The sequence below is a fragment of the Elephantulus edwardii genome, unplaced genomic scaffold, assembly GCF_000299155.1.
Source record: "Elephantulus edwardii isolate Elephantulus edwardi_28Jun2011 unplaced genomic scaffold, EleEdw1.0 scaffold00074, whole genome shotgun sequence".
Lineage (NCBI taxonomy): Eukaryota > Metazoa > Chordata > Mammalia > Macroscelidea > Macroscelididae > Elephantulus > Elephantulus edwardii.
The window spans coordinates 6,048,287-6,120,375 of NW_006399824.1; the positions used below are offsets into that span (position 1 = coordinate 6,048,287).

Sequence of the window (72,089 nt, forward strand, 5' to 3'; positions counted from 1 at the left end):
ACCCAGCAGTGATAAGGAATAAAGAAATAACAACTATATTGTAGGAAGAAATCATATAAGTTTTAAGCTAAATATATACTTATCATTGAATTCTAACACTTGTCCAGAAACATAATGCTTTACTTCTAAAGTTACTGTTCTGATATTTCTTATGTAATAGGAAGTTTTTGCTCTTTATTAGCTTCATAGTTTATTATTAGTCAAGTAGGGTTTCAAACTGTTAGAAAGGATTAAAAGTTTTAGTTAGATTTATGAAGAATTCACAAATAAGCTTATAACATTTGTCTCAGATTTACAACTAATATTTAATGAAATAAAGCTAGAATAATAATTAATACACTCAAATTTTTAATCTGACACTGCCCTTTTAAAGTAATTCCTATTAATTAATAGATCACAGTTGAAAATTTCGGTGCAACGGAAGTAAAAGACCTGGTTCCAAACGGTGCTGACACAGCTGTGAACAAACAAAATCGGTAAGTAACTTTGGCAGCATTAGGGGTAGGAGTAAGAGTCAGTACTTCTTGTATTCCCCTTTTGTTTTGAAACTTCACAATCTTAAATTTTTACTTATCTAAAATTTGGGGTTTTAGTGGTTTCTGATGTATTCTGTCTTTTACGTCTGGATTCCTATGGAAACATCAGTAAAGGTTTTTGTTTTTGTTTTTGTTTTTAATTACAACAAGATCAGAGGGAAGAAATAGGACAAGACCAGTATGTTTTCAATAGATAGCCAGTCAACAAGAGCTGCAATGTAAGGTGGACCTGAGACAAGAAAGGCTGACTTCCAAGAAGCAATTCAGAGGTTGCCTTTTTTGTAGAGATTGCCCCTTAAAAGTGGCAGTTTGAAATCCTCTTCCTTTAGTATATCAATAATCTGGTAACTGCTCTACCATAACTATGAACATGAAGATTGAACTGAAGGGAATGTGGACTTGAGGATACCTCAGCTAGAGAGCTCTGGTGGCATAGTAGTATCTGCCAACTCAAGGGAGCATTGTTTGAATCCACCAGTTGCTCTGTAGGAGAAAGATGGACAGTCTACCCCTATTCACTTTAACTGCCTATAAAAACCTGCTGGAGGGTCACCTATGAGTTGGTTCCAAGTCAGTGGTGGTGGAGGGTAGGTGCTGTAGAATCACTTGCGACTCATGGCTCATGGCAACCCTGTGTACAGCAGCCCTGAACCCTGCTCTATCCTGAGGCAATCTTACTGTCTCTGACACACCTAGTCTATTGTTCTGGTCACTGAATCAGTCCATCTCATGGAGGGTGTTCCTTGATGGTACACAACAACAGTACAGTATTACAGCTAAAAGGAGAGCACTCAACTAAAAACAGGAAGATTGACCACCTGATACTCTCTGATACTGTATATTGGAGGATTCTTTTCTGCAGAAATGGCTTAAGTTAAGTAGATTGAATAGAGAACCGAAGATCTATAGACATTTAAGGAAGATTGACCAAAGCAATACTAGAAAACGGTAAGGATACAGAAAGAAGACAGAATGAAAACCAGAACTTTTAAATTGAATGAAAATTAGTGTCCTCAAAGTAATGGATAACGTGCAAGTGGATACTGTTAAGAAACTGAGAGAAATACTCACACATAATAGAATGAAATTTACCAAAAAAATGGTACAAGAAAATTCTCTAGACTTAAATAAGATACTTTCCAAGTTGAAAGCATGGAATATGAAAACAGTCTTTTTAAGGCACAGTTTAACTAGTTATTGTTGACTTCAATTCATAGTGATCATATGAATTCTACAAGTGTACACTTTCTAAAGACTTTCCAGGTCCTTAAGAAAAGATCTGTTAACCATTAAATGCTCTGTATATTACTTGTGAATAATCATGATAAAAATGATTATTGAACCAAAAATTGTTAGGTAAGTATAATATTAGCATAGAGGAAAAAAGGAACAGTTAAATACAAGGTAAATCTTACCCTGAGAATTAGATATTTAAAATTGTTAGAAATTTAAAAATAGTTGCCTTTCAGTAGTTAGTATGCAAGTAGAGAGAGAACAGAAAAGTACTTGTTCCTTTTATTGTAATTTTTAAGTGGACTAATTAACTTTTGCCAAGGACCTAATGTAAATTATTTTAATTCTGATTCTGTTACTTCGAAGTTCAAGTTGTGTACCTTGAGGTAGGTTAGTTGATGCCCACATGCCTAAATAGGTCAATAATACCTTCTTTGTAGGTTTGCTTTTAGAATCACATAAAAGTAATTCTAAAACACTTAGAATAGTAACTAGCATGAATAGTGTATGTGTTCTGTAAAAGTTTGTTAATATTAGTACTTAGCATTTTTTGTCAATGCATATATCTTGTTTAGATATGTAGATTATTTATCTTACAAACAATTTAAATTTTTGGTTATATAATCTAGATAAATTATGATAATACATAATCTAGATAGATAATGAGTGTGGCTTAAAATAGATTAACATAAAATAATTTAACTTTTTATGTTTAAGGGATTTAATCATATAAATGTCTCATGTTCTTTCTCATTAATCATAAAATTTTGCATTATGCTAAATGCTTTACACAGCAGTTTCTATGAACTCTTAGCGATGCAGTTTGTTTTTTCCTTAGGCCCAAGGGACACAGATCTATTTCAAAGTGCCCTGTTATTTAACATTTTCTTTCTTTTTTTTTTTTTAAAGAACTCTATCATAACTTACAGAATGTGTAGAATTTTAAATATTTACTCCCTGCTTGTAGGGAGTTTATCATTTTCAAAAATGAGTGTGAAAAAATAATTTTTTTAAGATAAAATAATAATGATAGATTTATTGGAAAGTTATGTCCCCAAAAGGAAGGACCTGTCTCCCTAAAAGGAGGTCTGGAGGGAAGGCTTAGAAAGTGAAATATTTAAGTCCTAGGGCCCAAGTGCCCATTCTCCTTAGATGGCCACATTAAAAAAAAAGAATAGTGTTCAGATTCCTTGAAACCCAGAGGGAAGTGGGGAATGTCTGTCAAACTGTTTGGAACCCAAAGATCTTATTTTTATCATCTAATAGCTTTTTACAGATCACTCTTTGAAGGTATTTATATAGGGTGGTGCATGAAAGTTCTTAGTTCAAATCCACCAGATGCTCTGCTGGAGAAGGAAGGACAATCTCCTGTACCAGTCAGTTGTGATTTGATGGTACACACACATATAATATTTAAAAAAACCCAAACTTTTTTTAAAAGTTATTACTAATTTGTAAATATTTTTTAGTTCTTTCGAAAGTCCTTATGTTTTTCTGCGTATTAGCAGATGACAATAGCCTACACACACCCGTAAAATCAGTCTTCATGTTTCTATACAAGTTTTTGTATATAGAAAATAATACACTTCTCTCTGAAGATTCCATTGAACTCTACTTTCTCAGTATCTTACATTTTTATTTTAACATGTAAAGGTTTTAAAAACGGGGCTCTAGTGATAACAACGTGCACTCTGCACTGCAGTTCTGAATGTCCATGGTTCAAATCCACCAGCTGCTCTGCTGGAGAAGGGTGGGCAATCTCCTCTCATGTGCTTAATTTTCTCTTAAAACCCACTGTAGGGTCAGCTATGGGTTGGTTCCAACTCAATGGTACTAAACAACAATAAGGCTATTAAGTTTTAATAAGACTTGTTATTATCTGCTGTTGTGACTCATAGTGACCCTATGTACAGTAGCTATGAACCCTGCCCTATTCTGAGCCAATCTCATTGACTCCAGCACACCTAATCCCACTGCCCTAGTTACTGTGTCAGTCCATCTCATCCGGGTCTTCCTCTCCTGAGCTGTCCCTTCACCCTTCCATTTGTGATGTCCTTCTCCAAGGACTGGTCCCTCCTAGCCATGCGCCCAAAGTATATGAGATGGAGCATCAGAATCCTTGCCTCCAAGGGGAAACTTCGTTTCACCCTCTCCAAGACAGACCTATTTGTTCTCCTGGGAGTCTGTGGTATGTAATAAGACTATATATGTGTTTTCCATAAAATGATTTTTTATCTGTTTTTTTCCTATTTGTGCTTCTTTTTCTTGCCCCACTAGGCAGGAGTTTGTTGATGCTTACGTGGATTACATTTTCAATAAATCAGTGGCTTCCTTATTTGATGCCTTTCATGCAGGCTTTCATAAAGTCTGTGGAGGAAAAGTCCTTCAGCTCTTCCAGCCAAATGAGCTACAAGCAATGGTGATTGGAAATACAAACTATGATTGGAAAGAACTGGAAAAGGTAGAAAAATTCAATCTATAACATTTTTCAAGTGGAAATGTGAAAGAAGAAAATGGTGTATTACTTGTTTCCATTTTACATAATTTATTATTGTTGTTTTATTAGAAAATACCATTCTTGTTCCACAAGGAAAAAATTTGAAATGTTTATAAATTTGTCATAAATTTTGTATTTTTTTGTGACATTGATGATATTCAAATAGAGTATCACCTGCAAGACAAGGGGAATAAAAGCCCCAACTAAAACTAAATGGGCTGTTTATGCTGCTTCAGTCCTAGGAGAGCCGATTAGAAAGTGTTAGCACTGCTTATGATCCAGTTTTTTTCTGATTAGTCTTAATATGAAATTTTTAACAGGAAATAAATTATGCTCATTATTTTCCTTTTTAAATATACCCTTTGGGAGCAAGCTTTGAAATGGTTTTGTTTTAAACCAGTAAAAGGCCGCTTCAGGAGAAGACTGGGAATTTTTTTTTTAACAACTTTTTTTATCCAACTAATTCTCTAATATTTCTTGAGAAAATGTTTAGTAAGGATACATTATCTACTAGAAACTGCTAAAGAAAATTCTGGTAGTATTGAGTGCTCATGTGGATCTAAAGCATCAAAAATTCTCATGCAGTATTAGTAGTGACATCAAATAGTACAGCTGCTTTGGAACCATTTGACAATTTCTTATAATGTTAAATGTACTATATGATGTAGCAATCCCACCTCTAAGTTTTAAGTTTGTAAATAATCCAAAAAAAATGGAAAGATCTCAAATGTCCTTTATTGGGTAAAAGGATATAATAATCAATCTATATGTATAATCGACCATAATACTAGAACAGAATAATAGAATACTCCTGAAAATTAAAAAAAGAAATGATCTCTTGCTGAGTCTCAGAGGGTATGAGAGATACTGGTCTCAAAAAGTTGTATATTATTGTTGTTAGATGCTGTCGAGTCAAAAATGACCCATAGTGATCCTATGAACAACAGATCTGAACCCTGTCCTATCCTGTTCCATCCTCACACTTCCTGGCGTATTAGAGCCCAGAGTACCAGTCACCATGTCAGTCCATCTGGTCGAAGGATTTTGTTGCCTTCGCTGACATTCTTAACTTTTTGAAGTAGAGGTATATGATACAGTTCCATTTACAAAATACCTTTGAAAGATGAAACTGTGATGACAGTGGTTGAGAACGGAAAGGGTAAGTTACTACAGAGAAGTAGGTAGCACAAGGGATCATGTTGGAGTGACAAATACCTAGTCTGATTTTGATGGTTATAAAAACCTGTACATTTTCTTTAAAACTCATAGAACTATATATAAAGGGATAAAAATAGGAGTACTTTAGAACAGGGGGCTCTAGTGGACTGGTCCATGGAGAGCTGTGCGAGGAAACCAAAGGCCCCTCCTCTCTAGTCTTTTGAATCTGCCTTTAACTACCTAGGTGAAAGATGAGCTGTCTCTTCCTGTGCAATTTACAGCTTCCTGATTAAAAACAAAACCACAAACACTGAAGGATATGTTATGAGTCAGTTCCAAATCTACAATGACTTGAGATGTACCCCAAAAAATACAGTGTGACAGAAAATAAGCAATGAGTGATGACTGATTCAGACCAAAAAAAAAAAAAAGGAGAGCTCTGGTGAGTGTTAAGGAGCTCAACTGCCAAACCAAAGACAGGAGTTTGAATCCACCAGCTGCTTCACGATACAGAGAATGGCAGTCTTCTCCCATAGAGAATTACTATGAGTCAGACTTCACAGTCACCTCAAGATCCTGTACAATTTGAATCTTCTTACCACATTTCACATTCTCTCACTTACCCTGTTTCAGCCTTACTGACAACTTTATTGAACCTCGTATCATCCAGGCATTCTATAGCCTTAGAACTTTTGTATTTACCTGGCCTTCTCTTCACCTTGTTAAGCCCGTGATTCTTGTTTTCACCTCCACTTTATACCTTCTCAGATAATTTCCCTAGAAATTCCCTTATCTAAAATTGCAATCCTTTTTCACATTAACTAACCCCTTTGCCTGTTTTCTTTTTCTGTTGTTTTTATTTTAATTTGATGTAATAGAAATTTAACTTATCTTTACTATCTTTTATCCCTTTGCTGCACAGGGGCAGGATTTTTGTCTTCTTTCTCTCTGCCCGCCCCCTTCTAGTTTCCTAGAAGAGCACTTGCTGAGTATTTCAAATCATGCCTGAGTGTTCATTCAGTAAGACACAGTTTTAAAGTATACTTTGTTGTTCCGTGCCTGTGAGTCAGAACTGATCCATAGCTGACCCTCTGGAAAGTTTTTAGAGACAGTAAATCACACAGGACGAGACTGGTCAATTTTTTATTATTATTATTCATTTTAATGAACATTTACAGAGATTTTGGGTTTTCACTCATTCATTGTTGCACTTTCCCTCTACCCTCCTCCCCAGTTCGTTCTTCTCCCCCCCCCCTTGAAAGTCTGTTTTAATTGTCCAGTTGCCACATTGCTTGTCAAAGCCAGTTCTGATTAATCTTCTTTGTCAGTGGGTCCTTTTCCATTCCCTATCACTCCTCCCTGAGAGAGACTTCACCCTGATTCATAAGGAAAAGGGGACGGCATATTTTCTTAGCTACTTCCTGCTGAAAAGGGATGCTGTGGGTTTCAGGGTGAAGATCTTCTCTCACTACTCTAAAGGGCCCCTTTGGCAATAGGAAACACATAGACTATTATGGAGATTGATTTTGGAATTTCGATGCACTGTTATCAATTGTGCTTAGCCATACATGTTTATATCCTTGAATATGTACCATGGAAATGTTGCAGCCTAGGAGACACAGATTTAACTAACAAGTTAAAAGTACATGAGTCAAAAATGAAAAATTAAAAAGCAGTAATATCCCAAGTAGAGGCTCTAATAGTGGCACAAATCAAGTTACAGAGGGAAGGTAGTTCTTACAATAAAAGGCCTATTGACTAGCACTTTGTCTATTATAGTATAAAGATTAGGAACCACAAGATGTAGAGGCTCAACTATGTCATTTATTGTTCTGAAGTTCTGGAGCAAATTCCATCTCCCACTGGGTTGTTTTACAGCTTGGAAGTCCACATGCAAGGCAGAGGTAAAGTAAGGAACTGCTTATGAGGTTTTCCATCACTTCCAACAACTAAGAAATAGTGAAAAGAGTTGGGACCTCAGAAGGCTTTTAAGGACCAAATAGTAGGCTCTTGTGTCCAGGAGAAAATGAATATACTTCCCAGTAATGTTAATGCTCACCCACAGCTCTTCTGGGAGGATCTAAATTGTTGAAGTGTCCTCCTTTGTTTCCAGCTGGGAGCTGGGTCCTGTCAGCCACGAGGACGTGATGTGGGCCACCCCTGGCCAAATGTCCTTCAGATCCCCCCTTAAAGCAAGTGAGTGGGAGCTTCCTCTCTACTCCTTTGCCTATCTGTGGCTCTCGTCTGTGACACTGTCTACTAAAGTGGCCCAGCTTTCCACAGTAGAAGCAATTCTGACCTCCTTTATTACCTTTGGGTGGCACTGTATATGACTTCCTTTTCCTGACACAGGCCCTAAACTGGCAGCAATAGCTGCCCCAATAATTTTGGCCATTCTCTGGTCTTTTCCCTCTAGATCCCAGTTCTTAAAAGAGGAAAAAATTTAAACAAACGTATAACAAATAATTTTGAACATTATAATCTTTTAAGCTTAAGGCTAGAAGTATTAACAGTATGAACATTTCCAATCCAGAGATACATGTTCCAATGCAGCTCCTATTTTCCATAAATGGTTTTGGAAAGAAGAATATTGTAAATGTGGATACATTTCCACTATTCCTCCTCCAGGCCATGATATAGTGTTATTAGCTTGAGCAGTTATAAATCCATTGCCATCCTTACTCTAACTTAATTATTTTTTTTAAATTTAAATTTGTTATTAATTTCAGTAAAAATTTACAGACGCTTTGGATTTCCATTCATTGTTGCACATTTGTCCCCTCCCATGTCTCCCCCCTAGAACACTACCCTCTTGGAAAAGTAAAAGAAAAATTCTTTCATTGTTTTACAAACCCTCCCCCAGGCCCATTCTACCATGTAGCCATCTCTCTAGACTCCTGTCATGACAAATAACCTAAGCACATACCTCTTTTAAACAGTTTTCTCCCTCCTCTGTTTCAGTGTAGTATACATTATTGAACCCATCTTACTCAGTCTCTCCTCAACCCCAAGGTCAGTCCCATTCTACAACAGTGGCACCATGCAATATTTGTCCTTTTGTGACTGGAATATTTCACTCAGCATAATGTTCTCCAGAGTCAACCATTTTGAATAATATTGCATGAGTTCCTTGTTTTCCAATGCAGTATAGTATTCCATTGTGTGAATATACCACAGCTTCTCTATCCATTCGTTTGTTGACGGGCACTTAGGCTGTTTCCAACTCCTTGCTATTGTGAACAAAGCTGCAATAAACAGGGGTGTACATATATCTGCTTAGATGTTAGTTATGGTCTCTTAGGGGTATATTCCCAGTAGTGGAATCGCTGGGTCAAATGGTCTTTCTATTTGCAGCTTTTTGTGAAAGCGTCATACCGCCTTCCACAGTGGTAGCACCATTTTACACTCTCACCAACAGTGAATTAAGGGTTCCAGTTTCTCCACAACTTCACCAGCATTTGTTGCTTGCTGTTCTGTTAAATTTTGCTATTTTGACTGGGGTGAGATGATACCTCATAGTTGTTTTAATTTGCATCTCTCTTAGAGCTAGGGATTTTGAACATTTCTTCATGTGCTTGTTAGCCATCTGAATATCATATTCAGTGAAGTGCCTGTTCATATCCTGTGCCCATTTTTCTACTGGATTATTTACCTTTATATTGTGGTGCTCAAGTATTTCATAAATTCTGGATATAAGTCCCTTATCTGATATGTTATTACCAAATACTTTTTCCCAGTCTGTGGCTTCCCTTTTTACCCTGTTGGACAAGTTTTTGGATGTGCATAGGGATTTGAGTCTTAGAAGATCCCATTCATCTACTTTATCTTCTCCTGGTTGTAGATTTTTCAGGATACTTGGAAGACTGATTATGTTATGGATTAGAACTTCTAGTGTTGTTCCTAGCGTTTCTATAATAAAGTTTATAGTCCTTGGTTTTAGAGACTGGCCATTTTTATCCTGTGGAGCAGCTGGTGGATTCAAATCGTGTGTCTTTGAGATTGCAGTATAGCTTCTTACCACTAGGCCACCAGAAATTTGCTTCCAGAATGACTCACATGACCCTTGACAAGCAAGTTTCTCACCATAATCATCTAGCTCCGTAGGGTTGTTTGAGCATCCTTATGAAATGGCAGCTGAATTTCCCCAAAGAGAATGATACAAAAGAAAGGCTAAAGCCAATAGTATATTTTTTTTTCTCTCTCCTTTAAGCTCACATATTCCCTTGCATCTACTTTATTTTAATGATTACCTAGGTCCAGTCTAATCATTTTAGAACACTAGGGTATGATAAAGGAAGAGGGTTCAGTGGTATTTGAGAAAAGTACTGAATGCCTCATTAACTGCCAGAAGAACACATAAATATGTCTTGGAAAAGTGCAACCAGGTGCACTTAGAGGTACTCCTTAGAGGCAAGGATGGAGAAACCTTCTCTCACATACTTTGGGCCCGTTATTAGTTGGGCCTATACCTTGGAAAAAGACATCTTGCTGGAAACGATGGAGGGTCAAAAAAAGAGAGGAAGATCTTTAGCAACATGGATTGACATAGTAACTCTTTTAACAGTGGACTTAAGTGTATTAGGGATGGTGAGGATGGCACTGGGTAAGGCAAGGTTCAGATCTGTTGTTCACAAGATAACTAGAAGTCGTGGTTGACTGAGTGGCATCTAACAATAGCAGTAGATTCAGATTACCTACTTTTTCATTAGTAGCCAAGCATTAACCCACTGCACCACCAGGACTCCCATGTTGTCTTTATTTTGTCTAGGAGAAAATTTTTCTCCAGTAAAACTACTGGTGGTTTTGAACCTCCAAAGAGGCATAGCCTTTGGCATAGCCATGGATTTTACCACCAGAGCTCACGTAAAAGGTCTGTGAATACATTCGCCAGAGTATTTAGACATTTAAAAAGCAAACTAACCTACCAACATGCTCACTAGCTTTAATTTAAGTAAGTTAATAAATTAACATGCTAGAATTTAAGCCATTTTATCAAGACTTCTTTGCATATAATAGCAAATATTTTGAGAAACCAAATTTCACTTATGGAGCTCTAGTGGTCTAAGGACTGTTTTACTTTGGTGGTTCTAATCTGTCAGCTCCTTGGGGTGGAGTGGGAGAATTGTAGGCCATTTCCTCCCATGGCATTTACAGCCTTGAAAACATGATGTAGGGACAGCTATGAGTTGGTCTCAACAGCAGTACAACAGTGCATTTGAGCTTTGAGTGTTTTGAATTTGAAATATTGAGAATTCAGTAACATATCATGGCTCTAAGTGGCATAAGCCTGAAATTCATGAAACCAGTAAATACTTACTGGGCTTCAACTGGATACCTGAAACTATATAAGAACTTAGACATCAGTAAGTAAAATTGAGACATGTTTTTAAACTCTTGGAACTTAAAGATTCTATTTAGGCTTGACATTGTAATTACAAATTTTTTTGTTATCATGGATCATTCTGTGTTGAAACTTAACACATAAATTTCATAATTCTTTTATCTTTATTTGGCCATTTACTTTTGGAAGTGAGATTGTACATCCCATCATTTTCCTCAAGGTGCTGGAGAGGCATTGTTGCTGATACATACGTATTTTCTTCCCTGGAATAGAGCACACCCAATTAGAAAATAAGTAAATTCCTACTGTACCACGTTAGCTTTGCATTCTGAGGAAGACAATTTTGCAAATTGAATACAAAAGAATATCTTTTCATGTTAATAAAAGATCATGTTATTTTTAGAATACAGAATACAAAGGAGAATATTGGTCAGAACATCCCACAATTAAAATTTTTTGGGAAGTATTTCATGAATTACCATTGGAAAAGAAAAAACAATTTCTATGTAAGTAATTCTACCTAGCTCGTGCTCTCTCTCTCTCTCTCTCTCTATTGCTCACGCGCGCTCTCTCTCTCTCCATATATATATAATATAGTACATTTATAATCTTAATTATTTTTTTAAAAATAAAATTTTAATGAGCATGTACAGAGAAGTTAGATTTTTATTCATTCATTGTTGCACATTTTACCCCCTCACCCTCCCATTCCACTCTCCCAGTGCACTTTTTAAAAAAAATTTTCCTTCATTGTTGCGTTTTTAAAATATAGGCATTCTACATTCTGTATTATGTGAGTTTTCGTATTTCTAAAGCTAAATTTTGTTTTCCTGTACAATAGCATTCTTTTAATGCAAACATACTCTTAACTCTGAATACAGTAAAGTAGGAATATAGAATTCTTGTAAATTTCTAAAAAGGACTCTGGTACATAGTTCTTCTCTGTGTTCTATCTCTGTTTTGATAACTGATTTGGAAATTTTACAGAACTTTCTAGATCCACTTTTAACCTGTGTCTTTTATCAATTAAGATCTATTCTAATTGGCTAATTTTTCACATTGTCTGAATTTATGTCTAAATAAGTGACATTCTGTTTGAGACTATTGATATTGGTAAGAAAAAATAGGTGATTTTAAGAATTTATCTGAATCTTGGTTAAGTTCTTTTACATTTCAGTGTCAGTACTGGTAAGTCATTATTCTTTGACAGTGATTTGCATTTTGACTGCCATTTTAAATTCTTTAAAAAATGACACTGAAAACTAATGAAAAATAGAATCAAAACTCGAGCTACCAAAATGTTTTTATCAATAACGATAGTCATTCTTCAAATACTTGTTAAGCACCTCTTGTGTGCCAGTACTAAGATAATACATTTAGGGAAATACTTTGAATCTCTAATTAGTATATGTCTTCAAAACTTGTCTCAAAAACAAAAAAAAACCCCAAACTCAAAAACTTGTCTCCTGCAAATTCCGGAGGGAGGCTTTTACATTCATACAAATGCTAATACAAAACTTTGTTATGATGACTGTCTACTAAATAGCATGCTACCTTGATTCATTAAATATTTTGGGCTTAATGATTTTTTTTTTCTTGGCAGTATTCTTGACAGGTAGCGATCGCATTCCTATTCTTGGTATGAAGAGCCTAAAACTAGTAATTCAGTCAACAGGAGGTGGTGAGGAATACCTCCCCGTTTCCCATACCTGTTTTAATCTTCTGGACCTTCCAAAATACACAGATAAAGAAACTCTACGATCTAAACTGATTCAAGCTATTGATCACAATGAAGGCTTCAGTTTAATATAACTTTGGGATTACAGCTGTTGAGCTTATTGCAAGAGTTTTAAACTATTTGTGCTATTCTTGTGGTGATGATTTCAGCAAGGTGACAGAGTTATAATTCTTACTTGCACAATGTTCAGCGCTATTCATGAAAGCCAAAAATTCTTAAAGGAACATGAACAAACTGTGTCAATAGTAAACTTATTGTACAGAACCATGGATTTTTTCCCTTCTATCTTCTAATAAATATACAAGTATTGTGAATACATTAAAGTTTTCCTACATGAATTTTAAGAGTTTGCATATTTCAAAAATGATTGGTGTGTGAGTGCATGGAAATACTCCTTAGTTTTTCTTTAAGTGAAGAGCTTTTCTTTTGCCTGCAATAGCCTTTTGATCTTTTTTTCCCATTTTGTAAATAATGTTCAGTTTTGTAATAAAATAGTTATGTTCTGATACTAGTACAGTTTCTATGGTTATAATTTAATTGAAATGACTTTTAAAGTTTAAAAATTATGACCATTAGATACTACTGTTGAGAATCTGTAAAGGGAAAAATAGCATGGTAAGAACAGAGACTTTACTATATTGCTAGAATAAATGTCTTTGTGCATAATGGCATTATGGACAAGAATTACTCTTACGTAACTTGTAGTTCTTCTCTTGTGAACACTGACATGCTACTGCGGGAAGGTTATTTATCAGAAAATTTAATAGCAGGAGTGGTATACACTTCCTAAATCACTTGCCTCTGGAAACTCTGTGAATTTTGGTAAATGTCAATAGTTGTAGAGGGGCTTTAGTCCTTTTGTTCATAGGGTCGCTATGGGTCATGCTCCGCTTGAAGGAAACAAGTAGTGGAAAACATCTTAAACATTGCCAGAACTAGCAGCCTTTGGCTACTTTGAGAACCAGTCACTGGGTTATCCCCTTCAAATCTATTCCTGCTGCAGGGTAGTATTTAGACTTTTCACAGTGTTTTCGAGTTCTTTGGGTTTTTAAAAACAAATCCTAACAGTATTATGGTGCTATGCTTAGTTATGGTGTTATGCTTAGCAATTGTAAATGTGAGTCAGCGCAATACATGTGACTTTTGGCTATATTGCAAATTTTTTTTTTTTTTTGCAAATACTTATTTTTAAAATTTATTTTACAATACCGTGGAAACTGTTTAAATAAAGATTGATTGATTTAATATTTTAACTTTCAGTGGTTTTCCACCAAGATTTAATATCCTTCCAAAAGGGTGCAATCTGACGGAAGGTCTCACATTTGGGACTCTTCTGCATGGGACTGTTCCCTGGCCTGGTGCTTGTCACCTGCGTGCTGCTGTTCCCTTGTGTGGTATTGTTCTAATTATAAATGTCTTGGTCCAGGTGTTGCTCAGATCCCAGTGAAGGTGCTGCATCATATAAAAATATATATATAAAATGCAGCTGAGCCCAGTGACTTTGGGATAAAGGATGGTGGATCAATCTCTACTCTTAAATACATTTTACTGGTGAAACATAGATCTCAGTGCGTTCACCTATAAAGAGATTTGTCTTCTCATCTTAGGCAGTTTTCTTCGAAGTAGCTTTCTTCCCTATGAAAATTCAGCTCAGTTTCACGTCATTTTCCTTATACATTCTTTGAGGGTAGAGTATGTATATTCAGAGAAGATGGGTGTGTAAAAGTTTTAGGAGTTTTATTTCCCATAAGGAGCTTCTGTGTGCTGTCAACAGAGGGTGATCAGTGGACATATTTCAACAAGGGCCTCTGTGGAAACACAAGTACAGGGTGAGTGTGAGTCTTACCCTCTGTCTGTTACTATAATGCACGATCATTAAAAGTAAGGCTGTTCATGATATAAAACTCAATTTTAACCAGTAGCTATTGTTCAGGTTGATTAGAATGCAATAGAACCAAGACACTGCTTTAAATTAAAAGGAAATAAAACCAGGAACACCACTGAAGAGACTGAGAGTCCAAGTGTTAGCTCTTTCATAGAGTTCATTAAGATCCTATTCATTGGGATCAGTATACTGAGTTTTTTGGCTTTAACAGAAAGTCCTGTATTAATGTGGGAGCTTTGGTGGTCTACTGTAAAGAAGTTGCACTGAAATCCACCAGCTATTCCACAAGAGTAGGATGGCAATACAAATTAACTGCCTCTGAAAACCTGGCTATGGTTTGGTTCTGACTCAACAGCACACAACACTGCTTTAAAGAAATGTGTATAGGATAATCACTCCCTTAAGCGCACACAGTAAGCTCTCCAGACACTCCTTCACTGACCTCCAATGGGTTCTCAGTGGCTATAAATTGTCTGGGAAGAGAGAACCCATTCTTCTCTCCTATACCAAAAAGCTTAACCAGATACCCTGCTTCCAAGCCTCCTCTTACTTAGCTCTATTCAAGGCAATTTCCGTAGGTGCTTACCCTTGTTAATTATTTGCATGTAAAATCCAAATTCTTTTTTGTAAATTTGGGAACAGGGGTTACTTATTTTATGTTAACTCCGCAAACTTTCCTATTAGGCCAGCTTGGAGAATACAGAGTAATCAAAGTCTAAAGAGAACATGTCCGTGCTTCTCTACCCTGACCATTTTGGTTTTTCCCATTTACCTGAAGATGGATTTAGTATTTTCCCAAATCTCAACCTTACATTAACTAGAAACATTTTACGATTTAAAACGCAGGCCATATATACTTCCCTGGGTGATATTTAATAGTTTCACCAGCATGGTTTATCAAACCTTTTGCCATAGATCTTCTAAACGTCCAAGGATACACCTAAAAAATTGTATTCATAGATTTAAAATATACACTTATGTTTGTGTCCTTCCATGCTTATTAAACTGCATAAAAGCGTGCTGGTGGCCTAGTACAGTGGTGTGCTGCATGAGGGAGAAAAATATTCTACTGCTGTGTGATTTACAGCCTCTGAAAACCTGATGGTCAGTTAGGAGTCAGTTCCTACTCAACAGATAATGTGAAATACCCTTTACTGAAAAGTTTTACATGAGACAAATGCGTACTCAGTACTCAACAATTGTGTGCCATAGGCTGGGGTATTACAATCAGTGAAACATTGTATATGCTGCCCAAGAAAGGTAGGGATTACCAAATATAGATTCAAAATACTACCCAAGGGAAGTTCATTTTTCTCATTTGTGCACATAGCGATTGTCACTGTTCAGGCTAAGTTTTGTAATGCTAACATACATACTGGTTAGATCAGGGCAGGGAAAGAGCCAGTGAAGGCCCTTATCTAAGTCCTAAATTGTAAGGAGCATCTTCCAAGTGTTTGCTTGAAACACTTAAATGTAGTTAGGTTCCATGGAAGCCTCAAAAAGTTGAACTGCCTGGTCTCCAGTTTAACACTGGAGACCACTTGCTAGCTCTCTTGATCCGTTGCATTGCGTGGGTGAAGTACCAAACTTTCATTTTCTAAGTCCTAAAGTCCTACTTGCTATCAAGACTGTCAGAATTCACTCCAGAAATTTCTGTAGACACTGCCTTCCCTCATATACTTTTTTGTTAAGGACTGTAAACTAGCATGATTTGTTCCAATATTAGTCTCACAGGTATTGGTGATGGCAGAACTGTTAACCAGCCATCTCTGCCGGCATTCTGATAAGGCTAAATAAAGTAATGGAATGAAGATGTGTATGTACTAAGAGGAGGAGAAACAGAGTCCCTGCTAGTGACACAATTCCAACTCATAGTGACAACAGTGTGTCAGAACACTGCCCCATAGGGTTTTCAGCACCAGACCTTTCCTCCTAGCCACCTGTTGAGCTAAGCATGAGAAAGAAAGCATCTCATATAGCTAGCCCCCCCCACTGTGCAAATTCTACAAAACTGGTATTTTTATACTATAAACAATAACAGAAGAGTCAAAAGACAATTTTAATAGACTTTAAAACAGTGTACAAGTATAAAACACTGGTTTTGTATTTCAAAAGTTGGAGGAAGATATCCAGTCATTAAACAGTCTACAAAACATATGCAGTAGATTACATAAAAGACTATGTACAATATAAAAAGAGCTGAAAACAGTCTTCACTGTAAAAATAATTTAAAACAAATTTTTTTCAATTTAAAATATTATCTATAGCACACACACATATCATGCAAATGGAAACTAAATACAATGCATTCTTTAGCCAAATTTCGATTGAGACATCTTTTATGTAGGGAAATGGCCTTTAGTACACATCTTTTTTTTCCTCTGGCAGTAATGGACCCAGTAATGCTTAAAGAACAGCTGTTTTTCAAACTCTTTTAATTGTAATAAATACTAAAGAAATGTATACTAATTTGGGGGTGATGCTGGAAAGTAACTGCAATTTTTGTAAAGTGAATTTTTTTTAAAGGCTAGAAGCTTCTGCAGCTGAAAAAGATCTCTTAACGAGTTTTAAGGCAGGCTAAACTTTTAAATAAATATGTTATAGGAACTAGGTTCACTTGTTAGCTAGTCTATTAGAATTTATATCATGTTCTTCTCCCTAATACTTGACTACCTGGTATTTATTACACCAAATTCTTCCAACCAGATCCATGTGGTGCGCCCAGCAGGGGTCATGGATTCTGGCTGAGTTGTCCAACACCTTACTCTGGAATTGGGAATTGGGATCAGGGGCCTGTTGCTCTCCTCATTAATAAAAAAGAAAAACAGTCCTAAATATTACACTCTCCCCAGTGGAAGTACCATTATTATAGATTCAGAAAGGCTTTGCTTATTTGCATCTTGGCAGTTTAATACTTGTGGAAAAGGACCAATGCAAGCTCTACCACAGTGATGGGAATTTAAACAACAAAGACATATTCTCAAAGCTAGAGAGGAACCCAGGCAGGCACTATTGTTCCTAAAGCAACAAACATTTCCAAAGCATTTATTTTGGTTTTGGATTAGTTTTATGAACCAGTATAGACATGACTACATGTCCACTGGAAGTACAAAAGCCGTCTTCATTTGAACAGTGGATTTCCTGAAGCTCTTAAGCACCAAGTCTTGCTAGAAAAAGCAAAAGACAACTGAGTGCTCTCCCGCATACTCCTGCTGACTACTTCTACTCACATTGCATATCATTTGAGATTTTTAAAAGTTAGCTGCCACAAGTTTTTTTAAAATGCCAGTGTTTAAAAATAGGTAATTGTGCTAAAGAATCAAAGATTTAGCTGAACAGAGATTCAAGGATGTTATACCACTTAATATTACAAAGAAAGTGAAAATACCATTCTTTGGTCTAGATAAGCTGTTCCCTTTATATTAACATTCCAATGGCTTTTTGAAAACTAGTATGTTGAAACTGACTAGGCAAGAACAAAATTATATACACATATGGATGTATCATACAGATGACCCTTTAAAAGAAAAAGTCTTGGCCAAGAGCTGATTAAAGATACTTAGTACCTTTTAAAATAAAGTTAGTGTTAAGTGTACAAGTACAGAAACAATGAGGTTAAAAATAATCCAATTTTACCAGTCCATAAATATACCTTTCTGGTTTCCTTGCTCTATTGAGTTCACAAGTAAACATTCATTTTGACATGCTCAAGTTCCTAAATGCTGGTGGAACAAATTCCTAAATACCTAGACTATTATTATTACATTATGTTTTGTTTGATGGATAGTTTATATCTTCTGCTTCTTGCTTCACAGTTAACACTTCATCAACTCCTTCTTGTTCAACTCCATCAGTCCCAAAGCCAGTTCCTCCAGCTCTCTCTGGAGCATCAGCATCCTCTTCCAATCCATTATAGAAGTCTTCCATCTCACTTTCATCCTCCAAGGGTTCTTCTAAACTTGGACTGTGGCACGTTCCACTATCACTGTTACTGCCACAAGAACTAGAGGATAAGATGTCATCTTCAGAATCAGAATATACCTCCGCACCATGGAAAATGTAACGATTTGGTGGTAAAAACAGATACTGATTACCTGAAATACAGTACAACAATAAATGTTATTTTCCATTCTCTAAAACTAATTCAACTTAAGGCTGACTGGGCAGCACAGAAAAGGCCTCGGTAATCTATTGGCTTAAATTACTGTCAGAACCAAGTATCATTATCACTTGCTATGGTGCTTTTAAAAACAAAGTTTCAACTCAGTTCTAGATCTAGATCTTAGTTCTGCCATGTACTACCTTTCTAAATGTAGGTAGTTTGTTTCTACTTCAATTTCTGTGTTTGGAGAAATAAGGAAAACTTTGTTAAATTAACTAATGTCTTTAAGAAGATCTGCTAAGAATGTGTATTTCATTTCTAGCAGAGCCTACATGCAATAGCCAATTCATGTTCATAAACATCTTAATTTTATAAGCCCAAAATTAAAATTAATTTGTCTTCAACCCATTTGAAATGTGGTCTGTTCCACCACACCATGAGCTACTAAGTAAAGAATCTGTTTTTACAAAAGCCCTGTGCCTCTCATTTTAGCTTCAAGTCAGAACTAACTGTCCATTAGGTTTTCAGAGGCAATAAATCACCCAGGAGGTGAGTGCCAATCTTTCTGCAGAGCACCTGGTGGATTTGAACCACATGCCTTCGTGTTGGCAGCACAACTTCTTGCCCACTTAGGCCACTGATTTAATGGGCTTACCCTTTCTTTCCAGTACTCTGCTCAAATTTGTATCCACAGTATATTTCACCAGGAGTGGTGCCCTTCATCCCCCTAAGCAAGGCCCCAGGGCAGAAGCCCCTCAAAGAGGGTATCTGCTGTGAACACTGCAGTAAAGAGCTACCAATCCTCCCATGGGTCACATTTGGGTTCTTTGTATACACTGTAATTTTTAAAAGGGAATTAAAAGAAAACTAAAAACGTAATCACAAAGCCTATTTTTACATCATATTAAATGTTGTATTACATAATTTAAAAAAACACCCGAGGTCCATTAGAATGCCATATCATCTACCAAGCACACAAACACACTTCTCTTCAAAGTGACTTTCAAAATTTATGTGTGCTTCATAGACCCCGACATCACCTTGGAAACCCATTAGCAGAGTTCTATGAGCCAGAACAAGCTAAAAGCAGTGGATTTGGATTTTGAAAAAAATTAATTTCAGAAAACCCACTCAGCATTTCCAATTGGGCCATCTCCTGTGAGGCTCCTCCTCTACGGAATCCCAGCACATGACCTCTGGACTCTTGCTTTTTATAGCCTGAACCATATTATTCTGCCCTGACACCCACAAAGAATGGGAAAATCTGTTTCTCAAACTAAATACCCTATGCATAAATTAATTGCCACTGTGTTTGTTTCAATTCACAGCTGACCCTCTGTTGAGTTTCTGAATTCAAGACAGGGAAACTGTCATCTCTCTTCCTTAGAACAGTTGTGGCTTCATCCTCCCAGAGAAGTGCAGCCTTTGGCACTAGCAGCACAACTCCCAACAGATCATGTACCAAACTAGAACCATAGACCTGTCTGATTTGCTGACATGATAACCATGAAAGCAGATGAAAATTTACTCCATAATGCTCCTTTTTCCTTTTACCTCTCCACATAAGAAGTATCTTAAATGGGTGATTAATGTCTAATAGTTACCATTTTAATTCTCCATTCTATGACATGATGCATGTGTTCTTACTCCCTTCTACAGATTAGGACTGACAGATTAAATAACTTTGTCCAAGGTGAATGTGAGACAATGCAAGTCTATGATTCCAAAACACAATAAAAACTCTTTTTAAGCCAAGAATTGCTTAAACCATCTATTAAAAAGATATTAAATTCCCAGTTAAACAAAACCTTTTTTTATCATTAAAAAGAGCTCTGGTGATCTATTGGTTATAAGTTGCACTGCCAACTCAAAGGTAAACAGTTTGAATCCACTCACTATTCCAAGGGAGAAAGATGGGGCTCTTCTCCCATGGAATTTACAGCCTCCAAAAGTTCACTGGAAAGGCCACTGTAGGTCAGTTCTAACACAACAGTACATAACAATTGAAATGAATTAAAAATTACCACTTACGGCGTTCAAATTCTTTTGCATGAAGCAACTAATATTACATGTAGAACACCTATTCATTTACTTAAAAAACTGTTTTTAATAAAAGTAAAAATAACCCAGAGCAAATTTTCCTACTTCTTCTGATACTTGCTGAGTCTGCAAACAAGGGATTGTCTCTGCACTTGTTTCCCACTGTTCAAGCCAGGTTTTGGATAGTCCTGCCACTTCAATCTTGGCTGATGCAGCAAAACCAGAAAGGAACCAAATGTTTTAAATGTTGAGTAAAATGGAATGGGCAAACACATGAGTAGATGCCCTCTCTCCAAAAGCAGCCTCATTGCACAGCAAACAAATCCCTTGCCTGGCAGTCAGATACACGGCCCAGTCCCAGCTGGAGCAGCTTTGACTCACGCTCCACAGTTTTGGTAAGAATCCAATTTCCTGTATAGGTTTTTCTGAAAGGGTTTCCTATGCTTCTAAGTCTCCCATTCTAGGGCTTCCACTTTTAAGTCCTGTTCCATTTACTGTTCCAATGTGCCACCATTTTACAAACTTGGTTTTGGTCCCATTTGCTGAATCAGCTATGGCTGAAAAAAACAAAGTATTCTGAAACGTGTCAATCTCCCTCGGAGCAGAAGGTACTTTCAGGGTGTTCTGGTAACTTTGCTTCAACAGCACCTGCACTAGCATGTATTAGTGAATACTGATCATATTTAAAACCAATTATACACAAACATTACTAGAATGTGAAAGCATATCATTCATTCATCTGTCACCACCTCCAAAACTACTGCCCACTGTGTGCCATCAAGTCAGAACCATTATATTACTGACTTTCCAAGCAGCTATAAATCACGCAAATGTTAACTGCCCCTCTTTCTCCCATGTAGCCGCTGGTGGATTCGCACTGCCTGCTTTCAGGTTGCAGCTTTTTACCACAAGCCCACCAGAGCTCCCTAGTACAATGCCTAGCATGACAAAATGACCCAAAATTTTATTCATTTGAACTGAAAGTATCTTTCCAGCAAATGATTACACCACATTTGTCTAAAAGGTCTTGTTTCCACCAGTATCATAAATAGAATGGTACTTAAACTTCCCCACTGTACAAGACTGCTTATGAGCAAAAGGCCAGATGACAGACCTGAGTGGCCAGTCTAGCCAGCTCTAACGATTTGTTGGGAAGGAAGTAAGCTGCCAACGCAGAAGTATGGTTTGCCCTGTGCACTACTACTTGGCCATGGGCCTCAACAAGGGCGACACCGTAAAGTAGGACGTGAGCAATCTGAGATATAGCTGCCGCCGCAGGCGCCTCACCAGGCAAACCAAGTTCATAACTCTGGAGGTGTGTGGCTTTGCCTATGAGTGCCACACCAAGGAACTGCTCAAGGTCTCCAAGGAGAAGTGGGACCTCAAGTTCATCAAGAATAGGGTAGAGACACACAACTGCACCAAGAGGAAATGAGAACAATGTCCTGGCTGCTAGGAGGAAGGCAGCTGCCAAGGAGTGAGCGCAGCCCACTGTCCCCCCAAAGCCCTCAACTACTTCTCATCTGTTGTTAGACAACTATGACTCCTCATGACTATGCACAATAGATCTGAAGCCTACTCTATCCTGAGCCAATATCACTGTCTCCCAACACACCAACCCTCACTGCTCCAGTTACTGTATCAATCCACCTCATCTGTGGTCTGCCTCTCCTGAATGGTCCCTCTATACCCTCCCAAGCATGATGTCCTTCTCCAAGGACTTGTGCCTCCCGACAACATGCCCAAAGTAGTATGAGATGGAGCCTCAAAATCCTAGCTGCTATTAAAAGTTCATGAATAGTTTTACAAGAGAAGAATGAGGTGTTCTATTCCCATAAAATAAACAGACTTGGAAACCCTTTGGGTGATTCTACTATCAGTTGCTCTGAGAACTGACTCCTAAGGGTAGGTTTTGGGTTTTGTGATCCTTGGCATTTCCACCTATGGCAGGTTTGTAAAGCTGCCAGTAGATATTGGCAGAGCATGCGATTTTCTTCTCAATCTCGTACTCATCTTCCCTTCCTCTAGAACACACAACATGCAGAGCATAGTCTGCAAGGGTGTTTCCTCCCTCTATTACCCAAGATGGCTTTCTCGTGGCCTAGTGGCAAGAAACTGCAGTGCAATCCTGGAGGCATGCAGTTCGAGGCCACCAGCTACTCTGCAGGAGAAGACGGGTAATCTCCTCCTGTGCAATTAACTGCCTCTGAAAACCACTGGAGGGTCAACTAGGGGTCAGTTCTGACTCTATAGTAAACAATAACAATTATGCAATGTACCCTCTAGTTTTTCTCTAGATTAAATTATCTTTACTTTTTGTATGCACAACTGTCACCATTCGGCTGTCAAAAGCTTCTATAGTAAATAAAATGCTGGTTTCTTGCAAATACTTTAACAATATTATACTTTCAAAAGTATCTATCCCCCTTTCTTACCATCAAGTCGCTTACTAATCTGCTCCTTTGCAAGTCTAAGAGGCCAGCACTTTCTCACTGTTTCGGCAACTGAAGTTCTTTCATTTTTCTCCCCAGTAGTGGAGTCAAAGTTCTTCAAATCAGGACTCTCCAACTGTTCAGTAATACTTTCAGTGTTTCTAGTGGAAATTTGTACTTCCTGTGATTTTTCTTCCACACCCACTTTTGATTCACACATTTCTGAATCATCAATATTACTCTTGGTTGCTTGTTCTAAAAGAGTGACATTCACTGAAGAATCTGGTGGTGAAGTTCTTTCTGGTGAACTAGAGTCTTCTGAAATATTAAGCGGTGTGGGTGGTAAGTCTGAAAAATGAGTCTGTGTTCGTGGAGGCTTCTCTGTAATTTCTGAAAGCTTTACAGGGTTGCAGCAAAGTTTGGCATATTCACCCCCTAGCCTATGACACAATTCATTAATGATGACATCACAGTCTCCAAGAAGCTCTACATCGAAATGCAGATGAGGCAAAGGTTCTCTATTAATTAATATCTGAGGCACATCATGGGGTATGGAACCTAAAAGTAGAATGAAAAATACCATTAAAAAAGAGGAAATAATCTAATCAAGTAACAAAATACAGCATGTAAAAATTTAACAGGTGCACATATCTATTCTATCCCATTACACATCCATTCTATGCCATTAACAAAATCTATTGTGTGCCAGTATATACGTTTTACATTTAAAAAATAATCTCGCATTTGATCCAGCAATCAACTACGTATATATCCCAAAGAAATATGGGCTACTATATGAAAACACACAGCCACTTATTTACAGTAGTAGCAACTGAAACACTGCAAGTACCCATCAATAGGCAAATGTTTAAATATACTGGTACACTCACAAAATGGGAGTATGCAGCACTAAAAAAAACCTTAGAAGATTCACAAAATGCTATGTAACAGGATACATCTAGGAGGACATTTTACTAAGTGAAATAATTCAATTACAGAAGGACAAACATTAGACCACTGTTACAAAAAGCTAAGAAAAGCTTTAAGAACAGAATCACTCTTGAGTATTACCAAGAACAAGAGGAAAAAGACTAAAAATGAAAGCGGTTAAAAGGCATTTATTAAGATGAGTGATGGGACAGGCAATAAACAGTAAGGAGATGATCAAAAGTGATACTAGGGAAGGAAAGACTGGGAGAAATGGATTTATGGAAATCAAAACAAGAAGTGAGTAAGGGATGACTACATGGTAGACACAAGAATACAACAAATGCATACAAATGGTTACATGAAAATTTGTTTTGTAAACTTCCACTCAAATCACAGGAAAAAGAACTTTATAATAAACAGAATAAAAGTATAAACTAAACTTTGCCTGACTGTTTACATTATCCTCAAAGAAAACTTACAATTTCTCTTCCTTTGAATTAAGATTTAAAAAACCACACAACCCAAAACTAGGGGAGTTTGTACATTAACTACAAACTAAACTATATTCTACTTAAAATGGAATTTCACAGCTATTTAGGGAAGGCAGTGCACTGCTAAAGCCACTAAACTAGGGAGGCAGCAGAAGGCATGTAGGAAAAGAACCTGGGTTTGGTCAGAATTTGAGGAGTTTGACTTCATATTCTTCCAATTGTTTATGCTCTGGCTGCTGATCTGATCTCTGGTGTAGGAACTAATATCTGATTTAAACCAGAACAAACGAACCAAAAACCTCCAGAAACCAAACCACTGGTATCCAGTCCATTCAGACTCCAGATGACCATCCACCAGGTTTCTGAGGAAGGAAATCTTTACAGGGGGAGACTGCTTACTTTCTCACACAGGGCAGATGCTGGATTCAAGCCACTGACGTTCTGACTAGCAGTCAGGTACATTATGTGCCAGAGCTCCTTAGTATCTCGTATCAAGTCAATTCTGATCAGGGCAACCCTCCATTAATTATGTTCAAATGGCTGTAAATGATGTGATGTGATAGCATCTACATCATCTTTCTGCCAATGCAGCTTATGTGCTTAAACTGTCAACCTTACAGTTAGGAGTCTACACTTAACCTTCTGTCACCAGGACTCCTTTGCTCCTCCTCTCACGTAGGGCATTAACTAATGTTACCTATATAATCCCTCCAACCCTCGACTTCTTTCATACTTAAAAGACTCATTGCTCTCAAGTCAGAGCTGCCCCTCAGCAGACTGGGAAACGATAAATCACACAGGAGGTTATAGCCCATCTTTCTGCTGAGCAGCCCACGGGAGGATTCAAACCACCAGAGGGGTACCACCTTTTGGTGAGCACCGCAACTCCCTATGAACTATGCCACCAGAGCTCCAGTAGCTTTCACAACAGGAGAGTGGGAAAGTCTGAAAGTAGATGTTAAATATTCCTGAGAACAGTAAGTACCTAATCGTATTTAGTTATATTAATACATATACACCTATGAGTAAAACAGATCCGCAAACCATCACTACAAGTCATGGCTGTTAATCTTGCAAGCATTTTTTTAAAAATTTTTTTATTTACTTAATTTCCTTTTTTTGTTGTGTACCATCAAACTGTGTATACACACACAATAATTAAAAAAAAACAAAACAGAAACAGGCAAGAAACTGCACTGCAATCCCAATTCTATGGCAATGAATTTGTATACTTTTTTTTAATTGTACAGGAATTTTGCACAACTCATGATACACACACACACACACACACACACACACACACACACAAATGATGCCCTAAAACCACCATCTACTTACTTGGAATTAGTGCTACTGGTCTTACTTTCAAGGAAGACCCAATGACAATGAGGAGATCAACTTCATCTTTGTCATACTTCATGGCTCTATGAAACTGTTCTGGTAAATTCTCACCAAAAAAGACAATCTCTGGTTTCATGATAGCAAGTGGTTCATCAGCTGGGCACCAAGGACATCGAGGAACCACCTGCATTGTATGTTCCAGATTTCGGATGAAGAGCAGAAAGAAAAGAAATCCTAAGTCAAAATGGGAAACAATTTTCACATTTCCTAAGACTACACTTCAGAATTATCAAAGAAACAAAGAGGGTGTGGATAAATGGCAGGGAAAATTCATATAACCTGAATTTCAACTGTTGTTGTTGTTAAGTGCCGTTGAGTCGTATGTGACTCATAGCGACCCCTACTTGGGTGCCTTTCCTCCTCTCTCCAGGTTTGTAGGGTTTCTGGAGGCAAGCTATTACGGAAGTGGATGCCACTCCTCCTTCCAATTTCAACTGTATGCAATCTAAATTTCAGATTAGCTAATAAACTACAGACATCATCCGGTAGAATACTATACCACTTTAATAGTTCTGCAGAACTATTTGTGACATTCAAAAGACGATTATGTTTTAAGAGAGAAAAAAACTAGATTATATACACACAAACATGTATATATGTAAAAATATTTCTAGAAAAAATCTTACTGCTTTACAATTACCTTGTGTTCAGAAGTAGAAGAAATCTACTTAAACACAGACTCTATTCATTGAACAAAAGTTAAATTTCAGTATTTTCAATGCAAAATACAATTTCATCTTATAAGCTAACTTTTCTCTACCTTAGTTATGATTAAGTATACATGCAACTAAGTACATAAGACTTTATTTTTTTAAATTTTCTCACATATTCCTTTCTTTTTGGCAGTGAATCTATTATGAAATACTTTTCAATATTTTTGGAAAGGAGAACTACAATCAATTTAAAATTCCAAATCTAACAAGCACTAAATGGGAAAAATAAGAAAAGACAGTACAGTAACAGCCTGTTTATGACAGTTTTCTATTGGCAGGCTTAACTATAAGGAGCTAACTTCAAGAGACAATATAGAGCAACAGTTCCTAGTTAAGGGATTAAAAATATCTTGTCCATTTACTGGACTTCCCATTGCTAATGCTTTGTTACTGGATCTTTTCACATCACACAAAGACAATTTAGAGGCCAAAAAAAGGTGACAAATAACCTGATTAAAAATATCTCCTCGTACAGCTTCACAGTCAACTTTGTATTTACAAATCAGGCAAGACGCGGTTGCAAAGGAACCTGGAAACAACATATGTAAAGTTTTATTAAAGAAATACTTCCATTACTTATACATTCACATTTATGAACACAAGGATAGTTAGAGATGCTCCATAATTTACAAAAAGACTATACACACAAAAAAACCAAGATGAAGAATTTTTTAAAAAAAACAGCTGACAAATATTTAAATTGTAAAAGAATCAAGTTCTCAATTGCTGGGACACTGATATAATGAACTCTCCATTAAAGTTGTTGTTTTAAGAGAAAACAACCACTAATTCCTTGCTTCAACAGTTTTGTTCTTAAAACACAATAAATATGTATGCATAAACAACTCCCATAAAGCAAATGTCACAAAACATTTGTTTGACGAGTAAGTCATACAAATAAGTAAGCATTCCAATGTATATAAAAGTTACATTTACTTTAAAAAGTTATGTTTATAATGTAGTCTATTAAACAGGAAACAGCATTATGAAAAAAGAAATACTGAATTACTAAAACATATGACAGATCCAAAGTGAACTCATGTTGTTGGAAAATGGCACTGACAGATGTACTCAATGCATGGATACCACAAACCTTCCACTTTACAAAAGAAACCACATGCATGTGAAGCATAGTAAAATGAGGTATGCCTGTACACAGATAGTAATTAATGGTTAAACTACTGGTTTTTTATATATATACTTGAGTCCATTATTTAGATAATAACTGAAACTCTTAAAAATTTTAGAATCTTTTAACATCTACATTCTATGTATTCCTTTAGTTTTATAAACTAAAGAAGTCATGTTTTTCCACATATAATCAATAGTCAGGAAAAGTTGTTTGAAAGAATTTAATGGTGTACAATTGCAATGCCTTTTTAAATGTAAAGAACATTAATATTTGATGTTTCACAATTATATATCAAGGCTCAGACTCCTGGCTTTCTGTGTGTGTGCATTCTACTCTTTGTTCATCTACAGTTAAGATAGTATGAGTAAATAATACTACTTTAATCTCTGTCCCTTAGTAGCAGGGGATTTTCAATTATCCTAATTATTATTATTATAACACTAATTAAATAAATGACAAGAAAGTATTTTGAAACTTACTAACCATGACACTGAATTATCCTTTGGATTCCTGCAACTTGCTCCAGTGTATCTATGTTCTGAGTATAGTTGCGAAGTAGTTTTCCTTCCTTATCTGACAAAGCTATAAATCTGTGACAGAGAGATGGCTGGAACTGGCCCGGGTATATTTCCTATGTAATACCACAAAAAAAAAAAAAGGTTTTACTTTAAAGAAATAAATACAGGTAAATTGTTTAAGTTAAGCAAAGAAACTTTTTGAACCAGTAAAACTACGGCTCAAATATAATCTTTAAAATAAGCATTTTAAAACATCTAGATGTAAAAAAAGAAAACAAAAAAAAACCCAAACATCCAGATGTAACACATATATATACATTTTTACTATATATAATGCACAAAACTCATTAATTCATCAACTTAGCCCCTTGAAGAATCATAAGATTTCGAACACAGAACAGATATTTTCATTAGTCACAATTAACAGACACTTCATCATTTACCTAACTTTTGTTGGCTGCAAATTCAGATTTCTTTTTTTTAATGGAAAAAGTAGAAACTGAAACAACACATATGAAAAGAGATGGTAAAAGGCTCTTCTTAAAACTAGGGGAGGAAAGTAGGAATTTTTTTTTTTAAAAAAAGTCTCTCTGATTTATCTTTCACTGTCAATACCAACCTGCTGGAAGTTGAAAGCTAAAGTTTTAATTCCTTACCAAAATGGTTTTCCTTCCACTCTGCACAGGCACATACTGGTATAGTATAGAGTTGCTCATGAATGCTGAGTTGCTGGATTTGTGTGTGTGTTTTCCCCCCAAATAATGCTTCAATGCTGTTTCTTCTTTAAAAACAAAGAATTCAAATATACACATGGCAAAAATACCAGAGAGAAAGTATCAATTTTGGTCCTCTCAATGTCAGAATGGTTTTTTGGTCTTAAAAACTTCATTTTAGTAAGTGACTATGACAAAGGAAGTTTCTTCTGTACTTTCTTACTAAAAGTAGCCGTGCTAGGTACTTACTTCCTTACCATTCATGACATGCTCTATCTTATTAAAATGCCAGCAAAAAAACAAACTATAACCAGCAAGACAAACTGGTTGTATAAACAAGGTACAACCATAATAAAATATACAGCCACTTAAAAGTATGAATTTCTAGATACAATGACCTGACAAATAGAAGTTAATCATCACTGTGTATCATTTGTACTATTAAACAAAAATGGATATTATATGTACATGAAGAGAGTTATGTCCATAAGTAAGATAAGGAAGGATACAAGCAATCTGTACACCAAAGTGGGGGAACTTTCCCTTCTGATACTTTAAAGAATTTAGTTTAATAATAAAAAATTTGCCTACTTTATAAAATAAAAAAAATTAAGGTTTATTATGGATGGTGAAGAGACTGAGATTGTTCACCGCTTTAGTTTGCTTGGTTCCACAGTCAACAGTCTTGGCACCAGTAGCCAGGAAATTAAAAGACGTATTGCGATGGGAAAGTCTGCTGTTAGGGACCTCTCCAAAGTACTGAAGAGCAATGGTGTCTCTCTGAGGCTAAGGTGCATCTGATACAGGCCATGGTCTTTGTGATCACTTGTTATGCATCTGAGAGTTGGACAATGACTAAGGAGGACAGAAGGAGAATTGATGCCTTTGCACTTTGATGCTGGAGAAGAGTACTGAGGGTATTGGACTGCTGGAAAACAAATAGATTCATCCTGGAAAGGGTTAAACCGGGCAGCTCCTTGGAGGCAAGGATTCTGAGGCTCCATCTAACATACTTTGGACATGTTGTGAGGAGAGATCGGTCCTTGGAGAAGGACATCATGCTTGGTAGGGTGGAGGGACGGTGCAGGAGAGGAAGGCCCTCTATGAGGTGGATTGATTCAGTGACTGGGATAATTGGGATGGGAGTGTCAGAGACAGTGTGATTGGTACAGGACAGAGCAGAGTTTAGGGCTGTTGTACATAGGGTCGCTATGAGTCGCAAGCGACACGACGGCACGTAACAACAACATTTAATATCCTTATTTTTAAGAATTTCTATCTACTACTCAGGATCTCTTAGTTAAAATTTTTAAATAAACAAATGCTGCTTTTATATAGCATTTTAAAAAGCTTTTATAAAAAAATTATGTGCAACAATGGAAACCCAAAGTCTGTAAATTTTCATTGAAATTAATAATAAATTTTAAAAAATTACATTAGATTGTATACAAAAGTTTGTATACATTGTGTTTCACATTATCATTCATTCACATTGTATATCATACAATCATTCTCATTCATTATATTTCATAAAATTAATCACCATTGAATTATTCCCACCATTAGTGTGTCTTTCCAGATCCCCAGGGATCTTTCCCATTTCTGTTAACCCCCTCCCTTCACTCACCAAATTGTGCAACCCTGTGATTTCCTCCTGCCCACCCTCTGCTCCAATCCCTTCCCCTCTTGGATCCTCATAGATGTTTTACTAGTTACCCTATAACTTTGTAATTTAAGAAAGGGTGACTCTGGTGACTCTGCAGGAAGATTATAAAGTATAAAAGTCAATGCTCACAGAAAATCACATTTGCCATTTGAAGCAGAATTTGATGAAGGGCTCCTCCCACAGAATGATCAGTATTTTGAGAAGAGTTTGTGATATTATCAACCACAGCTTCACCTGAATGGTTTGTTGCAGGACATTTATCCTAAGGAGAGTGTAGGCAGCACAAAGATGTGTGTGATGCTAGATTCCGCTCTATACTCATTTGCCCTCATGTTCAACTCAGTTTCAAAACGTAAAAGAACTAGGAGCCAATTCCCGTATTCAGAGATAACCTATAAAAAGCTTTTCTATTTTATGTATTACAATCTAAATAATTTTAATTTCTTTTTCTTTCAAATATGAAGCAGGCTATGTCTGAATTATTAAATACAGTGTTCAAACTCTGTAAGGTCTTAAATAAAAGAAAATATTGCCATGGAAGAACTGTCTTGATAGAAAACATTCATACTGCAGGCTCTTAATGTGAAAAATCTGCTAGAAACTAAAAGGATGGGGATAAAATGTTCAAATAGCTATGGCTCAATTCTTCTGTGTTGAAGAATTCTGTGTTAAAAGAGACATTAGACATGCAAGACCTGTTTTAAGATAGACCATGCCAGATCTGAACATTCCAGAACTCTCCTCGGGAATCAATCCCATGGCTGGGCCATTCTGTTATTGCCAAAGATCTTTCCAGATTACAATGCAACTGTTAATGACTGGAAAGACTATAAAAAGCGACCCTATTTTAAAACTCAACTGTTTCCAGAAACACGCAAACAATCTAAGAGCCAGCAATGGGCAACTAAATGTCATCAGAAGCAATCCTTAGAACTCTCACCATAGTGAGGTTTTGAGTAGAAATACTGGCTCTCCTCCAGAGATGCTAATGCTACTTCTGCTTCCAATCTTCTCAACGTTATGTTTCCTATCTATATATACTGGATTCTTTTTTTTAACCAAAACACAGCTGGATTTGTCCTATACAGAAAAAAATTTGCTTATTCCTAGGCTCCTAAGTGAACTGGATTTAAAAATAAATAAATAAAAAATAATGCAGTTAGATTTCTTTGTCAGATGACTTTTACTTCTCAGAATTAAGTTTTATTAGGTAGGAAATGAATATCGAAGTGGTTTTGTAGAATTGATAAGACAATGCAGTATTGTACAAGAACGTTAAATATAAAAGTGAACTGGGGGAGGGAGGATGGGGTAAAATATGCAACAATGAATGAAGAAAAATCTAACTTTTCAGTAAACTTTAATTAAAATCACTATTCAAATAAAAAATTTTATTCAAACAAAACCGCAACAGCTGTCAAAGGCTGGGTGGAAACACAGGCCCTTACCAATGAAAGGATTCAAGTTTTAGAGCTATGACTGTTTGCTAGTAACAACCATTCTTCTACAGAACAGAAAACTGGTAAGAAATTACAACCTAAATTCTCTATACTGCCAAAAAAGGGGTGGAAATGAAATAGATCAAGCCTGGTTAAGGAATGAACACCCTTAAAATCACTTTGTTTCTTTTATTCCACAAAACCACTTTGTGTTGTTGTCAGTGCCATCGAGTCGCTTGCAACTCATAGCGACCCTATAGACAACAGCCCTAAACCTCATAGAGGGCATTCCCCTCCTGCGCCATCCCTCCACCCTCCCAAGCATGATATCCTTCTCCAAGGACCGGTCTCTCCTCACTACATGTCCAAAGTATATTAGACGGAGCCTCAGAATCCTTGCCTCCAAGGAGCCACCCGGTTTAACCCTTTCCAAGACAAATCGGTTTTCCTAGCAGTCCATGGTATTCTCAATACTCTTCTCCAGCACCACAGCTCAAAGGCATCAATTCTCCTTCTATCCTCCTTGGTCATTGTCCAACTCTCTGATGCATAACAAGTGATTGCGAAGACCATGGCCTTCATCAGACGCACCTTAGTCTCCAGAGAGACACCACTGCTCTTCAGTACTTGGAGGGGTCCCTAACAGCAGACTTTCCCATGGCAATGCGCCTTTTAATTTCCTGGCTGCTGGTGCCAAGACTGTTGACTGTGGAGCCAAGCAAACGAAAGCTGTGTACAATCTCAATCTCTTCACCATCCATCCTGCTGCCAACTGGTCCAGTGGTGACAATCTTTGTCTTCTTGACATTAGCCTCAATAATAAACTATTAATTTCCTACCTAATAAAACTTTGATACATAAAAATTTAGTCATATAACAAAGAAATCCAAACTGCATTAAAAAATAAAAGTCCAAATCACTTGGGAACCCAGGAATTAGCAAACTTACTTCTGCAGGTTTTGCAGTTCTCTATTCTATTATTTAAACCTGTCCCAAGATGGTTTTGAAATTCTTTACCATAAAGGTGTCAATCAAAGCTTCCACATTTTTAAGAAACTGTAAAGAATAAACTATATATTGTGTGACCCTTTTTCAAAATAGGTGATTTTATTTTTGCTATCTAGCTCTTTATAAAGAAAGTTGGTTGTGTTTGTTTTTTCTTTTAATTTGAAAAAAACACAAATTCTATTCGCCACTAGAGTCAGGAAGTGGAAGAACTATATGTAATACTCTGTTCTTGATCCCTCACCTCAAATTTTCTACTTTCAGACGAAGCATCATCTTTACATTTGATTTTGATTATTCCTAAAAGATGTAATTTAAAACTGCCTCTAACAAAAAAATACTTAATAGTGTGTACATATAAGTATGTTAAGGGGCACCATCACAGTGGCTTCCTAAATATAACCAAGAAATTCACAGGATGAGTTTAATGGGACCAAAGTATTGAGGGACAACCTTGTCAACTAGCATTAACATTAATTCACAATAATAATGTTCTACTCACCTAGTATGGTGAATTTAGTAGCTTGTGATCAGCTATCTAAGATACAACATTTATTGACCTCTAGTTATATCACTCCTCAATAATTTGGAGGTCCCTAACTACAGACTTTCCCAGTGCAATATGTCTCCTGACTCCTCTAACTGCTGGTACCAAGGATGTTAAATGTGGATCCAAGTAAGATGAAGTTGTTGACAGTTTTAGTCTCTTCTACATCTACCAGTGGTAAGAATCTTTCTTTTCTTGACACTGAGATGCAATTCATATTGAAGGCTGCATTCCTTGATTTCCTGCAACAAGTGCCTTAAGTCTTCCTCACTCTGAGCTAGCAAGGTTGTCATTTGCATAACACAAGTCCACTGATGAGTTTCCCTCCAATCCTGATACCAGATTCCTCTTTATAGGGAACAACTTCTTGAATAATTTACTTAGCATACAACTGAGTAGTTATGCAGACAGACGACAATTCTGACATACTCCATTTTAAACCATATAGTGTTTCTCTGTTCTGTTCCCAAAACAGCCTCCTGGTCTAGGGATAGGTTTCACATGAGCACAATTAAGTGCTTTGGATTCCCATTCTTCACAATGTCAGCCACAAGCTTGTTATGATCCACAAAGTGAAATGCCTATACATAGTCGATAAAGAACAAACAGACATTCTTCTGGTATTCTTTACTTTCAGCCAGAATCCGTCTTGCATCAGCAATGATATCCCTAGTGCTGTGGCCTCTTCTAAATCTTGCTTGAACTTCTGGCAGTTCCCTATCTATGTACTGTTCCAGCCGTTCCCAGCACTATTTTTGTTCCATGTGATATTAATGATATTGTTTGAACATTTCCACATTCTATTGAAGCACATTTCCTGGGAATGGGAATAAATATAAACCTCTTCCAATCCACTGGCCAGAGAGCTGTCCTCCAAATTTCCTGGCTTAGAATGATGAGCACATCCAAGGCTAATATATCCAGATTAATGAGGAGTAATGACGCCAATTTGAGAACTAAGGTATGTGTCTGAGTTAGGCCGTGGTTTTTCCAATCACTTGCTATGCATCTGAGAGCTGGGCAATGGATAGGGATGGTAGAGAATTGATGCCTTTGAGCTGTGGTCTTGGGAGAAGAGCACTGAACATCCCATGGACTGTCAAAAGAATAAATAAATATGTCTTGAAGAGGGGAGAGCCAGATACCCTTGCCTCACATACTTCCAGTATGTTGCTAGAAGGGGCTATATTCCTTGGAGAGGGACATGACGCTTTTAAGGGTCGTGGGTTGGTGAAGGAGAGGAAGACCCTCAGCCAGGTGGACTGATACAATGGCTTCACAATGGGCTCTAGTGTATCAGGAAGTGCAAAGACGGCACAGGATAAAACACAGGTTCCGATCCACGTTCACAAGGTTGCTATGAGTCATACTTGAATCAACAGCATCTAACAACAACTCATACTGTACAGAATAGAATAAAAGGAGTCAAGGACTGAAAGAAATTCATCCCTTGAAATTTATAGTGCACACAAACCACACACACACTCTCTTCTAATTAAAAGAACTATACAGCATCCACCTACCACTACTTACTGTTCTGATGAGGGACACAACAGAAGGTCTCAGAATAAGAGGGAAAAAACAAAACTCAAATTCCTAAAAGAGGAGAGACCTCCATGACTGCTAAGAAAGGAATCTCTGAGATTATCACTCTAAGATGCCTTCTGAATGTGCTAGTTCTGTAGGTCATCCTTGACTCACATAAGTGTAACTTTAAAACGATAGCACGCATGGGTAATGTGCTCCTTTGCGTGGGTAATGTGCTCCTTTAAACAATAAGCCACATGAGGCCACATGTCAGCATTTACCTGAAAGTGAAGGTGAGAAGAAAAGGAGAAGGAAGAAAGATCTATGAAAACTTGACAAAACTAAAGTAACAAAGATGCTGACGTAATGTTAAAAGTGGAATCAATGACAAGGAAAATTTTAAATCAAATTGCCCGAAGGCAACCTAATTTGTGCAACAAAATATTACCGTTCTTAACTTCACCAAACTCTTTATGTAGACACTATTGAACTGATGCATGCTTTGCTATTTTCTCAACAAAAATATATTTATGTCTAGTTGTTTTCATTTTTTAAACTAAAAAAAAAAAATTTACTGTTAGGTAGCTCTCTGGTGGCTTAATGGGAAGGAGGTGCACTGCAAACCCAAAGGCATGGGTTTGATTCTACCAGCTGCTCTGTAGGCGATAAGCAGTCCTCTCCTGTGTGATTTACTGCCATTTGTTTCAACTTAATCATACATAACAGCATTAAAAAAGAACACACCACTAAGAACAAAGCTGTAATTGAAAGATTTACACAGCCAACTGTAGAAAAGTAGCTACCCACACCAACAGCAAGGCAGAATAATCATCTAATCATAGAACATACTTTTTTCACCTCTAAAATGAGTGATTTTAAATTACATTAAAAACAATCACTATCATTACGGGAATAGTTAAATATAACTAACTCACTTATTGCCAACTAGTCAGAACCAACTCATCACTGACCTTCCTGCAAATTTTCAGAGGCTGTAAAATCAAATAGGAAGAAACTGCCTCTCTCTCTCTCTCGAGGAGCAGCTGGTGGATTCAAACTGCCACTATACCACCAGCACTCCCTGGTTAAATATACCGTGGTATAATTAGAAAACACAACACGCAGTCTTTAGAAATAAAATATTATCGGCTACACACAACTATGAAACTATCTCTAAAAATATCAAGTGAAACCAAAAAAGCAAGGTTTTATGAGTCTGCTGGTAATAATTTCTAAGAATATTATTAAAAATGGACAGCAGCAACACACACAGAAAACACACCCTAGGGAGAGGAAGAGATAAGCTAAAGAACTGCACGGCTGACCCAAAGGCAAGCAGCTATTCCTGGGAGAGAGGCAACATGCCCAGTGCATTCCACAGCCTCTGAAAACCCACCACACGCTCAGCTATGAGTTGCTAGAGTTTTTGTTTGCTTTTTATGCCTCAAAAGGATTATCCAAAAATAAAAAATTCAGAATGGAAAAAAATATTTAGCAATCACATACACACACGCATGTGCGCACACATCTGACAAGGGACTCATTTCTAAAATTTATAGAAAACTCTACCACTTCAGTAAGATAAACAACCTCATTATAAAATGCGTAAAAGATACAAAAAGAAATTTCACCAAAGAAGACATGAAGAAATATTCAAAATCATTAGCTATAAGACATAAATCAGAAACATAAAACAAGATATCCTCTTACTCCAGCAATAAAAGCAAAGCTCAATAAAGATAGTAAACAAGAAATCCTGGCAGAAGTGTGGAGAGACTGCAATTCGTTTGCATTTTATGGTGGAAATGGAAAATGGTGCAAACACTATGAAAAGCAACTGGTCATGTCTTAAAAGGTTGAAAACAGAAACAGCTTTTCATGCAGCAACTCTGGTATTAGGTATACAACAAAACAAACTATAACTCATTACTGTCATATAGGAACCAAATTCCTAGTTCATCTTCCAGAAGGTTTTCAGAAGCTGTAAGTCACAAAGGACAACCAACCATTTCTTATGGAAAGCAGCTGGTAGACTGGATTCAAACTTCATGTCTTTGGGTTGGCAGGACAACTCTTTACCCACATGGCCACCAATGCTCCCTGCTAGATTTATATGTACCTTAAAAAAAATTGACGCTTCAACAATTTAGATCCTCCCAGAAGAGCTGTGGGTGAGCATTAACATTACTGGTAAGTATATTCATTTTTCTCCTGGACACAAGAGCCTACTATTTGGTCCTAAAAGCCTTCTGAGGTTCCAACTCTTCTCACTATTTCTTAGTTGTTGGAATTGACAGAAAACTTCATAAGCAGTTCCTTACTTCACCTCCGCCTTGCATGCGGAATTCCGAGTTGTAAAACAACCCTGTGGTAGATGGAATTTGCTCCAGGACTTAAGAACAATAAATGACATAGTTGAGCCTTTACATCTTGTGGTTCCTAACCTTTATACTATAATAGACAAAGTGATAGTCAATAGGCCTTTTATTGTAAGAACTACCTTCCCTCTGTAACTTGATTTGTGCCACTATTAGAGCCTCTACTTGGAATATTACTGCTTTTTAATTTTTGACTCATGTACTTTTAACTTGTTAGTTAAATTTGTGTCTTCTAGGCTGCAACAGTTTCATGATACATCTTCAAGGATATAAACATGTACGCACAATTGATAACAGTGCATCTAAATTCCAAAATCAATCTCCACAATAGTCTATGTGTTTCCTATTGCCAAAGGGGCCCTTTAGAGTAGTGAGAGAAGATCTTCACCCCGAAACCTACAGTGTCCCTTTTCAGCAGGAAGTAGCTAGAGAATACGCCATCCCCTTTTCCTTATGAATCAGGGTGAAGTCTCTCTCAGGGAGGAGGGATAGGGAATGGCAAAGGACACACTGACAAAGGAGATTAATCAGAACTGGCTTTGGCAAGCACTGTGGCAACTGGACAATTAAAACAGACTTTCGGGGGGGGGGAAGAGGAGCGAACTGGGGGGGCAGAGAAAATAGTGCAATAATGAATGAATGGAAACCCAAAATCTCTGTAAATGTTCATTAAAATTAAAAAAATTTAATAAAAAATTTAAAAAATTGAGATGTTAAAATCTCAATTAAAAATTAAGAGATCTGAAATGAAATGAGAGATGTAAGTCCATGTTTACTGCAGCACTATTTACAATAGCAAAATCTGGAAACGACCTAAGAGTCCATCAACAGACAAATGGCACAAATAAATTCTGGTATATTCACAAAATGGAGTATTTACGCATCACCACAAACAACAAAAAATTTGTGTAAAACTGCACAACATGGATTAATCTAGAATTAAGGAGAAGGACATCATGCTTGGGGGGAGGGTGGAGGGACAGCACAGGAGGGGAAGGCCCTCTATGAGGTGGATTGATTCAGTGACTGGGGTATTCGGGATGGGTGTGTCAGAGACAGTGCGACTGGCACAGAACAGAGCAGAGTTTATTTATGTCTGTTGTACATAGGGTTGCTGTGAGTCGCAAGCGACTAGACGGCACACAACAACATAAGTCAGCCACAAAAAGACAACAGTGACATAAGATCATATTGTAAAAAGCTGAAGAAATGTTTACACACAGAATCAGTCTTGGAAGTTCAAGTACAAAATTGTTATACACTTTCTAGTCTAAATTAACCCTTTCTTCTCACAGTACAAAATTAAGAACTCAATACATAGTACAGAAATTCCCCTTATCAAAATCTCAGTAATACTTCCTGGCTGGTAAAAAATCTTATTTAAATTAAAAGCTTTCTGCCTCATCTAACTGATTAAAAAAGTTTAGGCTATTTAAAGAGCATTTTATTTATGGAGTGTGTTAGGAATCTAATACAAACGTGACTGGTCATAAAGTTTACATGCTCCCTTGTTCTCTATTTTTGAGGTACTTACCCTATATTCTTCATTTCTCCATAAAGTTCTCCTCATTGTCAATTTTTAGACTAAAATTACCTTTTCTTTTCTACCTAGTATTATTAAGAAACTTAGTAACTACTTAAGCAGCTTGTAGTTTTTAATCAAATCCTACTGTAAAAATTAAATTAAGGACAGAAAATGATATAAACTCTATGCCCTTACGTTGGAAACAACTCATAGCTGAGCCTCCAGCAGGCTTTCTGAGGCTGTAAATCACAAAGGAGGAGATGGTCCATCTTTCCTCTACAAGCAGCTGAGGGATTCAATCATTTGCCTTTGGGTCTGCAGTACAATTCTTTTTTTAAAAAAAAAAAATTCTTATTATTAATATCAACAAAAATTTTACAGAGATCTTGGATTTCTAGTCATTCACTGTTGCACTTTTCTCCCTGCCTACCCCTCCCCCAGTTCGTTCTTCTCTTTGAAAAGTAAAAGAAAAATTCTTCCATTGTTTTTTTGTTTGTTTGTTTGTTTGTTTCACCACACTATTTGGGGGGGACAAGAGGGGAAGTCAGTCAAGATTACTCACTTTTATACCACATCAGTGGGACAGTCTAAAACTAGCACAGTTCTTCAACCTTGGAACTATTCCTTCTCATGATTAGCTGAGGTGCATTAAAAATACTATTTCTATTAAAAAGGAATCATGCTAGATGAGAAAGTTTGCAACATTTCAAAGCTCAATAGGTATGTGACAGATAGGGTCCTTGAAGAATGTGGCTTTCTTTGAATGGCTGCCCCACCATCTCGCCTCTCAACTTACCCTAGAAATCGAATTACTTTGAGATACTATTTACATGTGGAAACTGAAATCCTGTTAGGAATTATTTGTTCCATTCCTTTGGAAAATGGAAAGTGAAACACTTTAGGTCCTTGCTGTCTTGCTCCTCAGAGATCTGCTGGTTGGGGAGGGTGGAAAGGGTCACTGCAGCAGGAGTTGGAATAGCAGGAGTTAGAGCAGCAGGAAATGGAAATTCTTTCATTGTTATACAATCCCTTACCCCTATACCACTAATCCACCAAAGCACCCTATCAGAAAATTATAAACAAATAATCACAAAGATTAATTACTTCACTCTTTCTATAACTGAAAGCAATTACAAGAAAACAATTACACAAACTTAAATTTATATAAACAGAACTGGAGAAGGAACTCTGATAGCAGAGTCCACAGGGAACAGCACTGCTGACCCAAAGGCCAGGCCTCACTAAGAGGCCGAATCCAGCAGGCCCATAGGAGACAAGCTGGGGACTCTCCCCTCAGATTTATACACTCAGAGACTCAATAAAAGGTCAGCTATTAACTAGTTCTGACTTGACAGCAATGAGCTTTTATAAGTAATGGGATTTGTTTTTATTTAAAAATATGCCTTTTTTAAAAAAATCACATTTTAAGGTTAAAGTAAAAAATGTAAATCTCCTTCTCCCAAGTGGTAGGAAATCTCTACAGAATTATTACATGAACAATATATTTTCACATACCTACTAGCTAGATTTCAATTAAGAATACTGAAAAAGTGCTTAGGGTGTATCTTCTGAAGAATTTTTAATTCCTTCTATAGATTCACACATTATAAATAAATGACTACTGAGGATATCACTGTTATTGTCTGGTGCCGTTAAGTTGGACCTGGATCACAGCTGACCATACAGTGCATTTTTAGAGGCCATAAATCGCACCGGAGAGTGCCCATGTTTCTGGCAAGGAGTAGCTGGTGGATTCGAACCATCTGCCTTTTTGTTGGCATTAACTCCTTACCCACTATGCTGCCAGCAATCCCTACTGAGGACATTGGGACAGCTAATTCACCATCCTTCTACCTCACACCTTGCTATTTCAATTGTTAACCATGTTTTTCCCCCCCTAAGTGTCAAGTTGTCAGTTTAAAAAAAAATACAAAATTGCTATAAAGAGAATATTAAATTTTAGATATTCAATTGTAGTTTATAATTATAGCAAGCCGTTTTATACACACACACACACTTTTAAGTAAATCTTCATGATTACATTATGTGCCATCAAGTAAATCTTCACAGGATAAAGAAAAAAGCTAACATGGGTAAGATTTAGCAACATGTTTTGCTTCACAGAAGACAAAAATGCTGAGCAAAAATGTTATGCAAATTATGTAAAAGTCCCAGTAAATCAAGCTTTGATATAGTCATATGTTGTTGTTGTGTGCTGTGGAGTTGCTTGCAACTCACAGCGACCCCATGTAAAAGAGCCCTAAACACTGTGCCAACCTCGCCGTCTCAGACACACTCACTCCCACCACCCCAATCACAGAATCGATCCATCTCATCAAGGATCTTCCTCTCCTGCGCCATCCCTCCGCTCTCCCAAACATAACATCCCTCTCAGAGGACCAGTCCCTCCTTGCAACATGCCCTAAGTATGTTAGAAAAAGCTTCTGAATCCCTGCCTCCAAGGAGCAGGCTGGCTTCACCCTCTCCGGGAAAAACCTGTTTGTTCTCCTAGCAGTCCATGGTATATTCAACACTCTTCTCCAGCACCACAGCTCAAAGGCATCAATTCTTTTTCTATCATCCCTAGTCATAGATAAGGCCTTTTACTTTTTTTCTCTTGTGTCAAGTCAGATCTGACTGGCACAGGAGGAGACTGCCCCTCCTCCTCCAGCGGGGTATCTAATATATTCGAACTGCTTCGGGATTGCAGCACAGCTTCTTGTCACTAGGCCACCAGAGTTCCCTACTTGCAGCCCTTATAAAAGTGTTAATTTCTGCTAGAAACAGCTATTACAATACGAGTGATGCTACTAAATGGTACTTCATTGTTCTTCAAATCTATAGAGAAGTTTAGTAAGCCAGCCTCAGTATGGTAAAGTAATTAATTTTCTTACACTCATTTATGACTCTACGGCATGTAACATCATGTTCACATTTCAGGGGGAAAATAAACACCTACATAATTATTCCCATTTCTTAGTTAATCCAGGTGTGACCCTGCTTCTATTCTGCCATCATATTAAAATCCAAACCTGGATTATCCCAGAAGCTTTCTTCAAGTTCTGAGCGAAAAAACTTGAAACCCAAAGGTAAACCTGAAACTAAAACTATCAAGAACTCATGAAATACTGCACAACAAAGATGACTCTAAAACAAATTATTCTGAGTGATGTAAGTCAGTCACAAAAAAATAGCTGTGGTATAAAACTATTATAAGAAGGTGAGGGAGCTCTGGTGGCCAGTGATATTTTGTGCTTCCAACCCAAAAGCAGGTAGGCGATATGAATGAAAGAGTTACATATAAATCTATCAACCTTGGAGGATTAACAGGGAAAAAAGAGGAGAAAGAGGAGGTATAAACAAACAAAAAGTTGAAAGGAAAATACACAATGAAAATGCTGATTAGACACTGTAAGTAATCAATGGCAATTAATGTTAAAAAACAAAAAAAAATCTATGCATCATTGAAAAAAATTACGGTTTTTAAACTTTCAAATTATTCTAAAAAAGGCAGATATAGATGGCCATCTTTACTGATATAGGAAGTAAAATGCTCATAATTTTTATGAGTTTCAATTGTTCATCTGAAATACCTGAAAAGTGTGAAAACTTTCCAATTTTTATATTAAAACATATTAAGCTGTTTTTGCATAACTATTTTTCTAGTTTTTTCAAAATGAATATTCTACTGCATGAAAGATTACTTAACACTAGTTACCAATTTAAACTTCAGTTCCTAATTATAAAAGCGTGCGGTATAGTTAAAAGAGCTGCTGTGGCAAAGTGGTTCAAGAATTCAGCTAACAAGGTGAGCAACTTGAACCCACCAGCTGATTTACAGTTCAGATCTCCCCTGACCCAAAGAACACAGAGTTAAAATGAACTCCAGGACAATGGGTTCCTACAACTATGTAAACAGATTACATGGTTTGAAATTATTTTAAGTCACATTTTAGCATTCAGGGTCACTAATTTCTAAAGAATTCTGGTAGCTTTCTCTGTAGAAAGCTGTGCTCCTAACTTAAAAGGCCACTGCTCTCTGGCCATTTGAATCCACCAGTAGCTCCACGGAATGAGCAATCTCCTCCTAGGTGACTTAGTCTCAGAAATCCAATGAAGGGCAATAAGAATTAGTTCCAGCTTGATGGCCGTGAGAAGAGTTCCATTTCTGCAGAGCTTTGGGGGAACAGTCTGCACAAAGTTGTGTTACACCAAAGGTTGTCTCTACTGGTTCAAATGCACCCGCAACATCTGGAGAGAAAGTCAGTCTCCTCCCATTACAGACTGACAGCCTGGAAACCTGATGGAAATTCAAACTGACCCAACAACAAAAAGTTTGAATTTGGTTTTAGTTCATTTCCAGCCCTGGTAATGTAAGTATTATGTGTCCCTCAGGATAGTTCTTTAAAAGTCCAGATAAGACTACCAAAGTCACCAAAAATACAAAAGATCTTTTTCTCAAATATATCAAAGTCTAGCATTAACAATTTAAAAGATTCCTCTGTAAGATAAAACTATAGTTAAAAAGAGTTGTCTGGGTTTTTCATTTTTATTTTATATTACTGGTTTGCTTATGAAGTTTGTATACATTGTTTCATACTATTTTTTATTCACATTTGTATTCCTTAAAACCATTCCCATTCATTATGTTTTATAAAATTAATCACCATTGGACTATGCCCACCATTACCCTGTCTTTTCAGGTTCCAACCAGATCTTTACCAAAAATGTAAGTTTTTCAAATAATTTAAATCTGCTGAGAATGGTACAATATTAAACCTTCGTATTATAAAGCAGTACCATATAACATACATTGCTAGTTATATGTATAATTTAACCACAATAAAAGATTAAAAACTGGTGAGTAAATTTCAAAAGTACTAGGCCTTCTATCTATAATCAACCAGAAATGCATTCGTGAACACTTTATATTTTCTGTACTAGTTTCAAAATCTGTTGTTCTCACTTACAGCACATGAACACATTTCAAGTATTCAATAGCCATGTTTGGACAGTTCCACTCTAGAGACTCTAAAGCACAGTAATATGTCTCTGCAATCTGCTCACTAACATGTAACCTAAAAATCACTTCTACCCCTCAGGACGTGATTTTTCCTGGCATTCCTTCACGTGATGAAACCTGGCTACTATTAAAAATATCTAAAAATGGGTTCAAACGCATTTCATTCACTGCCATTAATTCAGAACCAACTCATAACCATTGGGCTTCCAAAGTCTATCACATGAGAGAAGATTGCCCTTCTTTTCCCCTTAAGAGGTGCTGGTGGATTTAATTGCCAGAGAAGCTGGCCTGGGCCTAATAGCAAAACTCTATCAACTTAGCACGAGAGGTTCCCAAACTTAGGGTTTTAAATGTCTTTATAACCCATAAAACATACTGAAAGCCAAAATATTTTGTTACTTTGCTATGGTCTACTAAACTGTTTTTAAGAACCTAAGTAATAGCAAATTAAAACTATAACTGAAGTACATAAATTCAATATTATGCAATGATCTTTTCACCGAAAAGAAATTCATTTTTATAACAAAAAATAAAGAATGATACGTCTTTCTTGGGGTAGGGGGAGAACACTGATCCTAAAGACTGTTTTTTACTTCACTGGTCTCTTTCTATCAGAGTACCAGTATCCAGCTGAGTGAACAATCAATGGTAAACATAAAAAACCTACACATGAAAATCTTTTGCATGAATGAAGCCAAAAAATCCAACTTGAAGAGCTGTCAGTACCTTTGCAAACTTGAAGAACGGTCTTGGATCCTTTCTGAAATATTCAATATCAAACATTGCTTGAGGGTCTGGAAGGTCTGGGAAGTCTACTGCAAGGCGTGCATAAATACCATCTCGTGACCTGAAGTCAGGTATTCCACAGGAAACAGACACCTAGAAATATTCATAGCATAATTGGTACAGTAAGCCTACCTTTATGAGGACTAGCTCTCTCTTCATACTTTTAGGGAATTTACAGTTTTAGCTTGAACTTTCTTTTAGAAAACAGAAATACTAATCTACTCCAATTTTAAACAGAAATTTTTAAAAAACACCCCAAATAAACCAATAAAACTGAATCTATAATATAGTCCTGTTTCCTAAGGAGTTAAATTAAAGTAACTGGAATGTGATTAAACAACTGAGGGGGAAAAAACCACCACAATACAACAAAAATACCAAACAAAACTCAAAAAAAACCCCCAATCCATTGTTAATTGAGTCTGACTCAACTCACAGCTGACCCTTCATTGGGTGTCCAAGACTAAATTTTATGGGAGGAAAACCTTTCTCCCATGGAGCCAATGGAAGATCTGAACCCGAGAGGCTCAACCTTTGGGTTAGCAACACTAATCCAATAGTATAGTCAGTAGCACATCCTTTTAAAGGACGGGAGTAACAATTCCAACCAACTCTTTTAAATAGAAATCAGGCAAGAACTTCTTACCGTCAAATTTTTCCATTTTACTATCTCAAGAAGGCTAAATTTATTTTCTTTAAAATTTGTATAATATTTCAACCCTTTCTTAAGACTCTTAGATTCTATCTTCCTATTTAAAAACCATCAGGCCTTTGAGCAGGAATTCCATTTAACAATTTTGCCAGTATTGACTATTTTGAAATCAAAGTAAAACATATTTATCTAAATGACACTCTGGTACAAAGCTGTAATAAATAGGATGAATTCATTTCAATCCATAATGCAAAATAGCAGAGAAGAGGACAAAATTTTACCTCAGCATTTGTTCTAGTTACTATTATAGGTTATCATACTCTGTAGGAATCTGATTCATTTCCATACTTGTGAATACAAGTGAGGTTCCAGGTTACTTCACAAAAACTTAACAAATATCCGATTTCTTCAAAATAGCCTAGCACACTTGATCGCACTCACTCACTCACTGCCATCAAGTCAGAACTGACTCATAGCTGACCTTCCAGTTTTCAAAGGCTGTAAATTACACAGTAGGAGACTTGACCATCTTTCTCTTGTAGACTAGTTGGATTCAAACTGCCTGACTTTGGGTTGGCAGTACAACTCCATATCCACTAGGCCACGAGAACTCCTTACTTTAAGTGAGAGAAGCAAATTATTATAATCCTTTGCACCTCCTTTTAGGAGTTCTAAGTAAAATTCTTGCCTTAATGCCATTTAATGCATTTAATGCATGCAACTATGTTAGTCATATATATAAAAAGTAGTAAATGTGCAAGATTGGAGAGATTTTGGGGTGTTTTAAAAAAAAAAAACACAACAAAAAACAAACCAAAAACACAAAACTAAACTGAACCAACTTAGCCACTGCAGCTGTACTACTTTTATCAGTTTCCAAATACATACACCCATAATAAATATAATTTCTTCTAAGCTAAAAAACGTTTAATTGGAAAAGACTTAAAAAAAAATAACATACACACCCACCACCTGATTACTAATTAGTTGTTTAACATATCTGAACATACTTTTTATCAGTTTCTAAACATGTTATCCTTTAAGGACATAGTCCTCAAAATCATAAAACATTTTATGACTAGAAAAGTAGTAAGGAAAAACACACTCTCCCCACCTTGCCTGATATGTACAGATCTTACATACCCCAGCTCCAGTCAGAACTATTATTTTTTTGCACTCTTGCAGTAATTTCACAGCATCTTCAATTGTATTAATATCTTTCCTTTTTTTCCTTTTTGGTGGTTCTGAAAGGATATTAAGGACAATCTGCCACAATGTCATATCATCCCATTCGGGTGAAGGAATGGTTTCTGGTAATAAATCTTTAAGAATTGTTCGAGGATCTGTTCCAATCATGAGGTGTTGCTGAACAAAAGTATATGGACCTGTATAAACAGTAAATAGACTTTAATCAAATCCACTTTTTTAAGTAACTAAAATATCTTTTCTTTCTATTCTGTAGTAACAATTTAGTAACATGTAAGGTTTTTTGCAAATTAAGAAAATGGAATTTAAAAGTACTACCTTCTCATTACATCTTTACTTACGCCAATCCCATTAAAGTAAGATCCAAGGTTAAGTAGAATTCCATAGGTCTTATGGTATCATGTAATCAGGGCAAGAGAACTAAAATGTTGGTTCACATTAAAAGAATATACCAAAATAATCAGGTTCTAAAGCTGCAGAGTAAGGGAACCGTACCGATCCGTGGCCTTGGGGTCCAGTCACTGGAGCTTGCATGTGAGGCTCTATCATCCTCATCACTTTCACATGAATGAAAGCCATTCGTGATAACTTCATCACCAAACAGAAGGTTATCTGCAGAAGAAGAGATAGCTGAGAGCTGATGGAAAAAAACTGCATCTAAAATATATCTACAACAACTGTGGTGCACATTGGTTTTCATTTAATGGGACACTTACACACCTATACTGTATGTGTCAAGACTGCCTATTAGATAAGCCTGCATCCTCCATTGAAGCAATCAGGGGGCTCAGGCAGCTTAGTGGTAAATTGTACTTGCTGCAATCTCACAGGCACAAAGTTTGAATCTACAAGCTGTGCCTCGGGAGAAGAATGGGCAATCTGCTCCTTTACTGCTCAGACAACTTGCTGAGGGACAGCTATGAGTCAGTTCCGCCTCAATGGCAGGCAGTAAATATTACCATGGAAATTAGCACTTCCAATATAGGTGGCCCAGTGGGTAAAGCTGCATTGCCAACTCAAAAGGGCACAACTCAAACCCACCAGCTGCTCCTGGGAGAAAAAAGTGGGCAAGCTCCTCCCCGGCGATTTATAGCCTCCAAAAATTGGCTGGAAGGTCAGCAAAGAATGGGTTCCCACTCCCAGACACATTTAACAATAATCTTATTCTAACATTAAAAGTAAAAAGTAATCTGTACATCAATTGCTTCCCTTACTAAACTATGCATTTTTTTTTCCTATGGGGCTATTTTGCTAATCTAATTCCCAATGCACAATTCACTTGCATTATTAGCCAACGGTCCGTATGACTTCTTACTGAAATCTACTGACAGAAACAAATGGCTATTCATTGGACAAAATTCCCAGAACAAAATTATTAAGCCCTAATGAATGACATTAGATTTAGCTAGATCTAGGTATACGTGTGTATTTTTTTCCCCCAAACACATCTGCTTCAGGGTGTCAGAAATGTCAATTTTACGTTTCAGGGTTACAGAGACATAAAAGATGTGATTACATCTATTCTAAAAACCATTACAGGTACATCACTACAGAAAGAATAACTTGTAATAGCCTCAAGTTCTACTCTCTATGCCTACTACTAAGTGCAGGGGGAAAAGGTGATGGCTTTAGAAACAGTTTTGCTCTTTAAAATGGAAAACTTTAAAATTTAAAAACACAGATTCTAAAAAACGTAAACTGAACAGGTGTCAGGTTGCAAATGCAGTCGCAAAGGTCGACCAATGGGACAGGCAAAAGTTGCAAACTTAAGTGCCCCAGTAAAGGACAGGCAGAAAGCAAATTTATTTAACAAAAGCAATAAGCTTTCAGAAAGAGGTGAAGGAAAACTTAATTTTAAAGCCAGCAGCAAACGCGCCATGGCCCACAAGCTGCGCAGAGCACGGGGCCGTCCCGCGGGCCGCAGACGACGGGAGGGCGGGCGGGAGCCCGCGGGTCGCCCCGGAGCCAGGCCGGCCGCCCCGGAGCCGCGCAGCAGTGCAGAAACTCGGCGGGGCGGGAGACGCCGCGGCAGACAACCCCGCCGGCCCCAGGGACCCCCGATCGCGCGCCAGGAGGGGCCCCGGAGGAGGGAGGAGCAGATGCGCAGTCCCGGCCCGGCCGCCCGCGCCCTGCGCACCTCGGTACCCAATCGCTGCTGCCGCTGCCTCTTCCTCCTCTTCGCCTTCGTCCTCGTCGTCGTCGAAGTCGTCAACCGGCGGCGGCTCCCGAGACAGGCCCTGCAGGCCTAACCCATTGTCTTCTTCCCCGGTCGCCACGGCCGCCGCTGGGGCCTCCCGCTCCTCGCCCGCCACCGCCGCCTCCCGCCACAGCGGCGCCGCTGGGCAAGTCCCGACCGCCGCCGGCACCTCACGCTCAGGAACCGCCCCGCCGGGCTCGTTTGGGCTCCGCCCGAAGCTGGAGCCGTCTTTCCGCGGTCTTTTGCGAAGCGGATCTCCGGCGGGCGGCGACGCGGCCTTCCTCACGGCCGGCGCCGCCGAGGGGGAGCTGCCGGGGTGAAGGGCGAGCGCCGCCTCGTCCGCCATCTTCCAACTGCCTCTCTGGCCCTCCTCCCTCGCCTCCTCTGCTCCCGCTCGACTCGCGGCACTGGCGCCCCCGCGCCTCCGGCTGCGGGAGATTTAAACCCTGTCACGTGACCCGCCCCTCGCCGCCCCCTCCCTCCTGCCGCTCCCGCCACCCACGCGGGCCGGACCGCAACACCGCGGGTCACGTGGCGGGCGGAGGCCTGGGCCGCGCCGCGGCGTTCGCAGCTCGGCGAGGGCAGCGAGCTAGCGCTGCCCGGCGGCCTGCGGCCCCGCCCACGGTGGCTGCGTCCTGCTTCCCTGGCCGGCTCGCCTCCGCCGCCTTCCCTGCCTGGCCGCCTGCGGGGAGCGGCGTCGGGTGCCTGGAGTTCTAGGTGCACACCTGGTGTCTTAGTGAGGTTAAAACTTGCCTCTGGGAAGTCATAAGAAAATGAAACTGGCCCAGTACAATGCATGGTTGTTTTGGTTTTATTTTGGGGTAAGAGAAGCGGCAAAAGACGCAAATCAATCCTACCCTCTTCACACCATTCTGTTGCATATCCCCCTGCTCACTTTAGTCTGTTTGCTGTTTTTTTAAAACCCCTTCTTCAGTACTTGTAGGATTGGCGTGGATTGTCAAATCTCATAAAGACTGCTGGGAGTGTGTTTTCCTGTGACATTTAAACATGAGTACATAAACTATGAATACATAAACTCGTTCTACTTATTGCCAGGTAGTCATGAGAAGGCATGGATTATCTTAATATAATCCAATCTTGACAACAGAAAAATTGACAATACTTGAAAATCTCCCAATAGATTGTTAAATCCCTAATGGCATGTGTCTTCCTGGGAACACTTGCCCCGTGACATTTACTTTTAAATATGAATAAAGTTGTTGTTATGTACCGTCGAGTCGCTTGCGACTCATAGCGACCCTATGTACAACAGCCCCAAACTCTGTCCTGTGCCAATCCCACGGTCTCCGACACTCCCATCCCAATTATCCCAGTCCCTGAATCAATCCACCTCATAGAAGGCCTTCCCCTCCTTCGCCGTCCCTCCACCCTCCCAAGCATGACGTCCTTCTCCAAGAACCGGTCTCTCCTCACAACATGTCCAAAGTATGTTAGACTGAGCCTCAGAATCCTTGCCTCCGAGGAGCCACCTGGTTTAAACCCTTTCCAGGACGAATCTGTTTGTTTTCCTAGCTGTCCATGGTATTCTCAATACTCTTCTCCACCACAACTCAAAGGCCTCAATTCTCCTTCTATCCTCTTTGGTCACTGTCCAACTCTCTGATGCATAACAAGTGATTGCAAAGGCCATGGCCTATATCAAACGCGCCTTAGTCTCTAGAGAGACACCATTGCTCTTCAGTACTTTGGAGAGGTCCCTAACAGCAGACTTTCCCATGACAATGCGCCTTTTAATTTGTTTTGCTTCTTCCAAGGTAGGTAGCATACTTGTTAGATGCACTCCAGGTAACTATTAGGAACATCAGATCGAAGCTGTGCCCTATCCTGTACCTTTCTCACAGGGTCCATTATGCCCAAACCCCTTGTTGTTTTCACTGACCCTCTACTTTCCCCAGCATGGTGTCTTTCTCTAAGAACTAGGGAGCTTTGGTGGCTACTTCATAAGGGGTAGTGCTAACCCGAAAGCCACACTCTGACAGTTTGAACCCACCAGCCACTCCATGAAAGAAAGATGGGCAATCTCTTAAGATTTACAGCCTTGCAAAACCCATGATTGGCTATGAGTTCCCACTGGTGGGAACAACGGTCAATAGAATAGCTTCTATTAAAAAACACGGAACTCATGCAATATTATTCAAAATGGTTGACTCTGGAGAACATTATGCTGAGTGAAATATACCAGTCACAACAGGACAAATATTACATGATGCCACTGTTGTAGAATGGGACTGTCCTTGGGGTTGGGGAGAGACTGAGTAAGATGGGTTCAATAATGTATACTGCACTGAAACAGAGGAGGGAGAAAACTGTTTAAAAGAGATATATAACTAGGTATTTCTGTCATCACAGGAGTCTAGAGCGAGGGCTACATGGTGGAGGGGACCTGGGGGAGGGTTTGTAAAACAATGAAAGAATCTTTTCTTTTACTTTTCCATAATTTTTGACTCATGTACTTATAACTTGTTAGTCAAATTTGTGTCTTCTAGGTTGCAACACCCCCATGATACATCTTCAAGGATATGAACATGTACGGCCAAGCACAATCAATAAGAGTGCATCTAAATTCCAAAATCAATCTCCATAATAGTCTATGTGTTTCCTACTGCCAAAGGGGCCCTTTAGAGTAGTGAGAGAAGATCTTCACCCTGAAACCCACAGCGTCCCTTTTCAGCAGCAAGTAGCTAAGAGAAAACGCCATCCCCTTTTCCTTATGACTCAGGGTGAAGTCTCTCTCAGGGAGGAGTGATAGGGAATGGCAAAGGACACACTGACAAAGAAGATTAATCAGAACTGGCTTTGACAAGCACTGTGGCATTTGGACAAGAACAACCTGGGAGGAGGGTAGAGAGAATAGTGCAACAATGAATGAATGGAAACCCAAAATCTCTGTAAATGTTTATGAAAATTAATAAAATATAATTATAGAAAAAAATAAAAAAATATTTAAAAAAATAGAGTAGGTGAGACAAGTTTCACCATCCTTGCCTCTAAGCAGCATCTGGTTGCACTTCCTCTTAAGAATCAGAATCAATCACTTACACTTTTAATTCAGTGGTTGGAGTCCCAATCTTTAGACTTAAACTGTGGCTATTCTGCTGCAGGTCCAGGTCTGACTAAGACAGCAAAATCTGGCTCCAGAAGACACATCCTCTGCTTCCTCTTCCTTGCTGGTAATGAGATTCCCAATTTCTGCTGCTTAACTTGCTCAATTTAAACCTAATACAGTGGCACAAGTGGACCAAGTTCTCATGGATAGACTGTCCACCCTGCTTGTATGTTCCCACCCAAACATGGGGCAAAAGTTCAAGGCAAAGGCATAGGAAAGCCATTTTGAACAATAAACCCACTATACCACAGACCATGTGTTGGTTTTTCTAACCATTGGCCTTCACCTTTGAAGTATTAATTCCTTTTATAAACGTTTTACTAACAAAAACCATATAAGCTAGCTGCTTCATGCCATTATCTCAGTTGTAGAAAGCAATTTTCTAGTTTTCCTGTCTCTATCCAACATACTCCAAGGGAGCTCTAGTGGCCTAGTGGCAAGAAGCTGCACTGCAATCCCAGAGGTACTCAGTTCAAGTCCACCAGATGCTCTGTTGGAGAAGGAGGGGCAAGCTCCTCCTGTACCAGTCAGATCTGATTTGATGATGCACATACAAAAAATAATAAAATTAAAGCAAAACAAACCAGTGTACTCCAAGGAAACAAATATGTTAAATTTTTTTGAAGACTTCTGTTCCTACTGGAACACTGAGCATCTATATCAATAAGTAAAGTCCAGTCTAGAGTAATCATCAGATTGCAGTCATCTACACTAACCTGCAGCATGAAACATCTTCTCTTAATCTGCTTGGCTTCTGCTCAACTCATGGCTATCCATCCATGGCTAGATCAAATAGTCACCAGCCACAGACTCAAGGGTTCATACATCCCAGCATTTCAGACTGATTGGTCTTTTCACTCTCAAATTTAGCCCCTTGAATGGGCTAAATTAATAAATTAGAAATCCTCACTACTCCGAAGTCTTCTGATTAGCAGCCCTTCTTTGTTTATCTATAATCTGTACATGTTAGGTGAAGCCTACATGGGGACCAGGAAACAATCCTCAGAACAGAGCAAGGAAGCACTGCATGGTTCAAAATAGGGGAAAGAGTGTATCAAGGATGTGTCCTGTCTCCATACCTTTTTTGAATGTAGAACAGATCATTTGGGAGGCTGAGGCTCATGAGGAGGAATGTGGGACTAAAATTGGAGGGAGTCTCCTCAAAATTATGTTATGTAGATGAGACAACCTTGCTTGCCTAACTGAGGACGACTTGAAGTGTTTGCTGCAGAAGGTTAAGGACTGTAGCCTTCAATATGGCTTGAAGCTCAACTTCAAGAAGGTAAGGATTCTCACCACTGTGCCAGTTGGCAGCACAGTGATAGACTGAGAAAAGATTGAGGTTGTTGGCAATTTCAGCTTGCTAGCCTCCACAATCAACACTCTTTGTACCAGACATTAGGAAATCAAAAGACAAGTTGCATTGAGGAAGTCTGCTGTCCAGGAACTTTCCAAAGTCCTAAAGAATAAGTATATCAGTCTAGAGACTAAGGTGTACCTGATCCAGGCCCTGGTCTTCACAATTACTTGCTGTGCATCAGAGAGCTGGACAATGAATAAGAGTGATAAGTGGACCTAGGTGTTCACTGTAGTTAATTTAGAGAATCTCCCAAAGTCTATCTGCTATGGATGACTCTGCTGGTATTTTAAATATTGGAAGTATAGCTACTAGCATCAGAGCAACATGTGAGGCACTTCAGTACAATACTCTGACAAACAGGTTCTGTACTCATAAGAGCAAACAACCAAATAATACATATACACAAACTATAGAATTAGCAGCAACATGCAAGCAATACAGCAAACTGATGGCTAAGTTTTGCACCCATAAAAGCAAACCTTAAAACAAGTGGACAAGCAAATAATGTAAAACAAACGTACATGATATGAGAAATAGCAGCCTGGCCAACTGACTGGAAGATATCCTTATTTGTTCCCATTTAAAAAAAAAAGATTATCAAACAGAAATTGACATTATCAAACACTATTATTAATGTCACATGCAAGTGAAGATTATTTTAAATATGGCTGGATGTCAACAGGTTGCTGCAAGAAATGCATGCTGACTCTGAATGCACCTGATTTCCTCTGATCTTGGAAGCTAAGCTGGGTCAGGCCTGATTAGTACTTGGATGGGAGACCTTCTGGGAATCCTGGGGTCTGTAGGCTTTTTTTAAAAAAAGAAAGAAAGAAAGAAATCCAAGCTGGATTCAGAAGAAGATGTGGCATTATGGATCTCATTGCTGATGTCAGATGATCTTAGTTAAAAGCATAGAATACCAGAAAGAAAATTTACTTGTGTTTTATTGATGATGCAAAAGCATTTGACTGAATGGATCAAAAAAAATTATGGGTAACATAGAGAAGGATAGGAATCCCATAACACTTCATTGCATTCATACAAAACCTATACACAGAACAAGAAGCAATTGTCCAAACAGAACATAGTAATGCTGCATGGTTTCAAATTAGAAAAGTATGTGTCAGAGTTGTATCCTTTCTCCATATCTATTCAATCTGTATGCTGAGCTAATAATTTGAGAAGCTGGGCTATATGAAGATGAAGATGAAGATGAAGGAGGTTCTTGATGGGGACCAACTTTTCCCAGCCTCAAGTGTATCCAAAGCCAAACCACTAGCTTTAAAACAAAATTTTTAAAAAGTCAAAGTTTCTCTTTTGCCCTCCTTTCTTGATTGTCTTTATTTTATATGTTTAGTCAACAATCCTAGATGGGTATACAAATCAATTCAAGTACAAATCTCTGAACTCAAAATACTGGGTGGAACTTAATCTTGCCTCTACTCTAAGCCTATATTCTCACTTACCAAATTCACTTTCAACAAACATTTCTTCAGGGTAAATCTTCCTTCTTAATATAAACCATCAATTGATAAATTGGGAAAATGTGGCATCAGGATCAGATTATCACCAACTTCTCTTTGGCAAATGACACAACCTTGCTTGCTGAAAATAAAGAGGACTTGAAACATTTGCTGCAGATGATCAGAGACTGCAGCAGTCTTCCATATGGATTAATCTCAACATTAACAAAACAAAACAAAAACCCCAGCTATGAGATATCATGTCACCATAGTAACACTAACAAAGTTCAACAGAATAGCAAACAATAAATGCTGATGAGGTGTGGACAGATTGGAAACCTGCTGGTAAGAGTGTAAAATTGTACAACTGGGGAATATACTCTAAAGAAATCATAATTGCCACCCAAACAGATAAATGCACACCCATGTGTATTGCTGCATTATTTACAGTAGCAAAGAACTGGAAACACCCCAAGTGCCCATCAACAAATGAATGGATAGGAAAACTATGGTGAATTCACACAATGGAATACTATGCAGCACTGAAAAACAATGAACTCGTCAAACATTACACAATATGGGGGACCCTAGAGGACATTATGCTGAGTGAAATATCTCAGCACAAAAGGACAAATACTGCATAGTACCACTGTTAGAAAGCAGGTCTGACATTGGGGATTGGGAAGAGAATAGAATTAGAGTGGATAATGACCATTGCATTGGAGTAGATGAAGGAAAAAACTGTTCATAAGGAATATATGATTAGGTGTTATATATACAACAGCCCAGAATAAGAGGCTTATCCTTGCAAAGAGAACTGGGGAAGAGGTAGGTAGTTGTGCAACAATAAATGAATATTAAAAAGTGAACTGGGGGAGGGTGTGAAATATGCAACAATGAAGTAGATCTAACTTCTCTGTAGATGTTCATTAAAATCACAATTAAAACAAAATTTTATTTAAAAGAAACACATTAACAAAACAAATATCCTCACCACTGGGTGAATAGGCAACATCATGATAGATGGAGAAGAGAGAGGAATTGTCAACAATTTCATCTTAATGGGTCCACAATAAACATCCTTGGTACTGTTGTGAGTCAGAACTGACCCTGCGAGGAGTTTTTGGAGGCAGTTAATCGCATGGGAAGAGATCCTTCTTCCACAGGGCAGCTGGCAGATTTGAACAACATGCCTTCAGGATTGCAGCACAGATTCTTACCTCTAGGCCACCAGAGGTACTAGCAGTCAAGAAATCAGAAGAATACTTACCTGGCAGGGAAGATACCATGATCATGATGGTGATTCTCCCAGGTCGAGGCTTATCCATTGCACTCTGGGGGTGCTGACCCCTGTAATTTACCCAAATGTGGGAAACTTGGCAAGGAAAAAAAATCAGAAGACCTGACATTGGGAAAATCTGCTTTCAAGGATTTCTCCAAAGTGCTAATGAGCAATGATGTCAGTTTTAAGATTAAAGTGTGCTTGACTCAAGCCATGGTCTTTTCAATTACCTGCTATGCATCTGTAAATTGGATAGTAAGTAAGAATAACAGAAGAGTTATTGATGCCTTTGAGTTGTAGTATTGGAGAAGAGTATTGAACATCCTATTGACTGCTAAGATGGAATGACCCAGTGACTATAACAATGGGCACAAATATATCAGAGATGGTAGGATAGTACTGTATAGGCCAAGATTCAGATCTATTGTTCATAAGATAACTATGAGTCATAGTCAACTCCATGATGCCCAACAACAACAGCAAAAAGAACAAATATGTTTTGAAGAACATGTAACCAGTGTGCTCCTTAGAGGTAAGGATGGTGAAGCTTCATCTCACATGCTTTGGGGCATGTTGTTTGGAGGGGCCAGTCTTTGGAAAAAAGAAATTATGCTTGGAAAGGTTGAGGGTCAGCAAAAGAGAGGAAGACCCTCAATGAGAAGGATTGGTATAGTGATTATAATGATGGACTGGAGTATATTAGAGAAGATGAAGATGGCACAGGATAAAGCAAGGTTCAGATTTGTTGTTCATAGGGTCCTTGTGAGTTGTATTTGACTCAGCATCAACTAAAAATATAACTGATCAAGTTCTGGCCAAAGACGGACTTACTTACCCTCTTCCTGTAAACAGCAATACCTGGTATTTCTTTCTACCACATATTTTAACACCATTACAAAGAAAAAAAAACCCATCAGTATCTATCAGGTGAAACCAACACAAACCTTTTCACTTAAGTCTTCTTTATAAATAGAAAAAAGTCCCAGTTTCATCTTTGTTCTCCTCTCTTTATATGAATATGGTCTTAGGCTTCTATCTTTTGTCTTAGGCCAAATTGACTTTTCAACTTTTATTCCTACCCATGCAGCAATAAAAGTGAAGATTTTAGTTGTACTTCTTGAGCTCTTAACTTCTTGCTTTTCCAAAATCCCTTATTTCCAGAGTCTGGAGCCCTTATCCCATTACTGATAGTAACTGTAAACAGAGTGAAGACAACCACATCAGACCTTAACCAACTCTACAAGGGGGGAAAGTCCCCATAAACAGTATCCACAACCCAAAAACACTTTTCTGAAGTAAGACATGACAACCATACTTTCACCTCAACTTCTACTATTCCTAAAACCAACTGTCCCTGCCAGTGCTCTCACTGCTCTACTACTGGGTCTGCAATCCATTGCAATGGCCACATAGATATGTATTCATTGTTATGGGGTTTGCTAGGTTAGGTAAGTTAACAAGTTGTTAACAGGTAGTATATAATTGTTGAGTTGGAACCGACCCATAGCTGACCCTCCAGTGGGTTTTCAGAGGCAGTAGATCACAATGGGAAGAGATTGCTCATTCTTCTCCCAGAGAGCATCTGGTGGATGTGAACCATGTACTTTTGGGACTGCAGCACAGCTTCTTTCCACTAGGCTACCGCAGCTGCCTTTTCTTATGCAACTTATTCAAGTTGGCAATAGGCTACAATTCCTGACTCAGGACAGTTTCTCAAGCATGCTTACAGGCCCTTTGACTTTCAGCCTCATGGCTTTGGTCACCGCAAGGGACATTCTTGATGCATATCTACAATTTAGTTGTTGTTATGTGTTATCGAGTCGCTTGCGATTCATAGCGACCCTATGTACAAGAGCTCTATACACTCTTCTATCCTGTGCCAACCTAGCCATCTCAAACGTACTTATTCCCACCTCTCCAGTCACAGAATCGATCCAGCTCATCAAAGGTTTTCCTCTCCTTCACCGCCCCTCCACTCTGCCAAACATGATGTCCCTCTCCAAGGACCAGTACCTCCTTGCAACATGCCCAAAATATCTCAGATGAAGCTTCAGAATCCTTGACTCCAGGGAACACTCTGGCCTCACCCTCTCCAGGACAAACCTGTTTGTTCTCCTAGCAGTCCATGGTATATTCAACACTCTTTTCCAGCACCACAGTTCAAAGGCATCAATCCTCTTTCTATCAACCCTGTTCACTGTCCAACTCTCTGATGCATAGCACATAATTGCAAAGACTATAGCCCGGATCAGGTGCACCTTAGTCTCCAGCCTGACGTCGTTCCTCTTCAGTACTCTTGAGAGGTCCCAATGCAATTCGTCTCCTGATTTCCTGGCTGCTGTTACCAAGAGTGTTGACTGTGGAGCCAAGTAAATTAAAACTGTTAACTATCTCAATCTCTTCACCATCCATACTGATGCTGCCAATTGGCCCAGTGGTTAGAATCTTTGTTTTCTTGATGTTGAGTTTCAGTCCATATAGGAGGTGGTAGTTCTTGATCTTCTGCAGCAAGCGCTTCAGGTCCTCCTCAGTTTCAGCAATCAGGGTCGTGTCATCTGCATAACATGGGTTGTTGATGATTCTTCCACCAATCCTGATGCCACATTACTTTTCGTATAGCCCAGCGTCTCGGGTGATCTGTTCTGCATACAGATTGAAAAGGTATGGAGACAGAATACATCCCTGACGAACACCCTTCTTGATTTTGAACCATGTAGTGTCTCCTTGCTCTGTTCTGACAACTGCCTCTTGGTCCAAGTATAGGTTTCGCATTAGCACAATCAAATGTTCTGGGATTCCCATTGTTCTCAGAGTCAGCCACAGCTTATTGTGATCCACACAGTCAAAAGCCTTTGCATAGTTAGTGAAGCGCAGATAGACATTCTTCTGGTATTCTTTGCTTTCTGCTAAGATCCATCTAACATTGGCTATAATATTCCTAGTACTACGACTTCTTCTAAATCCAGCCTGCACATCTGGCAGTTCTCTGTTGACATATTGTTCCAAATGTTTTTGGTTAGCTGGGTTTTTTTCTTTCAGATTATTATGTATGCCATCCCATTGGTTTCTTGTCTGCTGCATGGTTTCTGGTGGTAAATCATAGCTTACTCTTATTTGGTTTCCTTTCTAGGCAACTCTCCCTTTTTTCCGGAGCTGCTTTCAGTATCCTATCTTTAATTTGGAAAAAATTTATTCTTATGTTCCTAGATATGTTTTTCAAGTCCACACTGTTTGGGGTTCTCTCAGCTTCTGAAAAGCAAGTGTTCTTATTTTTACACCATTTGGGAGGTTTTTTCCCAGCAATTTTTTTTTGTTGTTGTTCCTCCTCCAACAGAGCATCTGGTGGATTTGAAACCGTGCACCTATGGGATTGCAGTGCAGTTTCTTGCCACTAGGCCACCAGAGCTCACCTTTCCTAGGAATTCTTAAACCATTTTCTCTGTACACTTTTTTGTCTCTTTGATTTCTGCCATTCCAAACACACATAAGTTATTCTTCTTGATGTTATGTCATTTTGTTTTTCTTCATTTTTCTTCCTTCTTTTTTTCTGATTTTTCCTTTAATAGATTTGTATTTAGGGATTTGTCTTCACTTTCACTAGATCTGTGTTCCATTGCTTCAGTTCTGTTCTTTTGTCCTTCACATGTGTTGTCAATTTCTGACATTTAGTCTTCTTGTTGTGTGTTCCACTGAGTGAAAACCAACCCATACCTGACCCTCCAGGGAGTTTTCAGACAGTTCATCCTTCTCCTGTGGAGGAGCTTGTAGATTTGAACCATATGCCTTTTGGATTGTAGCATAGCTTCTTACCAGTAGGCCACCAGAGCTTCCTTTTTAAAAAAAAAAAATAAATGACAAAGCATCAAGAGGAATAACTTATGTGTTTGGAATTGCAGAACAGTCTTAATATTCTTGACAGCTTTTGGATGACTTCTAATTTTCCATCACTTTTGTTTATTTAGTCTTACAATTCTTAAAAAAAATCCATTTTTTTTCTATCTTTTTCTCAGTTCATTGAGGTTATTGATTACCATTCCTTTGAATACCTTTGAATGCCATTTCTTTGGTAAGATTTTCTGGTTGTGTATTTTGGCCACTTTTTTGTGACATCTTACCCTGATCTTTTTCAGTGGTTTAAGCTATCTGTTGCCTCTAAGACTTTGTAGTGAGGTTATCTTTGTATTCTTGTTAATTTTTTAAAAAATTTAATTGTGAAAAAAAAATTAACTGTGATTTAAACAAAAGTTTACAGGAAAGGTTTTCATTCCTTGATTGTTGCATATTTTCCTCTCTCTCCCTCCCTCCCTCTTCCCCCAGTTCATTTTCTTTCTCTCTTTTTTTAAATATATATTCATTATTGCATCATTTCCCCCATTCCCTAGTCTTCTTTGCAATGTACCTCTTATTCTTGACCATTGTCTTACACATAATGCCTAATCATATATTCCTTTAAAACAGTTCTCTCCCTCCTCTGTTCCAATACAGTGTTCATTTTCTATCCACTCTTTCCCTATTCTCCTCCTAACCCCCCATGTCAGCCCTGCTTCCTAACAGTGATATTATGCCATATTTGCCCTTTTGAGACTGAGATATTTCACTCAGCATAATGTAATCCAGAGTCATGTTGTATAATGTTTTAGAGGTTCATTATTTTCCAGTGCTGCATAGTATTCCATTGTGTGGATATACCATAGTTTTTCTTTCCATTAATTTGTTGATGGGCACTTGGGTTGTTTCCATCTCTTTGCCATTTTGAATAACACAGCAATAAAAGTAGGTGTAAATTGTATTATTTCCTTTTGATATATCTGATTGAGCTATGTGTGTTTCACAGCTTGTTAGTGTCACCTCTTGCCTTCTTGTGGGTATGATAGAGAATAGATATGTGTATGCAGTTCTCTGTTCTGTGTTCATGTAGAGTGGTTTTGGGAAAACTAGGCCATGTGTTGATTGCAATCTTTTATTGATGAGGTCAAGCAGGAGCTGGTTTCTAGTCTTGCCTGATGGGTGAAGAAGCTTTCTTGTTAGTTACTTACTGGTGGAGATTTCACTGTGGTCCCAGGTTCCCATACCAACCACACAGCCGTTTAAAGCAGCCAGGCTCTGTCCAGTAGGAAGTAGCTAGAAAGAATACGTCGCCCTTTCTCTCACTAAAGAGACTGGATGTCAGGCCTGGACTAAGGTAAAAGGGAGCATGAAGGATTCAAGGAATATCAACATGTCAACAGAGGCAGTGAACAGCCTCATCCATCTGACTTAACTACCATGGAGTGCCCCTCCCTAACCTCCCTAAAAGACCACCCACCCAGCTAAACCACAATGGAATGCCCCTTTTTTTCCCTCTCTAAAGACCTTTACTATAAAATCCTGCCCTAATCCACCTTAGGCTTGGTTTTCCTCTGGTCTGTCTCTCTCTCTAGATCAAGGAATCCCACCTGGGAGCCCCCTTAATAAAGCTTCTGTACTGTAATCCCAGAGGTGAGCAGTTTGAATCCACCAGATGTTCTGCTGGAGAAGAAGGGACAATCTCCTTCTCTACCAGTCAGATTCGATTTGACAGTACACAAACAGAAAATAATAAAAAAATTAAAATAAATTTAAAAATAAGTATAAAAAAATAAAGCTTCTGTAGCTTTCAAAAAACAAACAAGCAAAAACCAACAAACACCTGAAAAATCCAGGCCATGCTGTTTATAATTCTGTAACGTAATTTCTTTCTTCAGTCAGTGTTAGGTTTTCACACTAGACGAAAGGCCAAGGACTCAAGGAAGGGACCAGAGAAAGGAAGCTAAAGAAGCTTTATTAAGGGGGCTCCCAAGCGAGATTCCTTGGTCAGCAGAGAGACAGACAAGGGAAATACCCTAAGATTAATTAGGGCAGGTTTTTATAGTTAGGGTCTTTAGAGAGGGAAAGGAGGGACATCCCACTGTGGTTTAGCCAGGTGGGTGGTCTTCTAGGAAGGTTAGGGAGGGGCACTCCATGGTAGTTTCGTCAGATGGGTGAGGCTTTTCACTTCCTTTGCTGACATGTTGATATTCCTTGAATGCTTCATGCTCCCTTTAACCTTGGTCCAGGCCTGGCATCCCAGCCACTTTAGTGAGAAAAAGGGTGACATATTCTTTCTAGCAACTTCCTGCTGAACAGGGCAAAGATCTGGGGCTCAGAGGCTGGATTGGGATGTCCCACGACCAGTAGCCAGGAGAGAATATGGAAGACACAGCAGCTGGTTCAAGTTGGTAATTTCTTTTATCCTCTGAAGTAAGAATTTAAAAAAAAAAAAACAAACAGGGAGCAATGAGGAACAATATGTTGTTGTTGTTATGTTATATATTAGGTTGAGTTGCTTGCGACTCATAGTGACCCTATGTACAACAGCCCTAAACTCTGCTCTGTACTGTGCCAATCTCACTGTCTCCAATACACCCATCCCAATTACCTCAGTCACTGAATCAATCCTCCTCATAGAGGGCCTTCCCATCCTGTGCTGTCCCTCTCCAAGGACTGGTCCCTCCTTACAACATGTTCAAAGTATGTCAGATGAAGCCTCAGAATCCTTGCCTCCAAGGAGCAGCCGCTTTAATCCTCTCCAGGATGAATCTGTTTGCTTTCCTAGAAGTCCATGGTATCCTCAATACTCTTCTCCAGCACCACAGCTCAAAGGCATCAATTCTCCTTCTATCCTCAGTTGGGTCACCTTTCTTTGGGATGGGAACAAATATAGATCTCTTCCAGTCAGTTGGCCAGGTGGTTGTTCTCCAGATTTCTTGGCACAGCTTGGTGAGCATGTTCAGGGCAGCATTTGTTAGCTGAAATATGTCAATTGGTATACCATCTATTCCTGGGGTCTTATTTTTTGCTTTCCTTCAAAGCAGCTTGAGCTTTTTTCTTCATCACCATAGGCTCTTGCTCATATGTTGTTTCATGAAATTCTTCTGTGTCTGCCAATTCCTTTCGATACACTGACTCAGTATATTCTTTCTATCTTCTTTTAATACTTCCTGGATCGTTTAATATTCTGCCTAAAGCATCCTTCATGTAAGAAATGCTGAGGTAAGAAACGAGGTAAGAAATGCTGAGCAAGTTCGGCCCTTTTGATTTTCTGACTCCAACTCCTTGCACATTTCATTGTAACATTTTACTTTGACATCCTGTCCTGCCTTTTGAAATCTTCTGTTCAGCTCTTTAGTATCTTGAATTCTTCCTTGTGTTTTGGCTTCTCTGTGCTCCAGTGCAATTTTCAGAGTTTCTTCTGACCTCCATTTTGGTCTTTTCTTTCCTCTCTGTCTTTGTAATGAACATTTGCACTCTTCTTGGATGATACCATTGATATCCTTCCACAACTCATCTAGTCTTCACTCATTAGTGTTCAAGGCCTCAAACTTGTTCCTGAAATGGTTCTGAAATTCAGGTGGGATAGACTCACAGTCATATTTTGGTTACTGTGGATTCAGTTTAATTTTCCTCAGCTTCAGCTTGAACTTGCATATGAGTAGTTGGTGGTCTGTTCCACAATCAGCTCCTGGCCTAGTTTTCACAGCTGATACTGAGCTTCTCCAGTGGTTCTTTCCACAGATGTAATCAGTCTGATTCCTATGCATACCATCAGGTGAAATTCATGTGTATAACCTGTGTTTATGTCTCTTAAAAAATGTGTTTGCAATGAATAAGTCATTGTGCAAAATTCAATCATTCTATCTCCAGCTACATTTCTGTCACCGAGTTCATGTATCCACCTACTGTTGGATAGGATTTTTATTTTTTAGGAATTGGTTGACAAAGTTTTGGTAGAGGGTAATGTGCCAAAATGGGGTAGCGAGTGGGTTTGAAGAAGAGAAGGGAGGAGCAAAGGAGTTTGATCCCTTTATCTGTGATGTTTAGTCTGGAGGCTAAAGGGGGCTAAGTGAGATTATTTATTGGGTGGGTTCAGAAAAAGGAGAGATGATGTTTTATCTGCAGGTTAGGGTTGGAAAAGGAAGGGGTTGTTTTAGTTTCAGAAGATTATTTTTTAGCTGGAAGGTTAGTTAATTTTGGCTGCAGTTTTAGGCTACGTTTGGAAGAGGCCAGCATATTACCCATGTAACATTTTGCAGTGTAAAAATCAGTCTTTCCCCCCATCTTAATAAATTTACTATAATTGATGTAATATAAAAATTTCAAATTCTTTTCAAACTTATTATTTGCAGGTATTATAAACTAAAGCAAATAAAGTCCACTTTCCCTCAAGCCCTTTACAACTTACTACACTTTCAAATTTACCTTTTACCATCTTTTATGTTCTGGCACAAGCAGACATTCTACTTTAAAGCAAAACTACTTTCATTTTCCCTCTTAAACAAAAACACACAAAACTTATTACCCATTATTTTGCTTTCCCTCTTGAATTTCATACTATGCTAAAACTTTCAACTTTTATTCTCAAGGTAGTCTTTGTTCCACAGACTTGATATACTAAGTTATTTCATGTGTGTTCACTACCCCAAAATGCTACATTTTAATAACCGCAGTACTCTTAATTGGATAAAAAAAAAGTTGAGTCCATTGGCAGAAACTGTCAAGATCTCGAAGGGTATTGAGATGAAAAAATCTTGCTTTCAGGCTATTGAGAATTGTTATCTAGCTGGTATTGCAGCAATGCTTGGTTACAGTGAAAGATTAAGCTCTTGGGACAGAGGTCCTCAGGCAGGCCCAAGTCTGAAAGATTTGAAAGGAGGCAGCCCAAGGAGCTTGTCCTTTGGGGTTTTAGACATTTGACTACCCATGGTGTTCAGGTCCGTAGGTGAGGTAGCTGACATTTCAAAGCGTCCTCTGAAAGCCGGAAGCCTTAGATTCTGGGAAAGGCTAAGAAATGGCATGGGCATTCCCTATCACAATCAATAGTCTAGAAGTGCCTGGCACTTGGGTGGGCTCCTGACACAGGTCTGCAATTTTTGGAAATAATGGATATATGCGCAGATGGGAGTACAGGGCAGACAGACCTGAACCCTAAGGGAGTTCAAAATGCTTGGAGGCAAAATGCCTGGGGACTGTTCTGAACAGTGCTTGGGAAATTTTATGAGCAAATGGGCCTTTCTGAAGGAGAAAAGTCTTTTCTGAGCCAGAAAAGGAGTCTGAGAGTGCAGTGGCAGAAGTCAGGAGAATAGGGAGAGGCAGAAGTCATAAAAATAGGAGCAAAGTTCTCAATGGGAAGAGGCACCAGATAACTCCCAGCAAGGACTCTTCCAGAATAGAGGTAGCAGTGGACTGGAAGAATAAGGAGTTCAGGGAAAGTGGACAGTACTGATGACTAGACATAAACACAAAATGGATGGAAATAGACAACAGAGGGTCTGTCCTCTCAATCCATGAAGGTGTCCCTCTGGCCATGTCCCTTGTGGGGTAAAAGTTTTTCTTAGCAATAGGCATACCCGTATTAAGCCCAAGCCTGATCGGGGTCCCTAGAGCATCCCCCAAATCACCACTAAGCTGAATGACAACACCACGGAACCACGGGTGGGGATTCAATCAACTCCATGGCTTCAGAGTAGCATCAGCCAAGGAGTCTTCACAAGCACTCAAAGCATTCAGTCAGTAGGCATACACACAAAACAGGAGAAGAGAAGAGAAATGGGACCATTTTCATTTTGTTATCATTAGACGTCTTGACACTGTGCGAGCTGGGAGGTTTGAGAGGGAGAGTAAGGAGCGCCACACTCACCCCAAAAGAGGGCAGGGCTGCAAACACGCCTCTGTTCCTTTCCTGGGTTTCACGCAGCAGGATGTTAGGTCTTCGCACTGGACAAAAGGCCAAGGACTCAAGGAAGGGACCAGAGAAAGAAAGGAAGCTAAAGAAGCTTTATTACGGGGGCTCCCGGGCAGGATTCCTTGGTCAGCAGAGAGAGATACAGGCAGAGAGACAGACCATGGAAATACCACATCCTAAGAAAATTAGGGAAGGTTTTTATAGTAAGGGCTTTTAGAGAGGGAAAGGAGGGACATCCCACTGCAGGTTTAGCCAGGTGGGTGGTCTTCTAGGAAGGTTTGGGAGGGCCACTCCATGGTAGTTTCGTCAGATGGATGAGGCTGTTCACTCCCTCTGTTGACATGTTGATATTCCTTGAATCCTTCATGCTCCCTTTTACCTCGGTCCGGGCCTTACAAGTGTTTGAACTACTTTATTATATCCTTTTAAACTCAAGATCAAACTCAGAATTATCCTCTATCTCTTACTCTTTGTTTCCTGGTGTTTTAGTGGAAGACGGTCTAGGTTACCATCTGTTTAGTTCACTGTTACCCAGAAGTCCTTCCTTATATGTTTAATTGACTGTCTTCCCAGCTGCAGCAGAAATTTTGTTCACTTGGTTTACTTCTGGATTAACAGCTCTCAGGCACAATATCTGGTATGTTTATTTATTGATTGAACTAATGAAAGCATACAAAAATCAATTAAGACTCTAAATGAAAATTTTCATATAGGAAATTAATAATTAAGTGAAGAATGATGCTGATCAGCATATATACTTGAATACAAGGAAGAAACAAGAGAAAGAAAGTATCAGTTTGATCCAAGCACAATTCAGGTAAAAAAAAAAGATAGTACATTTGTTGACATACAATTTCTGGTATCTTATTTGACACAATGTAGAAACATGTATTGGACTATCATAGACTTCTAATAATAGTAAATAAAATTATTTACATTTAGAGAACCAAGATGGTGGTGGTGGTAGAAACAACATAAGGAGGTGCAGGAATAGCAAGCCGCATAGAAATGGGCCACCGTGGCCCTCTACAGTCCTCTGTTCATTGATAATGGAACAATTAAACAGTTGATTACTGGTCTTCAATATGGATTGAGGCTCAACATCAAGAGATCAAAGATTCCCAAAGAAGAATGGGTGAGTCCCACGGTTCCCAGTCTCCACTGCCGAGTCACAGCTCCATGAAGCTCCCGTGGCCAGACCGCAGGGATAACCAGGGATGGACAGCAGGCACCACGCCCTGAGGCTGGTGTGGTGGAGCCTCCACACGGCTGCAGAATAGACTTATTCTGGGTAGATTTCTCAGAACCAAAATGGAGGCTGCAGGAGATGCAGCATGGTGAGAAGGAGGCTTGGTGGTCCACATTGAAGCAGGCAACTTAAATGTGCTCAAATAGCCAAGCAACTGACAGCTGGTCATCAGTGTAGACTGGAGCTCAACATCAGGAGGACAGAGATTCTTGGGGGAACATAGGTGGGTCCCGCTTCCTCCCTCTGCCTGCCACCAAACCCAGACTGCCATGACCCCATGTGGCTGCTGCGGCTGGGGCCCACTGGTCCCCTAACCTAGACCAGGCAGTGAGAGCTGGGCCCCATGGCCGGTATGGCAGAGCCCCTGTGCAGGAGGAGCAGGGGGTGGTGGTAACGGCAGCAGATCATCAACACAGTGGATTGATAAGGGTCACTGCGAGTTGTCTAGGACTTGAAGACACTGAACAACAGCAACATATCCAAGATGGCAGATATCCTCAAAACATCACATTTTTTGATCTCTTGACCACTTGCTGCCAGAAACTGTTTAGACCTAGGGAGGGTCTATTCAACACTCTCCAATCTCTTTCTCTATTTATAAAGGGGGAGGGCAGTGATGTCTACTTCAAATTGCAGACTGACCACTTGGTGGAGGAGAGGGAGGTAATGGTGGTGGCACTGAAACTGGGAGCACTTTCCCTGCCTATGGTCCTTGGTGAGGCACGGGGTCTACACCTGGGAGGGGGGTGGACAACTTCAAGAAGGGGGTGTGTGTGCTGCCCAGCCCCCTAACCCTAACCCTAACCCTAACCCAGCCCTCAGAGTGTGCTGTTCAGTCCCTGGGATGAGCCATTGGGCCCTCGGGGTGAGCCATTTAGCCCTCGAGTTGAGCTGATGAGCCATCGGGGTGAGTCGTTTGGACCCTGGGGTGTGTCTGACACCAGGGAAGAGCCTTCAGGTCACTGGGAAAACTGCCCAGAGTATTTTATTTAGGCCACGTTCCTCCACCTTCTCCCCCAGTACATCTGTAAGTAACACCTCCAAAACCCTTCTATTTGTAACTCACAAGTTTGTTCTCTCTAGGTTTCCTATAGGGAACCTTAACACTGAGTTTTACTCCAGACCTGAACCCTGAACCCAGTTCCAGAGACAATAGGTAAATATAACTGTCAGCTAAGGAAGCGAAGGAGAAGGAGCCTCAAGATTCAGTCAGCCATCCCCACTGGACCCACCTTGGCAAACACTTTGCAGTACAGGGGGCAGTGAACATCAGGAAAATAACTTCTAACAGAACAAGAAGGCAAACAGCTTCAACTCAGGACCACCAATAAAGGTGTCAAAGTGGTCTCCCTTTCCCCTTCTTCCCCCCTTTACATCAACGTCCCTGTTCAGCGTGAAGAAACCAGAGAGTCCGTTCCCCATTCCCAAATGAGAAACCCACAAGTGAATAAGACAATTTCTTTGTTAAAAAAAAAATTAATCACCATTGCTCACCATTAACCTGTCTCTTCTGGTCCCCTCTGGACCTTTCTCATTTCCTTCGCCTACTGCCCCTGCCCACCAAATTGTGTAGCCCTGCAATTTCATCCCTGCCCATCCTCACTCCTCTGCTCCCAACCCTCACCCCCTTATATGCCTATACATGTTTTTCAGAATAAATAAAACTTAAATTAAAAAAAAAGAAAAGAAAAAAGAAAAAATTATTTACATTTACTAACCCTACGGCGCTAGAGGGGAAGACCCTCTATGAGGTGGATTGATTCAGTGACTGGGGTAATCGGGATGGGTGTGTCGGAGGCAGTGCGATTGGCACAGGACAGAGCAGAGTTTAGGGCTGTTGTACATAGGGTCGCTATGAGTCGCAGGCGACTCGACGGCACATAACAACAACAACAACAACAACAATTCCCCTAGGAAGTACCAAATGAACAAGAGTCAATAATAATAAAGGAAGAAGGTCAAGCTGTTTTAAATAATTGGGGGGAGGAAGCCTCCAGGAATTGACAGGATATAAAATGACACATTTCAACTAACCTAGATGCAACCCTGATTGGGCTCACCTGTCTATGGCAAGACTTGGAGCAGTAAGATTTGAGGCAAGAAAATCTTGAAGCAAGTTTGAAGGCGAGCAAGGCTTGTGGCGTCAAGAACATGGAGAGAGCAAAACCCTGGTGGTGGAGAGACTGTGGTATCACTGTGGACAAATGGTGGCAAGGCGTGACCTGAGGCTTCCTGCAACTGTGCTGGCCACAGTTATATTTTGTTGTTCTTGTCTTTGAAGATGGAAGGGAAAGCTGCTTGCTGAATTGAAACCAGAGCCTTAAGTGACTGAGGAGTTGTGCCTTGGAACTGTTGGGCTAAAACCTAGACTTACTTTGGGTAATATTTTAATATTCTTTGTCTCCTCCATTCTCCAACTTCATTCTCTAATAAACCCCATTGTTGGTACCATAACTTTTGATCTGTGTGTCAGCAACAAATAAAAGAACCTCTTGCAGTTGGTGGGGCTCTAAAGGCACAATGAGGCTGGGCTATGGCCTCTTTAGCTGCTTTCTGCTCTGGGGCGGTGAAGGGTTGTGCTATTCTTATTCTTTCTGGCTTTTTCAGAGAGATGCTTACGGACTTGTGACCCCATGACTCATTTTCTCCTACTTAAACAGGAATTGAGGACAAAGAAAGGACAATGATCAGCACTGAAATCTAGCCTAGCTAGGAGCTGCACAAATCCAGGCATCAATTATTCTTCTGTCTGTTATCCTTATTCATTGTCCAACTCTTAGATATACAACAATTGGTTGAAAAGACCATGGTGGCTCTCTGCTCCTCGTTGATCCAGATTAACCTCCCTTCTCATGCAGCCTCAGCCACATCCCTGAGACACGATGGTGAAGGTCAAAGTAAACGAATTTGGCCGCATTGGGCGCCTGGTCACCAGGGCTACTTTTAACTCTAATAAAGTGGATGTTGTTGCCTTCAGTGACCCCATCATTGACCTTTACTACATGATCTATATGTTCCAATATGATTCCACCCATGGCAAGTTCAACAGCACTGTCAAGGCTGAGAATGGGAAGTTGGTCATCAATGGAAAAGCCATCACTATCTTGCAGGAGAGAGATCCCACCAATATCAAGTGGGGTGATGCTGGTGCTGAGTATGTTGTGGAGTCCACTGGTGTCTTCACAACCTTGGAGAAGACTGGGGCTCACTTGAAGGGTGGTGCCAAACAGATAATCATCTCTGCTCCTTCCGCCAATATCTCCATGTGTATGATGGGTGTGAATCATGAAAAGTGTGATAACTCTCTCAAGATTGTCAGCAATGCCTCCTGCACCACAAACTGCTTGGCTCTCCCGGCCAAAGTCATCCATGACAACTTCGGCATTGTAGGGGGACTCATGACCACAGTCCACGTCATCACTACCACCCAGACGACTGTGGAAAGACTCTGGAAAGCTGTGTCGTGATGGCCATGGAACATCATCCCTGCATCTATTGGCTCTGCCAAGGCCGTGGGCAAGGTCATCCCTGAACTGAATGGGAAACTTACCAGCAAGGCTTTCTGTGTCCCCACCCCCAATGTGTCAGTTGTGGACCTGACCTGCCGTCTGGAGAAAGCTGCCAAATATGATAACATCAAGAAAGTAGTAAAGCAGGCATCAGAAGGACCCCTCAAGGGCATCCTGGGATACACTGAAGACCAGGTTGTCTCCTGTGACTTTAATAGTGACACCCGCTCTTCCACCTTTGATGCTGGGGCTGGCATTCCATGAATTATGGTTCATATGGCCTCCAAAGAATAAGAGCCCCTTGGAACACCAGCCCCAGCAATAGCACTAGAAGAGAGAGAGAGACCCTCAACTGCTGAGGAGTCCTTGACCCAACTCGAATCTCCCACACACTGAGAATCTCACATCCTTGACACAGTTTCCATCAAATCCCCCTGAGAAAGGGGAGGGGCTTGGAGAGCCCATCTTGTCATATACCATCAACAAAGTACACTGTACTCAGAAAAAATAAAAAGAAAAAAGAAAAGTCTATGGCCCAAATCAGGCACACCTTAGTCTTTAAAAGAATGAACAAGCTTGGAACGAACAGCCTCTGGCTGCACTTCTCCCTATGTTTTGGAAGAGGTGCATCCAGATTATTTCTTGGAGGCTAGGATGGTGAAGCTTTGTTTCTCATATTTTGGACATGTTGCTAGGAGAGGTTGTTCCTTGGAAAGGGATATCATGCTTGGAAAAATGGAGAGTCAGGAAAAGAGAGGAAGACTTCCAGGGAGATGGACTGACATGATTACTGTAGTAATATGGGCTCAAGCATATGAGAGATGATGAGGATGGCACAGGATAAAACAGGGTTCAGATCTGTTGTTCATAGGGTTGCTCTTAGTGGTAATCAATAACACATAACAACAACAGCAATGGCTGTGTGCTCAGTTTAAGGTGTGACCACTTGTTCCATCTATGACATCTTCATAAAGAAATTTCCTCTTAGCTTTCACTTAACTGATCCACCCCTTCAATAGTGTATTTTAATGAACAGAAGCCTTAATTTTAATGTATACTAATTTATCAATCTTTTTTTGGTTCTTCCCCCAACCCTACCCTATATCCTTTATTTGAAAAAAAAAATAAAAAACAACTTTCCTTACACTGTAGTCACAATGTAGTGCTTTGCTTTCCCATTGAGATTTACTGTTCACTCAACTTAAATCACTGCTGTTGAATCAGTTCTGACTCAGAGCAGCCCTCCAACAGGCTGCCAAGGCTATAAATCCTAACAGGAGTAGGCTGCCCTTCTTTCTCTCATGGAATGGCTGGTGAATTCAAACAGCTGGAGATGATTTTTGTGTATGTTGTGCATCAGTAATTGAATCTCTCTGGATGGATAGTTACCTAGATGATCTTACGGCCCAGACCCTATTAAAAAGGCCCTGATTTTACTAACACTCATTATCAAGAACCATGTTTGTTGTAAGTAAGATGCCCATTTTAGACCTGAGTTGCTTCACTATTGCTGAGTTGCAAGCTATTTGTATATTCTGGATAAAAATTT

General features: G+C 39.0%; 2 protein-coding genes across 5 annotated transcripts in view; one reads left to right on the forward strand and one right to left on the reverse strand.

The window, feature by feature from the left end:
- The window catches only part of HERC4 (HECT and RLD domain containing E3 ubiquitin protein ligase 4), a 136,263-nt gene extending 122,994 nt beyond the window's left edge, over positions 1-13,269 (forward strand). For 3 of the 4 annotated variants that reach the window (XM_006889015.1, XM_006889017.1, XM_006889018.1), the window contains 4 exons: positions 394-476; positions 4,047-4,230; positions 11,169-11,271; positions 12,369-13,269. In XM_006889015.1, the coding sequence (XP_006889077.1) occupies positions 394-476; positions 4,047-4,230; positions 11,169-11,271; positions 12,369-12,577 (579 nt within the window). In that variant the 3' untranslated portion in view covers positions 12,578-13,269. The remainder of the gene's footprint in view (positions 1-393; positions 477-4,046; positions 4,231-11,168; positions 11,272-12,368) is intronic. The other variant, XM_006889016.1, reaches the window with a different exon arrangement.
- A 4,597-nt stretch (positions 13,270-17,866) lies between these two features.
- Positions 17,867-49,157, reverse strand: SIRT1 (sirtuin 1). The gene is made up of 9 exons (XM_006889019.1): positions 48,752-49,157; positions 47,110-47,226; positions 46,552-46,793; positions 44,697-44,849; positions 28,113-28,260; positions 26,947-27,026; positions 25,722-25,908; positions 22,966-23,520; positions 17,867-18,482 (listed from the first exon to the last, which is right to left on the reverse strand). The coding sequence occupies exons 1-9, from the start codon at positions 49,155-49,157 to the stop codon at positions 18,154-18,156; spliced, it is 2,217 nt and encodes a 738-aa protein (XP_006889081.1). The 3' UTR covers positions 17,867-18,153.
- Positions 49,158-72,089: the final 22,932 nt, after the last annotated feature.

Excerpts from the sequence above, each read along its gene's own strand:
- SIRT1 (XM_006889019.1), bottom strand. The coding sequence starts at position 49,157 with ATGGCGGACGAGGCGGCGCTCGCCCTTCACCCCGGCAGCTCCCCCTCG. Across the intron at positions 28,261-44,696 it reads CGTTCTTCAAGTTTGCAAAG|GAAATATACCCGGGCCAGTT; the intron begins GTACTGACAGCT and ends GGTATTACATAG. Across the intron at positions 25,909-26,946 it reads GAGGAGATATTTTTAATCAG|GTGGTTCCTCGATGTCCTTG; the intron begins GTTATTTGTCAC and ends CATACAATGCAG.